This window comes from Lichenostomus cassidix, chromosome 1Aa (genome assembly GCF_008360975.1).
Source record: "Lichenostomus cassidix isolate B80296 chromosome 1Aa, HeHo_3.0, whole genome shotgun sequence".
In the NCBI taxonomy this organism is placed as follows: Eukaryota; Metazoa; Chordata; class Aves; order Passeriformes; family Meliphagidae; genus Lichenostomus; species Lichenostomus cassidix.
This window is the reverse complement of record NC_139480.1, coordinates 20,713,070-20,785,158: the sequence shown is the minus strand read 5'-3', so window position 1 is coordinate 20,785,158 and position 72,089 is coordinate 20,713,070. Positions and strand designations below refer to the sequence as shown.

General features: G+C 38.2%; 1 long non-coding RNA gene across 1 annotated transcript; it reads left to right on the top strand.

Annotated features, from left to right (window-relative positions):
* Positions 1-33,634: 33,634 nt before the first annotated feature.
* Positions 33,635-43,818, top strand: LOC146443283 (uncharacterized). The gene is made up of 3 exons (XR_014856010.1): positions 33,635-33,740; positions 35,503-35,596; positions 41,502-43,818. It is a non-coding gene; the product is annotated as an uncharacterized LOC146443283 (long non-coding RNA).
* The last annotated feature ends 28,271 nt before the right edge of the window (positions 43,819-72,089 follow it).

Genomic DNA, 72,089 nt, shown 5'->3' with positions numbered 1-72,089 from the left:
TCTTCCCCAGCTCACTTCCATCAATTGAAACTTGCTAGGTACAAAAGCACGTTGTCACTATTGATGAGGAAAAATGAAAGCAAGAACCTTAAACATGGATTTTGGTGACAAGGGAAAGCTTCACAACCTTTCTGCTGCCTTCTGCAGACCCTACTTCGTTGTAAACCACAAGTATTTAAAATCACCCACAAATGGGGCAAAGTCATCAACTTTTCTTCTAGGACAGGTGATAGAAAAGTGGGAGGAGTGGCTGATAGATCAGAAGGCTGTGCTGCCATTCAGTTCGAGCTGCTCAGGATAGGGAATGGGGCAGAGAAGAACCTAATGAAGTTCAGCTATGGCAAGTGCAAGGTCCTGGCCCCAGGGAGGAATAGCCCCATGTACCAGTACAGGTGAGGGGTTGACCTGCTGGACAGCAGCTCAGCAGGGAGGTTGGACTAGTTGATCTCCAGGCATCCCTTTCAACCCCAGGCATTCTGTGATTCTGTGATACCTTTTATACATCTGTTGGAAGGGGAGATTTGTCTATGAAAAAAGGAGCCTGCCCACACTGAAGAAAACTAGCAGACTGTGTACAGGGCACCAAAGGTACCACTGTCAGAGCCAAAGGAGTGGGTAAATCAAAATAAAAACAGTAACTATAACCTACTACATATACAGGAGAAGGAATTATTTCAAGGTGTTATAGAAATTACAAATGATTGCCCTAAATAATTTTTTCCATGGTGGAGCCATGGCAGTATTACCTTCTCTGCTCTCAGTGTATTATATGTTTAATTCTGAGCTCATCTTCAGAGTCTCTTCAGATGGCAAAGCACCTGCTGCCTGACTACATCATAAATGAAACACCTCATCTTAAAACAAGCTGAGTTCATTTGATGAGATTTGCTAGGCAAATGCAATGAGCCCTTCATTGGAAAATCTTCTGAAGTTTAATTTTCATCAGCTACCTTTATTTAGTGGCACAAATCTGAGACTGGCATTTATAAGACTGCAGCTTCTGAAACACAATCAGAATGGTTGCTTCTCCTCACACTTGCACTCAAAAGTGTACACAAGTGCTTTAGGAGCAAAATCTATTCATGTTTTTTAGAGAGAGTCATCAAATTGATGAGCCTGGGTTTGGAGGTACTTTTTTGCTGAATTAGAAACTTTCATAATCTGCATGGTGGATATGTGGGATATGCTGTTGAATTATTCAGAGGCTTATTGGATCTTGTATTGGCTTCTGCCAAGAAGTTACTTTAATGTAGATAGACATGAGGCTTCTACTGAAATTTACATGATTTTATGTGGATTATCATTAACATTAATTTATATAAAACTGAAGAAAACAAAACCTTTAAATAGAGCTAGGAGCTCCTTTTCATGCACTCATCCTTCTATATACTTAGCACACCACTGTCATAACTGGGACAGTGAAGTAAGTGAATGATTGCTTTTTTCTACAATGACAAATTTATATTATTTTTCCATTTTGAAACTGCTGTGCAGGTCAATCTTTAAAATAAAAATAAAGCTGAGGTAATGCATTTGGTCTTACAGCCACTGCTGACAAAATGGTGTAGTTCCAGTTCTCATGATATTGCTGAGCAACTACTTATTAGTGTGAAAACCTCTATTACTAGAATTATAGATAAAAACTGAGTTGAAAAGGACTTCTGGAAATCATTTATTCCAATACCCTACTCAAAGGATGCCTAAATTTCAGTTCAGGTGAGGTTGTTCAGAGTCATAACAACCTATGAAAACTATAGGTTGGCATTACAGATTGAGGGACTGATCAGATTTTTCACTTGTATCGTTTGTACTTCAGGTAACTTGTATTTGTAGAATCATAAAATCATGGAATAGCTTGGGTAGGAAGGGACCTGCAAGATCACCTAATTCCAAATCCCCTGCCATGAGCAGGAACACTGGACCAGGTTGCTCAGTGCCTCATCTGTTCTGACCTTAAACAGTTCCACTGACAGGATATCCACAATTCATCTGGGCAGCCTGTTCCAGTATCTCACCATCCTCACAGTCAAAAATTTCTTCCTAATGTCTAATTAAACCTACCCTCTTTCAGCTTAAAGCCAATCCCCTTTGTCCTACCACTACTTGCCCTTGCTGAAAATTCCCTCTCCATCTCTCTTGCAGGCCCCTTCAGGGAAAGCTGCTCCGTGGTCTCTCCAGGGTCTTCTATTCTCCAGGCTGAACAACCCCAGCTCTCTCAGCCTGTCTTCATAGGAGAGGGGCTCCAGCCTCATGGCAAAAGGTCTTTATTCAAAAGTACTGCTCACTTGAAGACAAGTGCTCAAGTAGCTCTTGTGTATGTTAATCAACAGAAAATCAGAGGAAGAAGCTGGGGGGTTCAGAGGTAGATGATGTCAAAAGATCCTGAGGAAGAAGGTGCAGATGAGAGGAGGGGCAGGCAGAAAAAATGAGGAAACTATCAAGGAACAGAAGAATGACTAAAATTTTCCCTCCATTGTTCTTATGTCCCTAAAATCTGCACTGCTGCTGAATCACTAGATTTTTTTATATGGGCAGACTTTTGGAGATAAATATACAAAATGCAGTTTTCTGAATAATCAAGGCAGATCTCTGTTTGTTGAACTGTGCTACATGCTTAGGCTATATAAAAATTACTGAGGTCAAGAACACCTCTCACCTCAGTTCCCATCCCCAGCTCCCTTCCCATTCTCTCTTTCAGTGTGAGTTTACACAGCACAGTGGCTCTGGGAGGTACTGAGGTGGGATGTGATCCCCACTGAAAAAGAAATAAGAAAAGGCACGTATATGTGTGGTTTGAACAGGGAGAGGGTTGTGATCTGCCAGCATGGGGAGCAGCTGCTGCTGCTGTAACTCATGCAGGGAGAAGGGGTGTAGTGGCTGCAGTGAAGGAAGGAATTGTCACACAGGAAACCTGTCTGTCCAGAGCATGGAACTGGGAACCATGACCATGAAGGACAGTATCTCTGGAACTAGAAATGTTATAACAGAAACATTAATGGGTCCCCTTAAAGAAAAAACAAAATTGAAGCTGAGAGGGATAGAGCTGGTACAGTATTTCAGACAGGAGTCACATGAGATTGCACATGGGAGGGAGGAAGGAATTATTATCATTTGGTTAAGCAGATTCTGGGAGCTGACCCCAACTGAATTTCTGAGTGCTTCTATGTTTGACCACCATTTGAACATTCTGTATAAATAATCTTACTTGAATTTATAAAAGGCAGAAAATTCAGTCTGCGACTCCATCCTTAGCAGCAGACTCCTGCTGAGTCTTTTTATTTCCTCCCACATGGTACTTTGGATCAAAATGCTTAGGAAAAGATGAGCAATAATATCTGGGCACGATGATAAAGAAAGAGATGCCTGTTCCCAAAGTGACAATCAGGACTGTGTGTTTTTGTTCAAACAAAAGACATATTGGCTACTGTGAGACTCAAGAAGGCTCTTAATTGTCTGCAGGGGCTTTTGAAGACTGTATAAACATGAAAAAAACCAGTGACTTTGTTTGGTGAGCTAGAAATAATTCAACAGTACAGATGAATCACGTTGCTTTGGCTGTAAGAGGAGCAGAGGGGGTCTTACTAAGGAAGAATGAAATCAAAAGTCTTCCTCACTGAATTTTGCTAAGCTGAAGTGACAATATTATTTCAAAACAGGTAGAAAACAAGTTTATATGCCACTTTTGCTATGGTATTTTATGCTCCTATGTCCAGAAAAGCCCACAATAGTGTTTTCTTGCACATTTGGGTAATTTAGAGGTCTGTTTGTCAGTACTCAGTAATTTTATCCTCAAGGCAATGGTTTTTACACAAAAAGGTTGCCCTTTTAAATAAATTTTAGATAACACTTACGAATTATCTTGTTTTAATATTTTACTTACTAGAACAAATTTTGCTTTTTTATTTTCTCATTTCTGCTCTTGCAAAGACAATGATTCTTTCCACTCCACACCTTTAAAAATATTTATATAGAGAACTAGTGTATTACCATTTATATGGGAAGCAGAAGAAAATGTATATGAGTTAATAAAATAAGGTTGTTTGAGATGTGCCATTGCATGTAACACTCAGCTGACCCTTATGATGCCATAATTTCACAAAACTTTATCCTTTTAAAAGGATATTTATATGTTACTTGTTTATTTTCCCTCAAGACTCACTGGATAAACATGGACAATTCCAGGAGAAAATTTATCTAAATTGATATAAACCATTTTAAACTTTTGTCATACAGAGGTACCTCTGAGAATAGAGGGATTTGATATTTCAGCCTTTCAGACATGCAAATTTAAGTGAGGTGAATCCCTTCTTAGGGCCTAAGAGGGGTTTTTATTTTCTTATTCTATACACTTTCACATTTTATGCTTCAAATTTTTCCCTTATAATAATTTAAAGTGTAAAAAAGCATGTATCCATGATAAAATGATATTTATAGGCACAGTCATAACAGTCCAATGTAACTACACTCTCCTTTCAAGAGTTATTTAGGTCATACAATAATCTGCAAGGGAACATGAGACCAACAGCATCAGAACTTGCCACTAAAAATATTTGCATGAATAAAGCACACATTTTGGAATGCATTAACTCTTCAATGCTTGCCTTGAAGGAGTCATTCTTTATTCTTCTTTTACATATATTTTTCAGAGTTATTTCTATCCTCACACTAGGTAGCTAAGGCAGAAGAGACAGAAGAGGTAACTGCTGCTTTTCTTGCTGTTGCCATGATATTTTTGAGCAGCAGTGAACACTTGTGTAGCAATTTCACTGTCTGATGGCAGGGTCAGTGTTAGCTGTTGCAGGCTCATCCATCTTGCTGCCCTGCTCTTGCACAACAATGGTGGTTTCATACTATTTTCCCTTTTCCTGAGTTTGACTATTCATCACGAAGGTGGAAATAATGGCCTTAATGGCTGTCGAGTCCCTCCCCTGCTTTCCCTTCTTGTTGCTCAATGTGACTCTTTCATTCTCTTGACCACACAGACACAGAAGTGTCCCAACGGCAAAGAACTGTCTGCTCCTAAGCACACTTTATATTGATTCCCTCCTTTTCTTCTTCCATCCTTGCCTTGGAGGAGGAAAATTGCAATGAAAAAACCCCAGCATCTAAGTCCAGTAAGTTTCCATTGTCCAGGATATTCTTGACCCAGGCAATTCCCCTCCTCCACCATTATTATTCATTTCATTTGGATTATTAAATTAAGCAGAAAAGGTTATTTTGTTGGAAAAGAGCCTGTATTAGTTGCATGAAAGCTGTCACTGTTCCATTTTGGCTTAATTTCCTCTCTGGCTCCCGGTAGCTAGCTGCCATTCCCCTTTCACTGAATTTCTAGCTTCAGGCACATCTCTAGTCCCCAAGATCTGGTTGTTGTTTTATTTTTTCTTTTCAAAAGTGAGCATGACATCCCTGAATCTGGAGCCATTCCCCTGGCTGTGAAGCCTCCACAGTAGTTTTGATGTTGATGTATACTGCTTGCTTTCTCTTGTTTCCCCTCTGGTCTGCCATGGCATTGGAGGTGCCTGAGGCTGGAGGGAGCCTGGAGATACCACACCTCACACAGGGGCTTCATGCATGTGGGAGGAGTCATGGTTCTTGTCCAGGGAAATGGATTTTCTTGTCTTCAAGTAGTGAGAGACCATATGAATTGTTTCACCGACCACCACTCTCTCTGTTTTCTTGCACTGGTTTGAAGCTGTGCTTTCCTGCTCCATCAGCTCTGTTGAGCAGAGACAGCCTTTTTATGTAGACCATCATTGATTAAATCCTGGGCTCTTTAAAACAAATATATTAGTGAGTGGAAAGACATTACCGAGAAGCTATTTTTCTTTTACTACTTAACCTTTTTAAACAGCAAAATAGAAAAAAAAAGACGTTGGATATTTATATAGTGCTTTAGCTCTCTTGGAACAGAAGATAACTCATAGGGCAAAAGAACTTGATGTTTCCTAGTTTGTCAAAGCCTTTGATATTGTATTTTGGAGAAGAAAAATTAATCTGGCTCTTTTGTTCCACCCAAGTGGCAATGATGCCATTAGAAATTAATAACAAAAATAATTTTCAGAGGTATTTTAACAAAATTATAAATACTTACTGTGTTGGATGTTAGCTGGTATTGACTATCTCATTGAATTGTTTGCAATTTAAAATCACAGACTGTTTAAGAAGTAGGCAGCATAGCAAAAAAATATATGCTCTTTCATCTCCAAAGTTTTGATGCAAGAAGCAGAACATAAATGGCACAGTGGGAACAACAGTAACATATAAATTTAATTGGTACAGGATACTAGTTTTGGTTGCTTTCTCAGTTTTCTTGTTTGAGGGTGAAGGAAACCTGCATTGTCTTGACTTCTCTGAAAAACCTCCTCCTTCATTAGAAAAGAACAATGAGTTGCTCCTAAGAAGTACAGCTGTGTGGAAGAACACCACTGATGATGGAGTTTCCTATTGCTTTGCAGCCTAATCTTTGTTTTGTTCAGCATATTTGACAAAATGTTGATATGTGAAATCCTTTTGACATATTGAATTTTTAAAACATTAATATCAACATCTGTGGCTTCATTGGTATATGTAATGGATTGTAAATATTGCCTTGTTATATTAATGAAGACAAAGACCATTCCACAGCTTTCTCGAGCTGATCTATTGCCTCTGGCCATGCAGTTGTTTGTAATGCCAACACACAATCTATAGATGGATCAATCAAGCATGCTAATATGCAGTGTTCCCACACAGAGTAGCTGCACTTAACCATAGGATAGTAGGCTTTGATGATGTTGTACATCTGACACATTATGACCTTGTTTACCATCCCCTATGTCAGGGGGAAATGTCTGCTCAGCTGCTGTGTGGCATCACCTCTCCACTGGGACAGGGCAGAGGTGTTTTGAGGTTTGGCACAACCTGTGGGGACAGAGAGGAAGGAGCAGCCAAGCCACACTCCTGCTCAGTCTCTTCCCTGCTACCAGAGAGGAGGGCGAGGGAGTGTGGCCAGAGAGCAAAGCCTAGTGGACCCACAAACCTCTTTTTGTTTTGGAGGTAGCAGTGAACCAAATCATGGTCCTCAGTTTGTTAAACTACAGCAGATCTGCCCTGAGGAGGAAACTGAGCATATTGAGTTAACTGATGTCTTGCCATATATTCGTGGTTTAATTTTGATGTATCTGGAAAGGCAAAAAAAAAAATTAAATGCTCTCCAAAACTTTTGTCAGAGGAAAAAAAAACAGGTGATGTAAATGTAATTTTTATCTTGCTCAGAAATTTCAGTCCTGAAGATTTAAATATTCATTTCTCAAATAAAATGACATTGCCATAAAATTCCAAACAGTATATCCAAAATATTTTAGTCTAGTTAAAACAAGTTCAGGAGAATGAATGCAAAATTTAATTCATTCAAATATATAATTTTGAAAATAATTTTTGAATCAACACATTTTTTTTTATACTGACGACACATTTAATCAGGCAAAACCAATTGTGGCTTATTGAGTCTTATTTTGTATTTTTTCTGTTAATTAAGTTTATATGAAAAGATTACTTGGATAAATTCAACATTGCCAAAGATGAACTATTCTTAGTTCTCTTAATATAGTTTGGAAATAAAAAGATTTAATGTTTGCTTCTGATACGTTTGATAATGTTCTGATAATGTTTGATTTCTGATTGAAATTTAATTTTATATGACATTGATAGTCTCAATAAATAAAACTGGCTACTCAAAGGATTTTGCTTGCACCTTCCAAAAGTGGGTTTTGAAATTTTCTCTTGTTTTTTGTTTCCATTTTTCATAGTTTTTATAACCTTTGAATGTGAGCTATAGAGCAATGCCAGATTTCATTTATTTAGGGCATGACAGAGATTAATAAAATGCTGGACAAGCTACAAGTGATAAGAATTTCAAAAACTTCACTCTAAAATTGGATGAAGTGGAGATAGAAATTGAAGACATGGAGATAACAATTGATGGACAGAGTCTATTCCTACTGAGAATACCAAAGAAGACTGTAGGATGCTGTGAAATTGAATTGATCACCTGGAAAATAAGGTTAGAGTAAGGAATATCAGGTGTGAGGGCTGGAGAAGCTGAGCTAATCTTTTCTGAGAGGATTATGAGGGCTAGAAAGGGGATATCTTTCAGCTTTCTTAATGTATGGCATCCATAGCCTCTTGTAGCTCTAGTACCATCAATTAGCCAACACACAAACACAGTATTTGTACAGTGTGCCTCTTTCAGCCTCCAGCAGACAAACTGAATATTAAAATGCATGTTGGAAGCTGGAATTAGGAATGACATCGTTCTAAACAATTCAAAATGATGGAAAAATTGCAAATTAAGTAAGGCCTTTTGGCTGAACCAGAATCCAGGTAATAGAGTTCTAATTGAACACCTGACTCTAAGAAAGCCGGAATAAGAATAATTCCGTGCCTTATGTTATTTTTCTATGCTGTTTCAAAGTTTAACCTCCTAAGGTTAACTTGCCAAGGCATTAGATTCAGGTATTTTGCTGCCTCCAAGGCATATAGGACTATAGATAAGATGACTGAATATAGACTGTGAAAAATGACTGTGATTCAGCTGCTGAAGGTTTTATTTTCAATAATGTAGATTGTCATTGCCTTTTCTCTCAATTCTTAACTGCTATTGCCACAGAGCTCATTTAGCTGAATTTATATGAATTGATAACTTAGTATTGCATTTATTATCATAATTATCATGTCTGATTAATCTTGCTTATTCTGGAAAGTCATGCAAGTTTCTTACTGGAGGGCACATTTTCAAGCTTTAATATTCATGTATAAGGCAGCTGACTTGAAGATTGAAAATAATTAATCTGGACTAAGGGAGTCTGTGGCAAATTAAAGACAGGTATGCTGGGATGGTTTCAATATCCAGTGTTGACTGAAGCAGGATGAAGATAGATGTGGTGTGAAGTCAGAGGGCACGGTGATTGCTAGAGCTTCACCCATCAATCCACCGCCATACAAGGAGGTTTTCAGCGCTTCACTTTCAAATTTGTCTGAGATGATATAACACTTTTTTAGGTCTATCCCCAAGCTCACTTGGGTACCTCTGAAGATGTCATTTGTTCTGGCTGTGCATAACATCTTCAGATAAAAACCTGCTGAAATGAGCTCAGTGCAGATTTGACTGTATTCAGTCATTCACCGAAATTCAGTAATAAAGGTGATGGAGTTTCCAAGTGATTACAATTATTTCCTTTGGTCATCCAACCTGATCTATGTGTGAAAATATTTATAATAATTAACCTGTCAATATTATCTGGTGTTGACTTTTTTTTTTTTTAAACATTTAGTGCTTCTTTGTACAAATGAACAGAAAGATAGTTTCTTCCTCTTCTGGCTTATTATTTATGAAGTGGGGAATTACTAATTGTGCAGGGTAATTTTAATTTTCTTTTCACTGACAGAAGGAGCAAAACAAAAAAAAACCCCAGAGAGTTGTAGTCTACACTCTGCAAAGCACTGGAGCATTCCCCAGTGGAAGTAGCATTGTTTGTAACATAAAATATGGAATATTTATTAAACCTGAATTTTGCATTTAATTTTAATAACCTTATCTATTTGGACAATACTAACTTTTGAACTGTTGGTAGACATACTTTAAGCCTACATGTAAACTCTCCTGCCTTAAATTCACTCAGAAAAATCCAGAGACACAAATTTACCAGAAAGAAGGAAGTGGGACAGAATTGCTCCACAGCTATGTGTTTGTGGTCTCCTTATAAGGGCATTGCTTGCAAACAAGTCTACCTAGACTAGCAGCAGGGAGAAAAAAAAAAAAAGATGAGTGGCAAAAATAAGCAAATCAAAAGCACAATTGTGGCTATTTGTGGAGAGCCTTTGGCATGTTTTCTTGATGCTTTTATGAAGAGTGAGTTCCTCGAGTGTCACAACGTTTGACTTTACCCTGCTTTTGCTCTGTATGTTTTGAACGTATTTCACTCCTTTTTGTGGGCATCCCTTGGCAAACAGAAAGAAACTGCTTACCATCCCATTGGTACTTATTTTGTTTTTATGATGGGAATTGTTTGACAGTAGCTATTACTCTGTTTAGTTTTGATTAGTTTCTTTTGCTGTTTCCTTGTGAAAATTATACTTAGTGCTTAAATGATTGACTTAAAAATTTTTCTCAAATTGCATAATTCACCAGTACCAAAACAGGAAAACATTTAGAACTCCTATGCCTCAGAGAATGGATTTGATGTTTTTTCTGCCCCTCGTTTTAAAGTGTCAGGTTATACAGATTTGCTGAATTACTTATGAGATGGTTTTACCTGTATTTGTCTTCTGTGTGTATTAAAGATTAAAAATGTCTCCAGGTGACAGTCTTACAGGCTGAGACTTTCAGATTGAACGTGGTAGTAGATTTCAAGATCCTTGCTCGGATGACTCCCTCTTCTTGCTACCTAAAAATACAATTTTCTTTTCTGAGGATATAGCTGTAACTCTTATACATATAATATCACAGACAAAATATAAGGTGTTAATTGGGAAGAACATTTTGAGTAAAGAGCTCTAAAACTTTGCTGTTTGTGCCCAGTGGAGAACTCTCCAGGGACATTGCACCTTCTTCCCATCTGCCCAGTACAGGAGTGTCTAAAATGGTTACTCCATGAGACTTTCTGTAAAGGGAAAGTACTGTGCATCACCAAACATGGGGAATATCTTTGTTCACAAAGACAGGACAGTAGAGAACAACTCAAGAACTGATTCTTAGCCTGGCTTCTTGAAGGCATCTTGGAGATTTCACTGGTATTTGCAAAACTAATAATGGAAGCTCATCTAAAGTATGTATGTGCAGTATTTTGTGAATATTTTACGCGGCAACAGGGCTGAACTAAATCTTGCAAAACTGAACTGGGATTAGCTATCTGTCAGTTAAAAAATACAGTTATTTTAACCTTAGTTCATAAAGTCTGCAGGCTTTTTCAGTGGGATCTGAAGCAGAAATGGAGAGCATTAAATGGCACCTTTTCTCCTAAAATTATGATTTTTTTCAGTGATCAATCATGATTTTCAAAATTCTTGCAGGCCAATTTGTAGACAGTGGACATTTTGGACAGCCATCCCCAATACCATTTTGGACAGCCATCCCCTTCTCTCCTGTCTGAACTTCTAAACCTTTGGCGATTATGCTATTACTAGCTTAAACCAGTCATAGTAAATCAGTCCTGAAGGTTGATAGAAGCTGAGGTCACTGTTTCAAGGGAGAAGGGATGCTATGAAAAGAAAATGAATATCTAAAACTGACTTTACATCACCTATATTCTTAGTATTCACTATCACACATTTTCTCCTCGAAGGCCAAAGAGAAAGAGCTAATAAAAGTAGCACAAAGTTGCAGAACAAAATTATAATGCACTAGATTAGTTCATAACAGTCCATTTACCATCAGATTTTATTGCAAGATGGCAGTATTTTAGCAGAATGCTTTTAACTGAATGCTGGAATTCTGTGCTATGAACTGTGAAACATTTATTTAAAATATTTATTGCACCATTGAAAAAGAAAGTTGGTAAATGTGTTTTAGAAATTGTCAGTTCGAATAATTAGCTTTGCCCCTGTACCAAGGAAAGCACTTTTGCAAAAGTGAAGATATCTGCTGTGTGACTGCCATGGTGCCAAACGCAGTGCACGTGTGGGGTGGAAGCCTGTTGTCACACTTGTGCGCTGTCAGGTCCTAAACCCTTAATTCATTTTGATTTGCCACTGTGAGGGATTTGCCACAGCATTTTCTGAATGAGAAGGCAGACACTATTATCGGGTCATGTTCTACCTCTTGTAATATCTGTGTCAGCACTTTGTTAAACTGAGAGGAATGATATGCCTTGCATTGTGCCAGAGGTTGTGCCAAATCCTTCATTCAAACTCTTTTTAATGCAAGAGCCTTTGGCAGTAATGGTAACTTTTCAGAAAATTCAGATCTCTAGCAGTTACCCTAGTAAGCTCCAGGGTTTGTGGTCTGTCCTGTGGCACTGGGGATGATGCTGGCTCCTGCCTCTGATGGACATCACAAGATGTGAGGAGACCCCATGGGTGGGGGGAGATCCCAGCAGCAGCTGGGATTGTTGCTGCTCTGTAGGTGTGCTGGTTTGGGCTGGGGTAGAGTTAATTTTCTTCGCAGTGGCTCGTGTGGGGCTGTGCTATGGATTTGTGCTGAACGAGGGTTGATAGTAGAGAGATGTTTTTGCTATTGCTGAACATGGCTTGTGAAGAGCCAAGGCCTTTTCTGCCATGTTGGCAGGGGCTGGGGCTGCATGGGAAGCTGGGAGGAGACACAGCTGGGAAAGGTGACCTAAACTGAGCCAAGGGATGTCCCAGACCATGTGACATCATGCTCAGTGTATAAAGTGGAGGGCAGAAGGAGGAAGGGGTGGGTGTTTGGAATGATGGCGTTTGTCTTCCTAAGTCACCATTAGTGGTGACAGAGTCCTGCTCTCCTGGGGATGGCTGAACACCTGCCTGCCCATGGCAAGTGGTGAAAAAATTACTAGTTTTGCTTTGCTTGTGTGTACAGCTTTTGCTTTACCTATGAAACTGCTTTTATCTCAACCCGTGAGTAGTATAGCTTTTACTCTTCCAATTTTGTCCCCAGTCCTGAGGTGGGTGAGTGAGCAGCTGTGTGGCACCTGGGGCTGGCTGTGGTTGAACCTCCCCAGTAGGAAACCCTCTCTGTCCCAGTGCATCTCCTCTGCTGATCCCCTGGGCCTGTGGAATGGGGACAGTGTGGTTACACCTCAGTGTGCTCTGACAAGCCCCACTAATGTAATGGCCTTTGGTAAGACAGTGCAGGCTACCACTTCTGAGAATATGCCTCAGGCAAAACTTCTGTGGTTGCTTCTCAGCTGAAAAGCTAAGAGAAAACCACATTTATAATTCACTCCAGTCATGCCAGACTGAGCTACAGGTGCCCTTCTTTTGCCAATTATCCTGTGTATAGTTTCCCATCACCTTACTGAAACCAAGTTCTGTTTGGAATATAATGCATTCATAAGGCAAATAAATAAATCATAAACATTAGCTATGCATGAGGTTTTCACAGTTATTTAGTGCATTTTTGACTACATAATATTTGTGATATCCTTTTAGTCAATATGAGTTAGGAGCAAATAACAGCCTATAGTTAAAGAGCATAAACCAAATGACCTATAGTTAAAAAACGTTATCTAAGCTATGCCTTATGAAAACAATAACAATAAACATCTCTGTGAGTAAATGATAAAATCTCTTGTGTATGTAATGGGTTCTTGGTTTGATAAGCAGCTTAAACATAAAGGAAATATATGTTTTACCACTGGAACTGTGTTGATCAAAAGGTGAGAAATTTATGCAGACAATAAGCACAGCAGCTAAGGGAAAAGATAGAAACAAAACTATCAATAGATGAAGTGGAGTTTATAAAATCCAATAGCTATACATAACCCAGCCTAAAGTTTTACTATGTTGATGTGTTGTCTTTCTCTGCCTTCCGTCCTGTTTTAAAAAAATTGTCATACATAATGAATGAGTAACTTTCATGTTGTAAGAGTTAAAATCTATTTTTAGGTGTAAAACTGAAATAAAAGAAACTCAGGTAAAATCACGTGGATCAAGGATTTCACAGGATCACAAAATCACAGAATTTTTGGGGTTGGAACAGCTTGGTGGGTTACTTCAGTGCTACACAAACAACAAAGCTACACATCAAAAGTAGATTCAATTTTTATTTATTTTTATCGATTTGCTTATTTGTATTTTCAGTGTAAATACCCACTGTTTCCAATCTTTGTCTGTGTATTTATAGATTACTATTGCCTTTAATGTCAACATTTCAGGAAAATATTCATTTTATTTCTATGTCTGTATGAGGAAGTATGCATGTATACAGGTGGTGTTAAAGAGGTGTGTGTGTTTATCAATTTTGTCCATTTTTAGGCACATATTTTTGGTTGGCATGAATCATTGTAATTATAGACTTTGCTGTTGATGAAGTTATTTACCTCACCTGGGGCTGTTGCTTATGGAGTTTGGGGTTTTTTTTGTTATTTTGTTTGAATTCTTTGGGGTTTTTTCAATGAGCTGTTTGGTACAGCTAGGAATCTCCATTTTAATTTCATTTGGTGTGTATATCTATACATAAGTAAATAAGGAAAATATCACCAGCCATCCTGAATTGTGGAGTTAGAGAATTCAATCTGAAATCTATGGCCTTTAAAAAAAAAAATTCTTGTAGTCCTGGATTGTCATATTTGTCTTCAGTTCTTTGTGTTTTCTTATTCTGGGAAGCAGAAGGTTCTGCCATCATTAACACCACAAAAGAAGAAAAAATGCCTGTGAGAAACTGAGCACAGAAAAGGCGATTTTCCTGAGCATAATCAAGTAACTATTTTGATGGGAAAAAAACTCACAAAAAATCACTTCACCATTCTTGTTAAACCTATGAACATGGGATTTAAAACTTATTGCTCTGTCTTGAATCACCTTGGATTCTTTTTTCTTATGCTGAGCTTCATCGGCCTTAGCAACTAAAAACTATAGCCCATAATGGAGAAATTGAGAAATATTATGGCAACACGACTGGTTTTCATTAACTATGCTGGCAGCAGAATAAAATCTATGAAAATCTTTCTGTTTGCAAAATTGTAACTCAATTATCAACTTTTTTCTCTGGTGGTTCAGAGCAAAGGGTTACAGCATATCACTTGTCAAATGATACCAGAATACTCTGCTCCATCCTCATTATGGCAATCTAAACAAACCTTGGTAGCATATCAAAGAGGACAAGCTGATATCAAAATACAGGCACTAAAAATATTAACTGGAAAATACATGAGTACCCCTTCAAAATGCCATAGTAAACGCCTTCCTCACTACCTGTAGAAAACCTCAGAGAGTAAATAAAAACACCTCACTATTGTGTAGATGAAGCGATATCACCTTATGCGTTAGAAATATTAAAGGTTCAGATAAAATCATTATTTTAAATCCACTGGATGTTTTTGGAATTATTACCATCTGAACTAAGCTTCAGTAAGATTTATTTGGCATTAAATAGAGATTGGATTCTGACAAATTATGCTTACTGTGATACTTGTATTGGTAAGATAGAGTAATATCCCTTTGGGACACTGAGAGGATACATCACAGTGTATATGTTTAAGCCTGTGCATGGGATATAAGCTGGAACAGGCTAAATTGTGGACTGACATCAAGTCTAAAGACCATACACTGAGAAATGAGTAAATTTCAGCTCTAGCAGGAATTATTAATTCCCCCCCGGATAAAATCTTAATGAGATTTACACAAAGCACAGGAGAAAAAAATCTTATGCATTCACAAGTTTTTGGCAGGTGAGTGAGACAAATGGGGATCAAAACCTCTACAGCACTGAGATGGATGGTGAAGACCTTCTGGTTATTTCTGTAGAATTAGAAAAGGATTGGAACAACCTGTGACTTTTGGGGGCTACTGCAACAGCAGACAATAAAAAAGGTTCTTGTACAATTGTCATGTTTGGCTTTAATGTGAAGACTAAGATAACTTCTTACATGGAGTTCCTGGAGAACTATAGGTATCTTTGCATTGAATTTATTTTAAAGTAAACCTGAAAAATGCCAATACTGTCTTACAGAGAATTTGTGTGTTAGCTCTGATAAAGTGAAATGTCTCTAAGGTGTATAGTCATGTGGAAAAACTCTTAAGTGAGGATGTTTAGCCTGATTCTGCAGCTTTAAAAGACAGGAAAAATTCTAAAGCTGGATAAGCCTTGTGATGGACTCTGTACAACAAGGAAAAATAAAGTCCTATGGATGGATGAAAAATCAGTCCAGTTTTTTTTATAGGGACCTCTGCAGAAACTGTCAGATGGAGAAGATTTCACTGTGCTTGTGTCACCAAAAACCAGATATCAACTTGGCTAGCTGGTTCTGTGGAGAAAAAAGGTCACTCGATGGATATACAATATAGAGAAAACATACAGAATTTTTCTCTTCAAATAGGTCTAAGAACAGCCACTTGTGAAATTTGAAATAAAATCATAAAAGAAGAGCAATACTAAAAGCTCTGAAAAAATCTGGATGAAAGAAAAAAAAAAAAAGATTTGTGATAATGTGAAACCAGATGACCTCTGTGGGCATGTAGATAGTTAAATCAGACTGAGACTATTTCTCACTAACCTTAAACTTTAGCCAGATTTTCTAACAGTAGCCTTTCTTCATGGTGAATTTCCGTATCACTAAAGCCTGTTTAGTTCCAACACATAATAAAGGCTTCCTTGTTCATATTGGATCATATTTCTTGCAATTTTATAAGTTGCATAATACTTATTACAAATAATAGAAATAATTTTACTCATGGAAAACATTACCCAAGAAGTATAGATTGTTGCAGTTAGATTTATCTGTAAAATCTTGCCTTGCTGCAAACGAAGAACTTTTTGGCTTACTACAAAAAATTTGAAATCTACTATTCTTCAAGGATAGCTTGATCAAGAAGACAGCTATAAACCCTAGACAATGCATTAAAATGATGAAAAAAGCCTTCCAAACAGTAGGGTTGTTACATTCTGAGTCTGTTACAAGTTCTTTCAAGCTCTAGGAAATGAGCTGCAGCTTAAGCAGAACTGCTGCAGCATGCAATAAAGAAAGTCCCAAGGAAATCAGAGCTCTAGGCTGTCATACAGAATGGCAGTCATGGAGCAGAATCAGCTGCTTCAAACAGGCAACATCAGTAGGAAAGAAGCTACAGCACAAACAAACATGACTTTTAGCTCCATTAGCTTCCAAGGGGAAAAAATCAAATACACTATTTAGGAAAGCTCTCATTTCCAGCCTAGCAAATCAGTAACTGAGTATTGCAATTAAAGAAGAACATTTCCTTGACAAGAATCGACTATGAATCTTAAAAGATGTTTTAAAAAATTAAAAATAAGGAAGCAGCTGTGGCTAGCAACAGTTGTTTCCTTTTAGCTGCAGTCATAGATTTGCTTTCTACTTGGCATTCATACTCAGTTCACCACTTTGCTGCAGTAGTTCTTTCCCCACTGGCTGAAGAAATCCATGCAATAAGAGAATTCTGAGTGATTTGATTTTCCCCAAAGAGTTCACAAATCCTTTAAAGGTATATGAATCTTTTTTCACATTTCTCATAGGATTAGTTGAAACAAAGTTGGATGGGAAATGATCTTGCAATACCGACTTCAATGGCTGAAGAATATCCAAAGATCACAGTAACAGAAGTATGTTGAGTAATCTTCATTTTTCCTCTGTTTCATTGCTAAAAGAGTCTGATTCACTGGTTGGTGAGGTCATCAAGCTTCAGGTCCTAATTTTAGAGTAACTTAATGGAATTTATTTTACTGAAGATTTTCAGTGCAAAAAGGTAGACAAAAAAGTGCCCCTATAAATTTGGTGAATCAGGCTGCCAGATATAGCTATGAATTGTAAATACAAAACTGTTATCCACATAACAAGATGCCAAGCGAAATATTTTTTCTCTCAGCCATAGCTGTCCTGTTGTCTTTTGGTTTTGTTTTGGATTTTTTTGGGTTTTTTTTTTTTTTTTTTGCTTTTTTTTAATATTTCCTTGTTTGCCAGACACTTAAGCAAACATTGAATCCAACCACCTTGAGTTCAGCACTTGTGATGCTCTGCCTTTCTGTTCCCCTCTTATTCTCTAGATGTTGAGTTTACTCATGGCAATGTTGCTGAACAAGGAAGAAAGATGTTATGCACCTCACATAAATGTCTAGCTTGGTGGAGGGGTGGAAAAAACATGATTAAGACTAGGATATTTTTTATTCCATAGGTAAAATCAGGTAGGAAACCATTTGGACTTCAACGCATTTTTATTTTATTAGCTTTTGCCCTGTGTTATATAATTTAAATGAAAACTGTTTCTGAAGATGATATTATAATGTTCCCAGATGCATCTATAGCTCATATAAAGCAGTTATTGAAAAATCCAGCCTGGATATTGATTATTACAATTGTTTTAGAAGCTATGTGATTGTTTAGTCCTGGAATTAAATGTTTCAAGTATATAAATATAAAGGTGGTGTGGTTAACAGTGAGAAAGACAGGTTTTGCTATGTAAAAACCTCCTTACTACAGGAAATCTCTTGAAGTTTTTTCACAGGAAGCACCAGAACCTACATAGTATTTTAGCTTACAAGCATGAGGGCTGTGTTAGTTTGAAAACAAACTAGAGGGAGATCGCAAGTCAGGATTTTAAATTTAATAGGAAAATGAAAAATAAGTGCAATAATACAAGGAAAAGCACTGACAAAATCAGATACAACCTGACACCCTGTTAGTCAGGGTGGTGGTAGCAGTCCAAGTGAAGTAGCTCAGTTGAAGCAGTGATCCTGTGGAAGGTCTGGTCTCCAGCTGAAGGTCCAGTGGTAGCTCTTGTCCTCTGGGAACCCAGCAGATAGGACTGCCTTGGGCAGTTCCAAGGCCAGGTTATATTCAGGTGGGAATGCTTGGCTCCTCCCTCCTGGGTGGAGCATCTCACAATAGGATAATTCCATGAGTCATGTGGTGGTTTCTTGATGGCTCATTGTCTGTTATCAGGGGTGAGTCATAGCAGGAGATAACAGCTAATGTCCTACAGCTGGTGGTAATAGAATACTAAATACATCTATATTGTAACCTAGGACACAGGGCCATATAACGAGGTGTTTGTATGTATATCATATACATTCACAATGTATGTATGTATAAAGATAGGTTTACCTGATACATAAAAACAGATATATACCCATATGTTTATATGTGGATATACACTGTATATCCATACATCCATATACAAGATTCTGTCAAAAGTTATTTCTGTTTCCAGAATTGAAAAAGATTGGTAGAAAAACAGCATCCACCATGCCTTAGCAGTAACAGATGCACCACCTGTTTATTGAGGGTTTTTTTCCCTCAATTAAATCTTATTTTGTACACAGGCTCAGCCTGTACTTCCTTTCCAGCATGCATTTTCATGCCAAGTAATTAACATGGTCGACCGAGACATAAGTGAGATTCACAGTTTAAAGGCCAGATTCTCCTTTTCCCTTCCACAGCACGTCAGAAAGTTTCCTTTTCACTCTTTTTGTTTATGTTCACTCGCGACGAGGCAGTGCTCAGAAAGGAAGGAGAGATGCTTTTGCCATCACTCCATGGGCAGGACAAGAAGAGGATTGGTCAAGGGCAGAAGGCAGGACTACCTCACAGTGACACAAGGGCAGCAGCAGGAGCAGATGCAGCTGGGGTGTGAGCACACTGGGCTGGGGCTGCTGAGCCACAGGATTTGGCTGTGTGGGACAGCTTGGCTTGGATGGGACAGCACAGGGAGCAGACATCAACCTCGGCAGGCGATGAGCAGGAAGGTTATCCTTCCACATCAAGCTGGAGAATTAAATTGCACCTGAAAGCATCCTTGGGGTGCTCACATGCAGGGAAGTAGAGGGATGCAGGCAGAGCCCCTGCCAGTGCTCACCACTGTATTCTGGCATCTGTGTTTTGTGTGATGGATTTGATATGATAAGATATGACCTATCACTGGGTAAAGAAGAGCTGAACTAAGCAGACACAGTGCTTCCCTACTGATAAAATACTCCTTTGTAGGTGTGTGTTATTTTTCTTCAAAGCTCTTTTACCTTTTTCATACTGTTTCTATCCTTTCAGATACTTTTACTTAAGTAACTGAAACTTAGATTTGCCATTTTTCATGAAAATAGATCTTCATGCTTCAAAAAAATTTTCTTTAGCACGACAAAATAAATTTTAGTGAGTTTTCTAAGATTCATTTCTTTACATAGACTGGACTTTTTTTGCCAGCAAAAGCAATTTAATTTTGCCAGTAACTCTGGAAAGCTGCTACTGAGACAGCATAAAGTGAATGTTAAATTTTACCAAGCAAAGATCTAAAGGCCCACATTGAAAACAGAAATTCATAATCTGATAATTAAAATTGATAATTAAAATTTGCAGTGAGTGTGTGTCTGAGGGGTTGACCCTGTTGCAGTTAAGTTTTTAACTCCTTGCCAGCCTTAATTTCACAAATGCATTGTCTTTTTTGACATTTTAGTGTAACAAAATAACTCAGCATGGTTATAAATATAATGTCTCCTTAAGGCAATTATCCAGAGAAAAACAGACAGAGGAAGCTTTTTAATGCATGATGTGGTCTCAGACCATCCAGTCAACCCTTGCAGAGCACTATTGAAAATACTTATTGGTAAGTCACTTTTTCAGCAGTGAAAGACTTGAGATTACAACAAACTAACAACAGATCAAAGGTGTACAACAGCAGTGACATGATATGCATTTTAAAAGGGGAGCTTCAAGTCTCACTGCTAACTTGCATTTCCTTTGTGTTGAATTCTTTTGGAGATCAGAAATCAAAAATAACATTTCTAGCCTCTAAAGAGATGAAAATGTTTTTTGTAATATACTTATCCTTTTTTTGTAGCCAATACCTACTTAGCCTTTTGAAATGTCCATTTGTGCACAGAAACTATTTGTTTTTAGATTAAGATTAACTTCATGAGGTTGGATTTTGGACTTCAATAGGACAGAATCATCAGGTTTTCACAGGTAACAATTTTTAAAGCTATATTCAAAGTAAAATACAAATATGTTTTTTCTTAATTAATTCTTTTAAACTCCTATTTTTTTTTTTAGTTTTTAGAAGACTCTTAAATAAAAAAATAATTGAACTCTAGAAAGCTCTTCTAGAGAGTATTTAGAAAGCTGTTCTAGAGAGTATTTCGGTGTTCCTATAGCAAGAGCTTTGCACAGCTGATGAAAGGCATAAGGAGGAGTTAGGAAAATCAACTCTTATTAAACCTCATATCTTTCGAAGAAACAGTAGAATTGCTTTATAGCAGGCTTTGGTTCAGGAATCAATTCTACGACAATTATGCTATAGTTTGGTAGGATGAGATTATGACCATAGAGCAATAAAATGCTGTTATGAGACAGCTTTTTAATATTAAAACTAATTTAGGACATTTTATTTATTAATTTCATGATTAACATAAGGGTAAGGTTTACATATATCTCAAGATTACTTTTAACTGTGGATTTACTCTTCTGCATATGCAATCATTTGTGTCTGTAAAAAACCCAGAATTAGTATTTCCTTAGTAACATTCTTATTTTTTCAATTCTTCATGCAATGTGTATTGTCCAAGCCCAGCATAATTTTTGCCAAGAGTCAGCAGTCTCGGCAGCCAATAGTCAGGTAACATTTAATTCACTTAGACTACAAAATCAAGATTGTTGTGCATCACCCCATTTAGAAGGAGCTTTTTTTAAAGACATCTTATGACAGATAATACCTGGCTTCTGCAGACAGGTATGAGAAGAGAGGAGCTGATTTCAGATGACCAAGGATTAAGTCAGCATTTAAGAAAACAACTTTGCAGAATGAGAGCTTTAAAGTCTGCATGTCACATGTTAGAATTAATGGATATTCCAAAACTTCAAACTCCTATTGTGCAACTTTCTTCCACTTTCCCTAGTCAATTCCTTAATTCTCGATTTGCATAGTAAGTGGATGCCTCTCACCAAGATGAAATGGTAACATCATGTGTAAGTTTCTTGCATGATTTGGACAGCAATGTAACATCAGCAAAGTGGCTCAGCAAACCCCTCAAAAGGCAAGATGGGGAAATAAAACCTCTTTTCCATAAAAGTGTATTGTAGCTTTTACTAAATTCAAGCATTTGCACAATTTGTTGGTCTTCAGCACCAATCCTTAGCATCCAACACTGATGTGATGGTTTCTATTAAAAAAGGCAACAATTTAAGAGTGTAAAATCTCAGTATGCAGCAGTGAATTTAAATGAGGATGCAGCAATTGGAAAGAAGTTAATATTTCAAGATTTGCTGTGTGATGAGACTGGATAGCATTCATTCAGTATGTGCTGCTACTCCTTAGTACCAAATTTAAAAATTCATACCCTGCAGATTCTAAAATCTATAGTCATATTTCTACAACTGAAATATTGTATGTTAGGTACATTTCAGTGTGATTCAATTCCAGCTTCAGGCTGCTTACAGCCAGGAGTGACAAAGCACATATCAATTTCAAAACATATATAATCCATCTGCCCTGTTTTCTTCGGAAGAATTATGTTGGAAAAGCAGGCATCTCATTTGAGTGCACCAGGACTGAAACTGCAGAAAACAGCACAGATATAAGCACCTACAACTTCTTGATGTAAGCTACTCATTTTTTTTTTTCATTTCCTTAATAATTTAAACTAAAACTAGGCATTCTGCCAACTTGGTGTCATCCACAGATGGATCTTCTATCTGGTACGTTTAAAAAACATTTTAGTAGTCATTTTCAATTATAAGTTAGAGGACAATATCATGCTTTTCTCTTGCTCATAAATTGTTCTAAACACTTAAAGAGATTTCCACAATGATTTGAAATTTTGACTGGAAACTGCCAGAAAAAAATAGCCTTTTGCTATCGTTGTCAATAAAAACCAAACCAAACCAAACCAAACCAATAAAAACTTATAAAAACCACAAAAAGCCATCTAAAAAACAAACCAACAAAAAGAAACCAAACCAAACCAAAAACCAACCAAACAAATAAAAGAAACACATAGAAGAAACCCCCAATACAATTTGACCTAACTGTAAACCTATGGTAAGTGTAACTTATCCATGCTTAAAAGTGATTTTTTTGTGCCTGCCAGGAGCATGCACTGGACAATATTGCACATGCTTTGTCTTCTCACAGTACTTACAAATTAATTAAAACAAGCTTACTCCATTTCAAAAAAGAAAGGACTGAGCTATTTTCCAATGATTTATCCTTCCTTCTGTTGCTTGCTACAGTGATGCCCTGTACCAATATAATTTCTAGCTAGGGGATGTCCCATAAAGGGAACTTTAAACTCCCATAACTTCCAGTCACTGCTACCTCAAGCAGTAAAGCTGTGTGCTATGCATCTGAAAGAATCACTCATTGTAAGTATTGGTAAAAAGTCTAAAATGTTTATGTTTTGTTGCTTTTTAGAGGGTTAATTTTAAAAAAATCCTTTTCAAGAGCAATAAGGTGGCACAGCGAATAGTATTTTTTCACAAACTTTTAATTTATGAGGAAATGCAGAGGCAAGGCAGAAAATAAGAGGGAGGAGCTATCTAAACAGAAACCATGGTCTTTTAGGGCATCAAAACACTGCCCTGAAGACTTAGCGTCTGTTTGTGTCTATCCCACAGAACACACCAAAAGACACTGGACTTCTTTGAAAACTGATTACTTAATTACGAGGCAGCATCAAAGATCAAAATCACAGAAGGGTGGGATTATGGCTGTGGAGAGAATCATCATTCCTAAATGCCTACTTTATTGATTATCTACTGGGCACAGCTAGAAGGAAAATTCTCTAAGGTAGACATGGTATTTCTTCTCAAATGCTGTTTTTTCTGCTCACATGACAACATATTGTTTCTATTGCACATAAAGTAGGTGTAAGTCAATGAGGCATCTGTAGGAAGTGAGTAATTTGGTCTGGACTGGATTAATTTTCTAAGGAAATGCTACTTTATTGGCACCAGTGGAACCTAGACAGCCATTTTTGGCTGAGGATAGAATTCAGTTTGGAGATTTAAGTCATTACACGTAGATGTCTCCTTGTCCACCAGGTGTCCAGTCTCTTTTCAGTGTAAGTTAACACAGTTAACAGTTGCACAGAACACAGGATGGGTCAGGTTGGAAAGGACCCCAATGGGTCATCTAGTCCACCCTCCCTGCTCAAGCAGGGTCATCCTAGAGCACATGGCACAGGATTGTGCCCAGATGGTTCCTGAGTATCTCCAGTGAGAGAGACTCCACAGCCTCTCTGGGCAATCTGTTCCAGTGCATGGTCACCCACACAGCAAATAAGTTCTTCCTCATATTTAGGTGGAATACTCACTTCCATTGGAAAATTATGTAATTGAGAATGGAATATTTACTTGAATTCAAAATACAATTCCCATACTAATATCAACATTTAACCTCTGTTTAGCCTGAATGACTGTGCACAGTCAGTGTTGTAAATAGAGAAAAAAATCAAACTTGAAATCAATTATGAAAACTCTTCTGGGTGGATTGAGTCATCATTTTCCTCTTGGAATATATTTCCCATTTATACAAAGGCAAAAAATCTGTTGTGAATATAACAATAATAATAATAATAAAAAAAAAAATATTTAAAAAATGTTTGTCTCCAAGCCAATAACTGATTTAGACTGCTGGTTTCTTTTAGAGGAATTAATCCCACCAGCCTTTCAATATCTACATTGCTGATGTCTACTTTTGAGCTGTCATCAAGTCTCCACTGGTAGTCAATGAAAATAAGTCAGCACTTTTAGGGCATGATTCATCCACCACATTTTAGGCGTACCTAGGATGAGATGCAATGCTCCCTAAGTCTGATCACATAAATATGAATACATTACTAAAGAGGGCTAAGAGACTTGCAAAAGAGACATAAAATCTCAAGACCTGCCTGTCAGACAGGCTACTGTATAAAAAGTAACATCCTCTCTCTAGAGCTGACATCAATTCAGCTCAAGGTAGCCTGGATTTTAAAACAGTTTACTTTTGAGGGAAATTAATAAAATGGCTACAACTAATAAGAGTACAAAATATGTCTTTTTAATACTTATCTGTATTTTGACTGGGTGAAGTCCCAATATTCAAATTTCTTAATAGGGAAAAGTCAGGAATTTGGAATGCTGTTGTTTTACTTTTTTATAGCATTACATGTAATCAGAATTTCTGGTGAAGCCAGTTCAAAACATGAAGACTTTATATATGTCTGCCTGAAATTCTTCTCTTACCTGAATCAAAACATCCACTCTACAGTGTTTTGTGAAGCAGTTTTGTTTTACCAGAGAGTGCTTTGTTTGGGGGAATGATTCATCAACATTTTTTGCAAATCAGGTTTAGTAATTGACCACAGGAACAGCTTACTAATGATACAATTGATTCTTCATTACTTTAATTCTTTAAATCTGTTTAGGATACGTTTCTGAATTATCCCTCATAGGCTAATCAAAAGTTATGGGTCTGTTGTAGGAAAGATTAGGTGAAACTGCAGGATCTGAGTTATTCAAAAGGTCAGACTAGATAATCATAACTGTTCTCTCTGACCTCATAGGCTATTCATCTTATGCATTAGGCCTTCAGCACTTGATTTTAAATGTGCTTGTCTCCCCTAGACAGCAATGGAGATTATTAAATATATGGCCAGGATTTAAAATTCCATTCCCTATGCTATTACTATTGCTGATCATTTCAGGCAATGTAACCTTACCTGAAATTTCCCTGGAGAGGCAAGTCTAGAAGTAAAGTGTTGGGAAAGGGAAGATACATAACAAGAATTAAGGTTTTTATAGATTTTTTTATCAACAACGAAGGCCTGTGAAGTAGTGCTAGGGATTCCTGTGCAACTTTGTCTCAGGAATCAGGATCTCCACCCATTGATCTTTCTCTTACCTGTCCCTGGTTGGTCATTAGTAAATGGTGTCAACTCCCGTAGTTGTCAGGACGGAGGAACCAAACTAGCCTTAGGATGTAAAGAAGTGCTTTAAGTTACGACTACAAATGTCAGCTTTCCTATGGGTCAGATGTAGCCCACATGAACAAAGAACTTTTTTCCCTACCTCCCTCTCACAATTTTTAACTCTCAGTCAATTGCAATTCAAATAAAGAACTGTCAAACAGGGAGAATTGATTCAGAATCCAACTTGGGCAAACAGAGGTAAATAAGCGTGAATGTGAGCTGCAGGCTAACTTGACCCATTATCTCCACATGCATATTGCTTGTTATTCCCCTTTCACATATTTACCTTGAATCCCCTTACAAAAAACAGCTTCTGCAGCCTTGATTTCAAGTTCCTATGCCTGCCATTTGGTTAACATGCTCCATGTTGCACTGATTGCACTCCAGCTTCTTCCCCCACATGCTAGTCATCAACCCAATTTATTGACTCATAGAGTTACTAAGGAGATGCTTATCAAGCAGAATAAACACTCCTGTGCTTGCCAACTGGTACTGTGTAAATTGGCTTTGCTTCAGTGTCCAGCCATATTTTAACAAACCCTTGACAGTGCCTCAAAATGCTTTGCTTTGTGTCCGGATTTGCCAGCAGAGCACATTTCTAGTGGCACAAAGGAGGTCTGTATTTTTTTGGGGGCCTAATTTCAATACTTTCAATGTGTTTTCATGCTTTATCTCCAGCCTAGCTCTTTGTAGTCTCTAGGAAAACATTTAGCACAACTTCTTATTATTGTGCTATCCAACATCATTAAATTTGTTCACTGATGCACATATGTAAATGTATTTTGTCACAACGACTATTACTGGATTGACCTGGCAACTAAGTGTAGCATTAGAGCTGAGCAGTTCTGAGTTACTGAAGTATACAGGCAACTTAGGGAACCTTTTTACTCTATTATGTTGTTGGACGGTTGCTGCAAAATTTTGGTACAAGCATTGTGTACATTGACTGTATTGAGATGTGTTTCATTATCAAATGTACAAACTCTGAGTACTAAAGGGTCAAATGAGTTATTCCAATGAACAGTGCACTCTGCCATAGTCTGTCTGTACTTTGGGGATGCAACAAGGTTTTTCTGAATATCTCAGTGCCCAACCTCTGCCATAAAACAAGAAATCATGTCGTAAGATTGAGGGTCACGTAATGCTTGCATTGTTTCAATACTTTCATGTGCTGTTCAAACACAATCACTGAATTCTTCACAAACCAGAGCACACAAAGTTCACTGGCACCATCGGGCTGTAGCAAGCCCTTTCCTCTCTCCCTTTTTCTTTCGTTCTTGTAACACAGCTGTTTACACAGAAGGGAGACAATGCTGAGTTTGTTAACAGCTGGCAGTTAGTAGTAATTTATTATGGAATGGGTCTTGAAATGGCCCAATCTCCTTGACGATGAAAAACCAAAAGGCTATGTTGCTTTCAAAATCTTGTTTTGGGACTAGAAGTGGATCTTGAGGCTATGCCAATTCCAGACTCATGAAAGCTGCATAGAGAGAAGGGGGCCAATTCCTCAGCTTCTGCTTAAAGCAAAATGAGCTTTGTGAGATAGAATTTGTTTCCACCTATTAACATCAGTATATTGTACTCTACCAGCACCCATTAAAATCGCAGTCTTACTGGGACTTGGCATATCTCTTTTCCTGTGCTTTGAAACAATGGAATGGACTTGACTTCCCCTGTTACTCTAGGCCTCCACACTTTTCATTCCATCTATTTTTTGTTATTTTGATCACAGGAGGAAAGATACTAATATTACATGTAGTGGCACATAGTAGGCTAGTAGAAATCAGCTCAAATATTTCAGTGAGAAAAGATGGAAAATTTTCTGTAGAGATGTCCCACAACAAAGATTCAGGGAGGAAAGGGGAATAAGTATAGCAGAAAATAGGGGCAAAACTATTCAAGCACAGATACATTCTCACAGAGTGAGAGGTTATTCTACTGAGGAACAATCCCTCCAAACTGAATTCAAGGATGGATGGATGGATAGGACTTTGCATTTACTGCAAATGCTTTTCTGGAAATGTTTGTGTTTTTTCCTGAAACAATTTCCTGGTGCTGTGGGGGAGATGCTGGTGGTGTAAAATCAGTGAGGTGCTATGCCAGCATGTCAAATAACACTGCAGCATTCTCCACCTCCAAGCTGTGGAGCTGAGAAGTGGCAGGGGGCTTGGGACAGTGTTCCTGACATGGCAGGCAGTGTGGGGGAACCACACTGATCCCTCAGTCACAGCCTGGGCAGCACATACACAGCAACCCCACACCCTTTGTGCCAACAGTCAGGACAGGTGCATTGTCTGCCAGGATAAAGGAATACACAGAGGGAAGCAACTGAGCAGGTTTCAGAGGAAACTGCTGTTAGTCACAGAGGGGATAGGAGGAGTACATCTGAGCAACCAAAACTGCAAGATAATAAGGATCAGAACACACACAAAGGTTATCCAGGCTATAACCTGTATTTTATTTGGACAATTTTTGAGCAAAAAAGGGTACTGTAATTGTATAAAGATGTAATGAGAAGCAAACTTGTGAGATTTCCTTGAAAATATATTCTATACCTTAGGATGTGAGAGCATCATTCAAACAATGATAAAGAATAACAGGAATACAGATGCTAATAACTACGTATTTAAGCTTCTTTAATGGACAATTTTATACTTATTTGTGCTTTTCACAGTATTATTTTAGTGAAAAATGCAAGTTTCTAAAGGTAGAGATGACTTTACTGAATCATACCCCTAGTCCTTCTGCATCCCCCCCCCCCCTTATGGTGGAATAACCTATTGCTTGGGTAATCTTAACATTCAGTCTTGCAGCTAGGAGCTTCCAGTGAGGAACAAACTTATGAGGAAGGCTGTGGGAAACTTCTGCCATCCCATTAATTCTCACACTCTTCCCTCCTGAGCTCCTCTTCTGTTCCCTCAGTAGGCAACTGGAGAGGCTGGTTCCTCAGAAGGTGCATTATGGCACCACGATGCAGTCATGGCACACACATCAGCCGATGCAAAGACCCTTCCTCATCTCACAATGAACTTGAAGGCACTCTCAGCAGGGGCTGTCAGAGCAGCATCTGCACATGCTACCAGCTTTGTGAGCACTTTCCTTTGAGATTCAAAACCCTCAGACTCTGAAGGGAACTCTCATGACATTTATCCCCTTCTCTCTCTGCTCTCTGCTCTTGTTTAGCACAGTACATTTCCTATGGACTGTTACTGTCCCTGTGTGTTTAACACTTGAACCTATCTCTTCCAGCCTGCACAACTCTCCACAAGTCCGTTTGCTATTAGGAACGAATTAATGCATCAATCAATCAATAATCAATAATTGTTGTTAATCTGATAAGTGTGGTGCTGTATTTTGAACTCTAAGTACTTATTTACCTTCCAATGCAGTGAAATAAAGAAGGTAAGTTAGACTGAAACAGTTCAAAGCTGTTCTTGCCAGAGTACAAACTTGCTTTTTTCAAGGTCAGCAAGGGTTTCAATGCTGGAAAAGGAGTAAGGGTGGAGTATCTCTAATACTAATATCTGGGAACAGCAGTGGGATATTGCAGTCATGGTCTCCAGTATCTTATGCAGGACCATACCCTTCACTGAATAATTTAAGTGATGGACAGGCTAGTATTTCTTTACTCCACCAAGCAAATCTGCACTTGGCTTTTTGTCCTTTCTCATATCAGGACTCCTTGAAGCTTTATTTCATGCATCCTCAAATTTTATTCTCCAAATCACTTATCACGTTTCAAAAAGGTAGCTTTAGATCTTGTTCTGTTTACAAAGGTGCTGGTTTTACCCCTGTACCTATCAGTGGTACATGAATTCAGTGGTGCTCGCTTTACACTGCGATGAACACAGAGAGACTCAGGCCTAGAGGCCACGAAATGTCTGGCAAAGTATCCGCTCATGAAAGCAATTTGTTATAATATCATACAGAATAAATCATGGCTGACATATCTGCTGGAGCTATTTTTAAAGGAAATAATTCATAAAGCTGAGAGGTGTGAAGCAGTGAACATAATCTATATTGACTGGGGGGAAAAAAAGCTGTACCTCAGAGGAGACAGAAGCAAGGGGTTAGCAACAGCGCAGAGAGCATTGTTCTGATGTGGATAAAGATCTGTCTGAAGGGCTTTGTGCTGGTGATATCACTGCTGTGGGAGGAAACAGCTCAGCAAGATGATAAATGGAGAATTATACAGCTTTATTTTTCTCCCCACTTACAAATGACTTAATCATCCTGACAGGATCTCCACTAATTTCCACCATATATAGAGTACATTCTACTGGAGCCAAGCAAGTGTCACTCTAATAACTCAGCCTTTCCCATCCATTATATTCTTGTGTGTCCTTGGTATAGATTGCTGTTTGAAGTGTTTGGCAATTTGGGATTGTTGTATTTAGGAAAAAAGCACAAACACACACAAATAAAAAGACTGATTGTGAAACTGTGATAGGTTGTAGGCCTAAAGTTCAAATGTATCAGGCAGGGCTTGATATTCTCTGTAAATACAGCAGGGAGGTATGGTGGGTTGGAGGAGTAATTAAAATTCAGATGACAAAAGAGCAGCTTCAGCCATCATTTAAATCAGCACGACCAGCACCTAGATAGATGAGGGTGGAAATGGATCACTGAACCAGAATCTCTTCTCACTCCTACTGCTGGAGATCAAGAAAAATCTGTTTTTATTTTTTATAAATTTGGTAAGAGGAGAAATACACTCGGTGAGGAACTGTCTGGGTGTTACTTGAGTGTCACAGAGATCAAAGACAAACTGGAGCAGAGTGCTGCTCATACAACAAGAGGAAGAATAGAAATGAAAAGAAATTACCTTATTTTTCAGCAAAGGATGTAAGGCAACTTTCTGGCTTATATGTTCCTCTAGGGAAAAAAGCCCAGACTCAGACACACTGTTGTGCCTGGCTAGGGTCAACTGAGTGTCACAAGGATTCTGCAAAGGCAGAAGAGGGCACAAGGAAATACGCAGAAATTATGACAGGGCTCAAAGGGATGAATCACAAATGGAAGCTGAAACAACTGTCACTACAATATATTCATGCATTGTGTCACAGCTCAGTGTCAGAAAGTAATTAGGAAAAAATATAAAATACCAATTAAACACTGAAAATGAGCTAAACAATTCAGAAAATGGTTTTAAAATCTCTTACACTACTAGTAAAAATACCTTACCAGATGCACAAATGCACCTTGGGATGAATGCATTATGCATTATGGATTCAGGGCTGCCATTATAACCCTCATAATCACTTTTTCACTTGGTCATGTGTTGTACATCTGTGACTTCTTGGCAAGATATTTCAGTGAGAGGAACTTGTGATTTTAACTAACCTTTTCTTTTTGGAAAACTTGGCTGCTGGCTTTGCTCTTTCCATGCTTCAGAACCTCTGCAATGCAACCTTTTTAATAGCATATGCTGCAAAGTGCTTTTTTAAAAAAGGGTTTCAGTGCCTAAAATACAAAAATGAGACTATTACTGACCAAAGAAGTCAACTCTATGATCTCATTTCAAACAGCATAAAACTGAGCACTACTGATGGCATAAATATCAGAATCTGATTAACCACAGAACATAAAAATACTTCCAGCAGTTCTGAGAAGTTTCCTCTGCTTTTAAAATATGCCTGATTGTCCAGGGTAGAAACTGGCATCTCCCTCTGGCAACATCTCTAATCCTTTTTGGTGAGGAGACAACACAACACAAGGGATAACTAAAATATGCAGGACAAGCCTCCCCATTCCATTGAAAGCTGAGCTTTGAGATGTCAGCAGAAGTGAGCAAAGGCAGATAGACAATAGTGGAAAACATATGTTTGCAGGCATGGGACCATGAGTCCTGCACTGCAGCCAAAAGCATTGCTGACAACACCCAGCCATATGTTGTGACAGCATGGGGAGGAAAGAGAATAAGATGACTTATCTGTCCATGATCTGTTTCCCTCGCCAGCACAGGGAGCTTTGATAATTTTGAAAGAACCTTCTCACAACCAGCATTCTCAACACCATAGTGATATGTTCTAACATTTCAAACACTGCAATGTTGGCACCTCCTGGTATATGGTTTGGATATAGTGATGCAGCATTCTTTATTGATCTATTTTAATAGTGCCCAGTCAAGATAAAGAAGAAATGAAAGATTTTTTTTTTTTTAATAGCCTTTCCCATTTTACTTCTTATGTCTAATTAATCCATCATTAGCTGGGTTTAGGGATAAGTAAAACATGTGGAAATCAATCACAGTGGACAACCTAGTATGTTTGCATGAGAGTCAGAAAGAATAGGTTGACCACATAATTAAACAAATTTCAAAAGGCAAATACTTTTCAACTTTAAAACAGTTAAGATGAACATCTACCCATATTCTCCCCTTTTTAGAGAAAATTAAGGAGTTAATAGAGAGAGGGTAGCAAAATTTTCCTGGAAAATACATTAATTCTGGTGCTATGTGAGCTACCAGTGTCTTGACATGCTTGGTAAATTTAATTCAGAAGGTGGGATTTGTTTCACCTAATGTGCAACGTTAGCTGTAAGCTAGCCATTCTAGGTGTTCATTGTAGTCACTGGGGGAAAAAAGAAATTTTAGGACATGACTGATGCAATGGCTTTATGGCACCTGATTTCAGAGATGAAGTGAGCCATAGAAGTCATCATTATCTATAAAAGGGGCCCAGAAAACAAATCCAGAAATAAACATCTCCTTAAGAAACAGGTTTCATGTCCTTCCTGCCTCATATGAGACAAGAATATCTCATAAAATTCCAAGGCACACAACTTCTGAATAACAACATCCATAAAATAACAAGTTGATAACAATATTAGATAGATCTCAAACTGTTTTCAGAGTAGGCAAATATACTTATTCCATTTTTATGAGATAAGTGTGAGAAAATCCACCTAGGGTGGTCATGCAGAAGGTCAGTGCCAGAGGCAGAAACAGAAGCCAGGTCTTCTGCCTTCCCCTGTGCTTTTTCAGCTCAAAAAACTTGCCCTTAATTTCTGTCTTCTACTTATGAGATTTAACTTTATAGCTCTAGTTAATCTCTCTGAACTTTCCTGAATGTCTCCACAGACAGCCTCTGAGGGAACATTATCTGCCTTTCCTGCTGATGTTTAGAGCTGTGAATACAATTGCGTCACTTTTTCACCTTGGAAGGCATCAGCCTCTCCCACACATCTGCTTCTGGGGCCATTCTGAGAGCTGTCCCACCTACTCCTTTTTGCAGGAGAAGCTCAACTGGAGCCTGCCAAGAACATTGACATCTACAGGGCTGGTTACATCATCATTCTCTGGTCTTTTCAAACAGAAAACTGGACACCAGAGACCATATGGAATTGGGGAGATATTAAGAAAAAAAAAAAAAAAGTAAAAATGACTGAATATTTAAGTTCTTTCTGACTAAGACTTAGGATGACAAGTTTCAGAAAACTTTCAAGGGCTTGCCAAGGCTGCTGACATGTAAAATTATATTCATAAACATGGGATTTAGGTAAAAAACCCTCCAGAAACAGAATGCATCATTTCATCTGAAATTTATACTGTTTTGTGATTATATGAGGCTGTCTTAGTTAGAAGCCTTGACACAGATCTGAAGCAATTCTCAGAGACATTCAGTTTCATGAGCTGTGCCAAAGAGATTCTGGGGATTTACAGGCTACACCAATTTTAGCACACTGTAACAAATTCTGCTGCATAGATATGTAAACTCCACTAACTTCAGCAGTGTTCCAACCAAGATTTGCAGAAGACATGCACACACAGGAGACCCTTAAATTCTGCCCCCCTAAGCCATTTACTAATCAGAGGGGTTTGGTCAGTAGTGTCAAGATAGCCAGCTAGTGTAAACCTCAGTGCCCAAAGATGGGGGGATTGCAGTAGAAAAATCATAGAATGACAGAATGCTCTGAGTTGGAAGGACCCACAAGGACCATCAAGTTCAACTCTTAAGTGAATGGCCCATACAGGGATCGAATCCACGACCTTGGTGTGATTAGCACCATGCTCTGACCAGCTGAGCCAATCTCAGGGTTAAAATGAATCCCTTGGAGACTCCTACCCTCCTAGGGGAGTGGCTGTAGGCTTGCAGGGTACTCTACAGCATCTCACCTGGCACAAGGGGTCTGTGCCTGGGAAGCTGCTTTCCCTGTGAGAGGCACTTCACTGATCTGAGTGAGTATTGCTTGACCTCTAGCTCAACCATAGTGCCTACATACAAAGTAAGTAGAAAGGTTGGAAATATCAGACGAAGACAGGATGAGTGGATTTTTAAAAGTTATACAATGAAGGTGAAGGGTAGGAGCTGTACTTCTCAAGAAAAGGGTTTTTTACAGGTTCCTAAAGGCCGGAAAAGGTTTTTGCTTTACCATTCCAAATTAACAAAACAGAGGCAAAAGAAAACAGGCTCCCAGCCTTTACTGTTGCATTTATAAACAGAAGGCAATTCCATTTATGGGTTTGTGTATTGTTCTCTTCAGATTTGTTAAGAATGTTATTACATCCAGACCGGGACACAGCTCGAGTAGTTTTGTAAAACAAATGAAAAGCAAATTGAGTTCAGCATCATGTCAGTTTGACACACAAAAATACCAGTTCCAGCAGGGCTTAATTACAGTTAGGTGGTATGATGCTGAATCTAACTGATCTTTTCTTAAACCAGCTAATCGATCCTGTCAATTTTTTCTGTTTTTAAAATTGTGCTTAATTGTTCTGGAAGGAACACAAACTTCAGTTAACCTCTTTCCATAAATGCACATTATACCTAGTGTGGTAAGCAGTAAACCTGATTTTCCTGTACAGTCCAGATCCTTCAGAGAAGCTTCACACATTAAAGATCTAAAAAGACACTGCTGTTAGCTCCTTCATCCTGTGTAAACCAAGCAGTTTGAACCATTGATTTGAGCAAGCTGAGCAACAACATTCTGGTGAAGAAGTTTTTCTTAATTCTTAGGTTTGACTTCAACCTTCCTTTCCAAAATACACGAAACATGAAAAATCAAGTAGCAAGACCTGTGAAATAATGCTATTTTTAAGGAAAATAAGAAAGCAAAGGAAAGCAAAATTTCCAGAATCACTTTCTTGAGACCATTCCTATAATACTGCAACTGTTTAAGTATATATACTTTTTATATCTACCCTCCTATATGGCATTGTTAAAAAACTCTGAATTACAGTACAGGATGGCAATTTAAAGAGTGAAAGGTGACAAAGCTACCACATGCCTTTTTGGCTTCTCCCAATGATTTTTTAAGCCACTGTTTTAAAATATTATGTCTGATGATACATGAAAATATGTCTCTTCTGTGGAACTTCATGTGCAAAACCAATCTAAAAAAAAGTCGTTGAGAGGATGTATAGATTTTTAAGGCCCCATTCTACAAAATGCCAGGCTTGTTTGCCAAGATGGAAAATACATTTGGCTGCTTTTAATGCCCATGGGGAATCACACCAATTGCTAATTCATCTGAACAGACTCTTAGACATGTCTGATGTAATTCTTCCCTTAAAAACTTATGATGATGACTTTGCAAAATGCAGTAGCATTTGCAAACTACACCATTCTGAAACTTGGGGTGATAGCTTAGATCCCAAGGGTGGATTAGATAGGCCACTTCCTAACACATCTACTATAAATGTTAAAAGCAATGGATCACAGTCTGGTTTCTCTAATTGCCATAGTAAAAAATCAAAATATAGATTTTACCTACATTACAAATATTTCACACACTGTTTAGAGCACAAGTCAAATATTCCTATGGACACTGATTCTCTGTGGAGTTCAGCTCTGAAAATGACTTTTCAGGAAAAAAGAAAAATAAATGATCCTGTGAATTCTTACTCACTTCTTACTTGTTGCTTGCAACAAACAGAAGCATAAATTATTCAGGAGCCATTCAAAGTTGTTTTAATAATAATATTTTTTGTTACTGTGTAGTATAAGTCATGTAAGCATCACATGGACACAGGAGGAGCCCTGGTTGAAATTAAATGCTCTAGCATGCATCTACATAAGAACATGAGGCACACAGGTAGGCCAGAGAGCATGTGACCCTGAATTTTTTTTTTCTGGAATTTTTTATTTCTTCCTTTTCTAAGACAAAAAAACCCCAAAAATCTGTGTTTAGAAATGATTCTCCAGAACTTTAACCTTTCACACCACTTATATACATAACTCTCTTCTTAGTTATTTCAGTTTAGGCCATAGCTCTTTAAACAGAATTTTATATGCTGCAATTTAAATGAACTTACAGCAAAAGTATTCATACCAGCTTCCATATCAGGAATGTGTGATAAAATTTCCACACAGAATCCATCGAATTTTAGTATTACAAATCAATTGAAGCATTACTAGTGTGAGAGCTGAACTGTGGTCACGGATACTGTCAGGTGCTGTCAGTACTACTCCTAAGCAAGATTATCTGAAATTTCTGAACACTATATTGGATAACCTTGATTTCTAAATATGAATGATCAAACATAGAAGCAAAAACCAGTTCAGTATATAATGAGGTTTTACAGAACAGCAAACTATGCTGGGAGAAAAGCAGGCAAAATAATAAGAGTTAAATATGACTGTTTGTGTATTACCCATACCCGCTTTTGAAAAGTAATGGAATGTGTGAAAAATAGATCAGAAATAGAAATTGTCTGGAAAAGGTGATGAACCTATCTGTATGTGTCATAATAAACTGGTGATACAGCCAAATAGAGTGTGAAAGACAAGTTTCTATCCATGTCAGTCAAAGGGATTCAACCTAAACCCTGCTCAGAAGAGTGCCCTAGCCACCCTGCTGAAATCTGAAGCATGTTAAGGGATCACTTGAATTTTTCTTGGAGCTGAATTACAGCACAGAAGTTATGTGGCCACAGATATAAGCAGTGAGCAGTAGCAGTGCATAGTAGCTCTGTGATATCTGTAGGCCTTTATACAAGGGGGCTCTAGAAACTGCTTTCAAAAATATTCAGGCAGGTTATATTCAACAGTTGCCCAAGCACAGAAGCAGTCCTGGAAGCAGAATCCAGGCTCCTGCTGAGGGCTTCTGCTTGCTGTCTGGCTTGAGTCTAGCTGTTACAGAATCTGTGAGCTGCCTCTTCATGCACCATAACTTAGTGGTTACAGATCATAGACCTGCATTATGAAGAAATGTCTGAAGCATGGTTTTCCTTTTCAGGGAAGTGTTGTCTCGACTTGGACAGTATTACATGAAAAGCAAAAAGCTGATCCACCCACTACTTTCTTTTTTCCCCATAAAATCAATGCACTAACAGGGAAAAAAAAATTAAAAATAGAGATAAAGTTTCCAAATGTAAATATGACTGTTTACAACTCTGATTTGTGTATGCAGGTCCAGGAGAGCAGCTTGAGGTCAAATACAGCCCTAGGGGTTTTTCTCCATTCCTCATCAAACTGGCTTCTGAATCCTGCTCCTCAACTGATGCTTAACTCACAGATGCATAAATCCTTTGTTTTCTCAACCCCAGTTCATTGAAAACCGTAATTATTATGAAAAAAGAAGTAAGAGCTGGTTCTACACTATTCTGATTCTTAATATGAATCTTTCATTTTGTGAAAGAGAAAGGGTGGAAGTCAAAGAAGGCAAGGAAATGCTGTTTCTAGCTCAAGCAGCATTTTGGAGTTAATTTGGTTTAAGAGTGTTTTATATTCTCAGACACAAAAGATGATCTAAGGGGTACACAGTGTACAGTCAGTCTGGGATGTCTGGGGAAAGGAACCCTAAAGGGCAGACAACAAATGCAACAGTGACCTAAGGAAGCACGAGGACTTGGCAAAGCAGCTGCCTCAGGCCAGCTCTCATTTGTGAGGGGCAGAACTTGGACACTGCCTCATTAGCAAGGCAATAGGAGACAGACAAACAAAACCAACACACACACAATGATTGCAGAGAAGGAAACCCAAATTTTATTTATTACTTACTAACTATATATCTTCTGCTCAGCTTCAGTGAGTTACATTGGCAGTCATGGAAGTGGCAAAGAGAAAGGGACATGATAATAACAAAAATATAACAAGAGAGGAAGCAGATGCCACTCCCTCCTTTGCAGTTTATGACCAATTACAGGATTTCCATAGTCTCCATGAGGCAATTAAAGAGTTATGCTTCAATACCCAATTAATATTCACTTGACATCATCAGTTTACCAACATCTCAGAGAAATAGCCCTGTTGTCTCAAGTCTGAAGTAATTGCATTACAACATGGCAGCCACAAAGGAAAAACAACAAAAACCAACCAAACAAACAAAAAACCCCAACCAGACAAAAAAACCCCATCAGAACAACAACAAAAAAACCTGAAAACAAACAAACAAACAAAAAAACCCCCCAGAACTGAAAATCGGAGCTTTCTTGATTTGGAAGGATATTTTTCCTCAGTATCTTTAAAAATGCTGAAACACTGGAAAGCATAAAGACTCGCTTAGTAGAGTGCAGTAGGAATATTTCTATAATGTGTTTCAAAAACAAAACAAAAACATTTTAAACAGCAGAGGAAAACTTCAACTGATTCACTGCAACCTAACTAATCAAAGCTTTCAGGCATGTTCTGGAGAGGAGGGCAGGGGCAAATTCTACATAAATCACACTATAATTCCTTTAAGAATTTATTGATACACACTTGATCAAGAGAAGTTCATGAGATCAATTTTATTATACTCAATACTCCATATTCAACAAGCTTCTTCTTAAGTTACATGGTAACTTTTCCTCCTAATACTGGGAAACACAACAAAAGCAGCAATTGCCTTGGATTCTTTAGACTGTAAATAAATTGTTTCCCATTTGGAACCAACCCCTGGTCTACCTGATCATGTCTGTCTCTCTGTGCTGAGTCTGGAGTGGCTAGGCTTGAACAAGAGTCCTGCAGTAGGCACCTCCACCAGGCATAGAGTGGTGGGCAGAATCAGTCTGGGATGCAGAGCCCAGTGAAAGAATTTGCAGGGTGTTTTGGTGTCAGCAAGAAAGAAAAGCATCTATTCCTGTCCTGTCTCTCTGTGGATGAGTCTCCTAAAAGACAAGCCTTCAGTCCCATATTCACTAAAACCTGAAGTTTATCACCCAGTATATGAAGTTTTTTATTTATTCAAGCCGTGATTAACCACTCTGAGATTCCTGAATGGGCTAGAGCTGCTTATTATTTACTAATTAGTGGGCTACCAATGTTCTCAGGTTGCCTGGGTTACGGTTAGGTTATTGTTGTTGCAAAGCACTGCCAGGGTGCTGTTATTGCCAAGAACAGTCCTCAGTTTGAAAAAATAGAGCCTCTCAGTGCCTAGATCGCATTTAGCCCAGTGAGGCTGCATGAATGAGTCACCCACGTGTCAGTTCAAGAGGGAAAAACCACTGATAGGTCTAACTCAGCACAAAACTCGGACAAATTCTGCTTCTCTCTTTAGCATTTCTTTATGGTTGACTTAGGGTATCTTCCAGCTGACATTCACAGCTGAGTGCCACAGTCACTGGTGTGGAGGCAGGGCTGGATTGTGCCCCTTATCAATTCCTGTTGAAATAGGGCATCAGAAAATGTAAAAAAGCCAGAGGGGCAAAGTGAGGGAACATGAGAGTGGTGCTACTGGGAGACCAAAACCTGAAGAAGAAGGCAGTCCATGGAAGAGGGGACTACAACCCATTCCTTTCACTTGTTTACATTCCATCTGATGAATGTCTAATGAAAAATGCATAAGGCATCCAGGAAAAGTGGGATTCTGGGAATCAACAGGTTTTGAGGTGGAGTTAGTGATTAAGTCACAAGTTATATGCCTTCTTTTCTCTTAAGCTGTTTTTCTGACCCCCAAAATTTTTCATTATCTTCTGTGAAGTGTCAGGGGTTTCATGTCAGCTGTGGAAATTAGCTCCTCACTCTCCCTTTCCCTCCTCTCTCTCTCTCTGCCACTTCTGTAGTTTAAAAGCCTGTTGCTCTAGGGCACTGTTCGGGAAAGGACAGACACGGGTCACAGTATGGACACTTAAATGAAAACTGAGTCCTACTTCTGCTGAAAATTTTATAAGGAAATGATGAACCAGTTTTCCCTATCTAAAGGCTGAAGGAGAAAATCTTTATAAAAGGTTTCAATAACATCATGTTGCAGAGCCATTACTAAATCCATGAGAAGATTTCAGTTTGGCGTTTCTTACACCCAATGCATTTGGATAGTCTGTGAGAAGTCTGACTTTTGCAGACAAAATGAAGACTAGAGAGAAGAAAGTTCTCCATAATATATTTCCAAAAGGAAAAAAGACTATGTTCTTGGCTTTCTCCTTGTGAATTTGTGTGTAAAACACAGAAATTGTGGAAGAAAAAGAAAAAAAGAGCAGCTTCACCTGGCTACATGGCTTTCTTTCTAGTAAGGCATTGTGCTGGATGCTGTATTGTACACAAAACTTTTACACAGCAGCAGATATTTTTATTATATGGTTTAAAGAAAACAAACGAACAAACAAAAAAAGCCAGGAACCAAAGAAAACAGCACATAAAATGTAGAAGCAGAGGACTGACCTAGCAAGGAACCAAGCCCCTAGGTCATTACATGTTAGTGACTATGCATACAAAATCATCACTCTCTGTTCTCAGTGTTTACAGGTTTCCAGAGTAAGGCACCAAGTTAGCTTCTAAAGGAGCAGGTGAAAGACAAACTTTCCCTTTCATAAAGATTGGAAGCTAAGGAGGTTTTGAAGAGAGCATTTAAGATACATTTTCTTTCCAGTTTTTGGAATTTTAAGAAAATAAGAAGTAGGGGATGGTTGTGTATAGTGGGAGAAGGGAAACTTTTCAAGTAATATGTCTTCTCTGGAAATAGGAAAGGAAAAAATCTCTCAGGAGTTTTAAATTGTGTAGTAGTTTTGACTGGGATAGAGTTAATTTTCTTCATAGCAGCTAGGATGGGGCTGTGGTTTGGATTTGTGCTGCAGACAGGGATGATAACACAAGGATCCTTTTCTATGTGCTGAGCAGTGCTTACACTGTCAAGGCCTTTTTTGCCTTTCTAAACAATATCTTGCCTGACTTACAGACTCAAGGCCTTTTTTGCCTCATCATCCACCCCATCAGTGATGAGACTGGGGGTGCAAAGGGAGCTGGGAGGGGATGCAGCTGGGACAGCTGACCCAAATAACCCCAGGGATAATCCAGGGCACATGGTGTCCTGCTGAACATATGAAGTTGGGGGAAGAAGAAGGGAGGGGTGATGTAGCGTGGTCCAGGAGGGCTGCACAGGCCGGCTTCCCCCCGGACCGGGACTCTGGTCCATGTAGTCCCACCGGATCTGGTGCACCCGGCCCCCGAGGTTCTGCGGCATGGCATCAGTCTCCAAACCACGTCAATTCAGCAGGAGTATTGTGAGATGAAGGAAAGAACTGGACTCCATCTCTGTTCTGGCAGGGAGGTTTATTTGGGATATGGGGAAAATGGGGTTGCAGGGGAGGAAAAGGGGGGAGGAAGAGCAGGGACAGGGTAAGGGTGCCAGCTCAGAGGGAAGACCTTGAGCTGATCCAGACATCAACTTATAAAGGGAAAGGAAGGGGAGGGACTGTCTCCCCTAGAGCCAGTCCCGGGGAGTTTGAAGGGAAGACATGCATGGGGAACCCACCAATCGATTTTGGGTACAGCAGAATGCATATTTCAAAATGAACCAATAGCATACAGAGCAGGGGAGCAAAAGGAGCACATGGAGATCTGAAAATTGGATTACTACAGAGGGGAATACATTTCAGGTGGTGACATTTATATTCCCAAGCCAGTTTTATGAGTGGTGGAGCCTTGCTTTCCTGCAGATGGCTGAACATCTTTCTGCCCACAGGAATAGGAGTTTTGCTTTGCTTGTGTGTGCAGCTTTTGCTTTACCTGTTAGAGTGTCTTAATCTCAACCATGAGTTTTCTCACTTTTACTCTTCTGATTCCCTACCCCATTCTGTTTGCAGGGGACTGAGCGAGAGGCTGCGTGGGACCTGGTTGCTGGCTGGGCTTAAACCACAACAACTGTCATTGGTTTCAAGGCATTTACATTGGTTGACATAGGCTCAGAATTTGCCTCACTCATATTTATTTGAAGAGATTTATGTTCAAATAAGCATTCAGATACCAGGGTTTTCAGCTTTCTCCCACCCCCGACATTGGGTTTCCCGTTTGTTTCATTGTTTTCTTTTTCACAGAGGAAGAATTCTCAGCTAAGTTTTTGCTCCTTGAAGAATAGCTGAATAACAAGAGGGAGAACAAATTGGCAGCATTTGTCAGTGCTGATCTTCCTTTATTGTCTCCTGAGGCCCTGTTTTCTGTATTATCTTCCATTTTGCTTTTTGGGAAATGCTCTGAGTTTTCAAAAGATCCATTGGTTATGACTAAGGTACCAGAGTTTGGTCAGAAAAACCATACAAGTCTGAGTCTTGATCTTATGCTGAATTTCCTAATCTTTGTGAGGTAGTTCTGGGTGATACCAATGCAACCACTCATAAAATATCTCACCACTTTCAACTCTTAAGCAAAAAATTAAAAAAGATTCAATGTTAGTTACTTTCTAAGTAGTTGTTACCTTCAGAAAGTATTGGCATCATGCAACAGACATTTTACTGTGCTGAAACATGGAGAGTCCTACATAATTCTTTCAGTGAATTGCAACTTTTAAAGGTTTTAATATTTAACACTTCAAAAAGACTGTTGACCTGAAGTAATCCATTTAAGAAGTGCACTCATAATAAATTTGAGTTCCTTTTCAGCAGATTTTTGAGGAAAAAAGAAATTATGAAATCTATTACCTGAGCCTTGTTCTATGTTGTTTTTTGGGTTTTTTTGGACAGTCTGAGCATGGTTTGAAATGTGTAACTGTGAATGTACTGATGGTCTCTCTGTTCTCTTGCTTTCCAAGAGGAAATCAGCATTACAAAAGTCACAACTCAGTGTGCCACCATTTAAATCTTCTTAAAGTCTATAAACTTCTTGCCCACTTAGGTTTAAACCATTGGCTGGCCATGAATAATGGATGTAATGAATGGATGAAGAGCATCCTGTATGGAGAAATTACTTAAAATAAATTACAACTCACGCTAAATCAGAAATGAAGATCAGTAAATATTAGCATAGTTACATTAAATGTGTGGTGTGAAATTCACAGCTGTAGACAGTGACTCACTGACAACTCACTTGTGTACTTAATCAAACTAAAACATCACAGATAAAAGAATACAACCAAGTGCACAGTGAGATGTTAATAGTTTATGCTGCTGCAAAACCACACATGAGCACTTTTGAGTAGTCAGAAGCATCTGTTACACTTATAAACCATTTTTCCCTATGTGTGTAAAAACAACTAACGTTCTTTAAACATCTTTCCATTGTGCATAAACATATTTCTAGAAAGATGAGTGCCAGAATGAGAAAACACAGAGAAGAACTACTGGGAATTGCTTGGGATACCCAGCTGTCATTGAAAATGCCAAGAATCTCAGTTAGTTTCCAACATGCACTGGTAAGTCACCAGTTTAAGTCAGGATCCCTCTGTAAACCACAGGGTCAGAGTGGTCCTTCCTGAGGGCAGTTCCTGCTGTCCTACAGCTGGTGTCACCATTTGATGCAGGGAAAAAAAAGCTAGACACTGGGGATGGATGACATCACATCAGGATGTTTGGGGAAAAGGGCTTGCTTGTCTTGAGGAGTGCAGCAGCTAAATGTAGGCAAGAGACAAGATATCAGAGGATGTGTGGCAGATTACGGATGTGAGAAGAGTGTGGGATGGGTGGCAGGATGAGATCAAAGGATGTGAATGGAGATGGCAGAGGGGCGTTCCTTGATGGAGAGAATACGACAGCCTTTTATATCAAAGAGAAAGTAGGAGTAAAAGTCAAGATATTGTATTGAAAGATGAAGACCAAATTTTATATATATATGTGTGTAATATACCTCTTATTTCCACATTACTTTTCTGGTTCTTTTCTGGTACTGAATGGTGATAAAATAACACAAGCTATAACCCCCAGCAGTCACTTTGTAGCTACTGCTTCACTCAGAGTGGCCATATTTTTAAGTCTTGGTGCATAATTATTTCTGGTTTAAACACAGTAATAGATATATCATCTGTTTTTAGCACTTCCATCTTGGAGGAAGTAGGCCAGGAACATGGCAGCGTTAAAGAATGAAAAAGGAATCCATGCTAAATTGCTAATTACCTGTCAGTGTATTTGTTTTCAGCTTATATAAAAATGTGGTAGTATTCCCAAATAATTAATAATGCCTTAGGCGAACAAGCTAGCCCTGCAATACTCTGGATAATTGAAACTGATGAAGTGGAAGACTGGAGATGTTTAGTTTAAAATAACAGTGTTAAAGTAAAATGCCAGAAGACAGAGAAAAACACTGGAGATCTTGAAAGGAGTGAAGAGAGAAAAAGCATGGTCCAGAGTAATCAGAATAATACACACTGTAGCAAACAATTTAATTTTTTTTTAAATTACTCTTAAGAAACAAATTAAACAGCCAAGGAACTTGTGATTGTTGTTTCCCAGCCTGGATGCGTGTTCAGCTGTCATAAATTCCTTTAAATAACACATTGTGCTTTGCACTGGAAAGGCCTTAGTTTGCTTGGTCTAAGTCTGCCCAAAAACATTAAAACTCAGCAGGGCAAATTCTGTCCTCAGGTACATGCCTGAATATCTTTTCAATAGAGATTTTATTTTGTTGTTGTTGTTGTTGTTGTTGAAATGAAAAGCTTTGGTATGATTTTTTTTCCTTATTTCTTTCCCAGTGAGTTCAAGAAAAATGTATCTTCCTTTTCAAGTGCTGTAGTGATGATGATGGGAGCTACACTTTACAAGACTGAATTTGGTTCTGTGTCCATGTTATTAACAAGAGATAACTTTTTGAAAGAGATGTTCTTTCCCCAGAATGTGAACTTCTCCGTGGCAAGACCACTTGCATGCAAATTCCACTGAAGAGGACCCTTGTCTACTCCAATATCTTGGGGGAATTACAGCAAAGCAAACCACTGGCATTCCTTTGCAACACCTTGGTTAAGTGTCTTTCTTTCTTTTAGCTGTGATGACAATTCCCTGGGGCAAGGCCAGTGTAGGTCAGGAATATGGACAGAGACAGCACCATGAAGGGGCTGGGATGACAACCTGCAGCTGTGGCATGGGTTGGCTGGCAGGCACCCCATAGCTGGCCACTGTTAATGAGGAGGCAATCAGCTTTCCAATGCTTCAAAGCACTGTATAGATTCATGTAGTCCAGGGTTTCGTTTAACTTCCTTCTTCATTCTGTCTTTCAGTAGATCAGCAGTTACCTAGGTGCAAAGTGTTTTGATAGCATTCCTTGCAAAACTTTTCCATAAGTCACTGACCAATTTTCTAGAGGCAATCACTCTAAAAGTATCATAGCTCCAGCACTGGCATTCCCAGTCATTTGTGTGCAATGTTGCTTTCTGTTAGTCTGCATCATACAAAGCCAAGCTTCCCCTAATAATGTAGCCTAAAAGAGGACAAACAGTATTCTGCATATCCTTTTGGATATCTCATAGCAGAGAAGGACAAAAAGGGGAGGACAGGACAGGCCTTCGTTGTGAGGGGGTACTACAGTGAGGCAAGAGGAGGGAGGGAAATGATCTCTCTTCCCATTGTCCCTGCATTTATGAGCTGACAAGAACTAGTTACGGGATGCACTTCCTACACCGTAGCTCACCTCTGCATGGGTCACTGTTGGAAGCAGAGATGGAGGATTTCATAGTTCTCCTTAAAAATATCCCTGTATCTAATTCTAAACTGGGGCCAGAGGGCCAGAGAAGGGAAAGGCCAAGAATCTCCTGCCATATACTGCAAAGTGGCATAGGAGGAACTCTCCTAGTCATCCATCTTTCTACCTCCCCATCTGATTTCTTTGAGAAGAAGAGAAGCCCAAACTTCTTTGGGTTTAGTATTACTATCTTGTTGTAAGAGGAATGGCTTTCAGTAAATCTAGGACCGTTCTAACCCAAGATACTTATGTGGTTTTGTATGTGACTTTAATGGCTAGGCTTAAACAAACACATAAAAGAGAATTGGCCAAACCCACAGGCTCCATTCAAAAATACCAGTTTTTCAGCATTTGAATGGGAGCTTCCTGCATGATTTAATGAACACTCTAATCTTAAGATTTAATAAAGGAAAAATTCTTCCATAATTTGCTCACATGGAAAATTGTGAGAGGTAATTTGCTGGATCAGCATTGAAAGTGAAAAATTTTCTAGCACAGAACAGAATCTTTTATTTTTTTTGGGTGTGTTTCAGTGATGTGTGGTTGGTAAATAATACATAAAGAATCAGGGTTATGGTTAAAATTGCACCCTGTTATAAAAATAGAGCTGTCAAGCTAGATTGCTGGCAGGGGGAGGGCATTAGTAAAAGAGGAGTAGATGAATTTTGAACAGCTGGAAGATGTTTTGTGACAAAAAGGTGAAAACAGTTGTGTGGAAGAGCAAAGATGGTGTAAAATTAATTGGGTAGATTCACTACAGTTACAAGCTCTGGTATAGTCATTACTTTCAGCTGTGATTAATGAAGATAATGCTACAGTTGAGACCTTGGTGTTTTCTTGTAGCTGAAGCTGGGTATTGGCATGAATTATTGGCCCCAAAAGTGCGTTTTTGGTATACAATACGCTGAGCTGTAGTCAAAGCTTCAGCAATAAGTAAATAACTATTCCATCAGAATAATGGCAAAATGACATTGCTAATACACTCCAAGACCATTCACCTCTGTGTCTGTTTTCAGTCCTACTAAAGTTGATATTTCCTGGAAAAAGGAATAAGAGCAATTCTTTCCTTGGTGTTGTCCTAGGTTGCAATATTGATGTAGTTAAGTATTCTATTACCACCAGCTGTGGGCCATTAGCTGCTATCACCCACTCCAGATGACAGGCAATGGGCCATCCGTTAGCTATTATCACTTGCTAATGACCCACCCCGCATAACAGGCAATGGGCCATCAGGGACCCACCGTGTGACTCATGGACTTATCCCATTGTGAGATGCTCTGCCGAGGAGGGAGGAGCCAGGTGTTCCCACCTGGATATAACCTAGCCTTGGAACTGCCTGAGCTAGCCCTGTCTACTGGGTTCCCAGAGGACCAGAGCTACTACTGGATCTTCAGCTGGAGACTAGACCTTCACAGGATCACCGCTTCAACTGAACTACTTCAGTTGGACTGCTACTACCACCCTAACAGGGTGTTAGGTTGTATCTGACTTTGTCAGTGCTTTTCCTTGTATTATTTCACTTATTTTTAATTTCAATCTTGACTTGTGATCTCCCACTGGTTTTGTATAATGCTGTATTTGTAGTGAGTGGTTAGTGGGCTGCTGGCAGAGGAACAAGAGGACTGTCTCATGCACAGCTATGGGCACATGCCAGTATTCTTGCTTTGAAGATGTTCCCTTTAAGTGAGGATTGAGAAAGCTGCAAGTACCTGCTACTCCTGCATTTTACATATTGTGTAACTAAATAAAGAAATTCATACTCAAGGACTCCAAAGCACTGATATCCATAATTAGTTCACTGTTGTTTTGGGGGACTATTGCAGAGTCTGACAGTACTGCAACTGCTGGAGCAGAGCTTCGAACTTCCTTCTTCCTCTGAGTAAAAGTTAGTGCAGTTTCAAGAGGGAAGATCTGTGTAACTGATAGTTCTCATCCACCCTCTTGGCTGTGTCAAGTTCCTTTGGGTGAAGATCCTTCATCAAAGTTCAAAACTAATGAGATAAATCTAAAGTTCTTGGGTATTTCATTAATGCTTCTTAAACAAATGAAATTATGGAAGATGAATCATTCTGAAGTGTCCTTGAGGCAGATAGAGTCCTGATTCACCCACTGGTGAGAATTTAGGGACTTTTGAGGAGCTTCAAGCTTCCTTTGGCCCCCACCTCCCATTTTCCAGCATCTTGCCAAACTGAAAATGATGACACTGGTGTCTTAGTTCCTGGAAAAATATTCTGTACAATGTATAAAATTTCCATGAACAGAATCACAGTTTCTCTTTAAAGCTGAAAAATCCCATGTGGATTTAAGAAAGCTGTCTTACTTCTTTTGTGTCAAGTTTCTCCAAGTTTTCCACAAAAGTTCTAGTCTGTTCTTACTTGAAATGAAATTGTAGTGAAGCTCTGAGAAAACGGAACATATGGATGTAGAATGTAGCTGCTTTTTTTGGAGGTTAAAAGTCAGATAAGCACAAGGACTGGTCCAAACACAAAAATGGTTTCATGACATTGTGTGACCTATGGTGAATTACAGATTCCATTGTCTACCTGGGACAGTGTATGGCACGATTTTTCCAAAGAATTTTTGAGTGGTCAGTGAATCCGAGCTTGCAGATAGCACTGTAAATTCATCAGTGTCACAGTGTTTACAAAACTGACAATTTCTGAGGTGCTGGAAAAACACTGATAGTGTATTGCACTGAAATGGGAATCTCCTCCTGAGACTATCACTTTTCACGTCTGATTATTCACGCTGCAAAACAAACTTCAAGAGAAATGAATGAGCAAAAAGTTGAGGTCACTTTACATCAGTTGTAAATACCTGTCTCCTGAGAGAAATCCACTGTGAAGGAGCTCCATGGTTTGAAAATACAATCAGCTTTTCTTTCAAAAGGCCTCATTCATGCCTAATTCATAAAAAAAGAATTGTTTTTCTTATATGCAGGGGCACAGTAAGAGAACCTAACTTTTTTGGAAGTCATTTGCTTTAATTGTTGCCTTGTTTAGAGGGAAAATATTCTAAGATTTTAGTGTTTTCAGTGATGGTCTGCAAGTTTTTTATTTTTGAGATTATTTTTCTAACATTTCCCAAATTATAAACCTCTGAATGTTGTTATTTGGCACTAAAGCAAATACAAGCTGAGCTCATTATTCCTTCAAAATAGAAAGGCGGCTTTTCTCACTTTCAATCCAGATTCAGTGAGTTATATTAGCATGAAACTGAATGGAGCGAAACGGTGTTGTGTACAACACCATATTTTATTAAAACAGAGAAAAAAACCTTGACATTCCATGAAACACCAAGTTGAAAAGGAGCTTGGGAACACTGGTGTCTGACAGCTTATGCATCCAATTACTGATATGTCACCAGAAATACTTGGGAATAAAGTAATGAGATGGCAGTTTCTGTAACAAAGGGTAACATTGTCTCCTTACATCTGGATCACCAGCTTCATGATATGTATAAATATACATTTTCCTGTTAACTCTTTACAGTCACACAGATCACCAAGTCAAAACTCAGAGTACAGTAACACAGGTGTGATGAAATTAATGTACACCTATAATATACACCCTTACTGCTACACAGGACCTTTTGCAGTATTAGTATCACGTTAATATAAACATATTTTACTTTAAAGAACATAGTCAACATATTCTGATCTAAAAATGAGGACATAATCTGATACAAACAATTACATTTTCTCTTTTTGATGCTTTAAAAACCCAATTTCTCCCAGTCACAGCAACCACTTGTGATGAATTTTCTCTCAAAATTGGCTTAATTTTCAGTTGCTGTTGTCAAATTTAAGATAGCACAGATGAAATGTTTGAAAGCAGCATGACAGGAGCAATCAAATTCAAATACAAGCAATGTTTCCAGATGAAAACAAGTTTGAAGCTGCTCAGATCTGGTCAGATTTTTAAATCCCAAAGCCCCTCACTGCAAAGAACTATGTCTTCATGAGCTAATCCCTGTTTTGTGCTTGTGGTACCCCACAGTACTTAAGTATATTTAGATGTATAACCAATTAAGGTACCTGACAGTAAAGAGAGGGTAGAAGTGTCCTAAAGCAGATTTTCTCCATTAATTGCTTAACATTTTATGCATTCAAGTCCCAGGCCATCAACTCTTTTGTGACATTCATACAGAAATGCCAGGAAAGCAGCCAACAGGATGTGAAGGCTCTCTTAAAGGCCAGAGCACCACACTGAAGGACCTCTGGGCTAAGAAGACCACAAACACAGCACTGTAAGGGCAGGCCAGAAGGAAACAGCTATAGGGATGAAAGTAATCCTTTTTAGTGGAAAGATGATGGTCTAGTGAAAAAAAGGTGCTTGTATTTTTGTAAGTTCATACACCCTCCAAAAGACAGTACACTTGTGTGATGGGACTGTCAGTGCTCTCAGCACCTGCCCAGGTCAAGGGTTGTGCACTCTATGGCACCACAAACCCCTGAACACACTGACAGCCTGCTCAGCATGCTGGTGGAGGCTGTGCTTGCATGTACCTTTGGTACATAATTCTGTTGCTCAGACATTCTCCTCCCTGTGGAGAAACAGCCCTTTCTGAGCTGACTGTGCTGCCAGCAGTTCCTACAGCTCATTGTCCCTCTCTTGAAGGCCTCTCCACCCCTGACTCCTGAGTAGCATGCATGGGTTTGCAGAGATTACAGTATGAGGCTTCTCAGATAAACCTGTGCTTTAATTTTTCTAAAGCAGAAGTATGAAATTAATCAATGCAGAGCATCTTGGCAAAATTTTGCTCCCCAGTCAGAATGCCACATCACAGGGCACTGGCACCACCAGCACTGGCAGCTGAGCATCAGCCTCTACTGCCCCACATGCTGCTCTGCTCCTCCTCAGCCTGACTCTCATCCTGCCTCTCTTGCCCACTGCCTTCACTGCAGGTCAGAGTGTCCTCTGAACACATTGACTTCTACTTTGGGATCAAGCAAACTATTAATATGTTTTTGAATCAATGTAAGTGTGCACATAAGGAAATTATGGGGTGGAACTTAGCCTGCAAAGTGTTGTACCAACTATAGAATCAGAGTTCCTTGTGGGTAACAGCAAATTTGGAGCATTAAAATGTCACATTAAGAAATCTCAGAGCAGAATTCACCTGTGTTTGCTCATATTATTCTAGAAGTGCTGCAGATGTAAGAAGGTGAATATTTATTCTCAAAGTGTGTTTGTGTACTAGGTTTCCAATACATCCATACTACTGTAATCTAACATCTTGCATATATAAAGTGTGTCCTAGTATGTCCTTTGGGGTTTTTTAGAGGAATTATTTAATATTGTCATTTTGGTGAATCTCACAATATTTGAAGTAGTAATTATAGAATGCGAGAATTAATTTCTCTCCAATAATTATGTGTCTGACAATCCCAAGCAGTTAGCTCCTTCATTCGAATTCAATAATGATTTCTCCAATGGCTTTCACTAGCAGTAATGACATGCATTGTTCTGCCCCCTAATTTCCATTAAGAACAATGGAACATTATTTTATTGGCATCTAGAATTACTCCACTGCACTTTGTTGCATTCTTTTCAAGAGATGATGAAAGGGAAAGTTGAGCAGTCTGGATTGTGTCCTTCTTTTCAGGCCTTACAATGTTTTGCTACATCAGCAAAGTGTAAATAGACACTCTGGAATATTCTTAAACTGTTTTTGTCATTGCATCACAATTGGGATAATTGTCCAGGTCCTTAGTAAAATTGTAAATTAGTAAAATGTAAAATTTCCTAGCTGTTAAATTCCTTTGGAATTTTTACTTTATAAATAAAATGCAGAAGTGTTTCAATCTTCTGTTTAAAATTAGATGGATTGGCTGAAGTGTTTGAAAGGTTTTTCTTCCTTTTAAATCTGATTTGGTTATTCAGCTTTTATTACTTCTTTCAGGACTTTCTAGGGCATCCTATGAACAACTTCAGCAACTACACTGTATCTTTAGAACTCCTCAAGGATAGCTTAGGCATTTGCAGGAGTGTTACAAAATTGAATTTTCTATGCGAGGTGTGGAAGGGTCAGGTCACTAGGTTACTCCTGCCAGGGAAAAAAGTGCAGTAGAGGAATGGAGCAGAATGAGATCAAAGAGAGAAGGAGCAGCCCTGGTGAGCCAGTACTGTGAGCTCAATGCAGTGCAATACATCGTCATGAGTAGAGGGCAGCCATGTAATTAACAGGTTAATTCCCTCCACCCTAATTCCTTTCACCTCTGCCAGCAGCTGCAGTATTCCCACAGCACAATCAATGTGGGACATGGGCACTTGTTTTACATGCTGCCGCCCAAGGCAAGATGTTACTTTGCTTTATTCTTGCACCTAGGCTAGACTGGATATTTTTGTCTGTTTGGTGTTTTTGATGTTGTTTATTTTGGGTTTGGTTTTGGTTTTATTTTCGTGTCCTCGCATGGTACGCAAGAATTAGTATTCAAATTAATGATTTATTTCTGCTCCTGCTTACTGCGGTGGAAATGTTTGCCAATGGGCAACTCACAGCCTGTGTAAGAACAAACTCTATCCCACACATGCCACGCTGTTCAAGCTCAGGACGCCAACCTATTGCTACAATTATATCAGTGTAACCAAGAGCATAAATGGTTTACTGGCCTATTTACTGTCATAACTTATGCAGGATTTGGCACACAATACATTTAGTTATTTAGCTAATAGGTTAATTCCCTAATGGAATCGCAAAGCGAGAGGATTATGAATGCTCAGAATTCTTTTCCTTTTCTGCCTAGTCAAGGCACATCAAGTTATCCTTTTAAGTGTATTCTGCTTCTGTTAGGCATTTAGGTCAAAGCAATTGTTTACTTTATGTGCCTGTAATTACTATGAAATATGCTGAATTACTAGTCACATTTCCCACAGTCAGGAACCAAGGGCCAAGTTCATTGCTTTTGCCTGCAAAGATGTCACCCCAATGTAGATGTTCCCTATTGCAACTCAGTCCTGTTTAAACTGAGTAAGAATGACAGCCTCATGGCTTCAGACATGAATGTCTATTCCTTGGGGGATGCATCAGGAGTCTGGATTCCCGATGCAGAAGTGAAAGCATCCAAATTATCATTCTACAAAAGCTGTGTCTGAACTATTTTCAGCAGATTGCTCATTGGAATCAGGGCAGGTTAAAAGATGTTTCATGAATCCCTGAGATCTAGTTTCCTCATTTGGCAGTAAGGAACATTTAAACTTCAAAACATCATATTAAATCCAGAGAAGCAAGAATAAACTAAACATTTTATGCTATCTGAAAATAGAAAGAGAATTTTGAATATTGTGATTTTGGTTTGAAATAAAAAGGGGTCCTATTTACATCCTGGGGATGTCCATTTCCATAATGTCCATTCAGGATCTAGGGTATTTAACTAGAGCAATTCTTCCTGCAGAGGTAAGAGTGTAAGTAGACATATGTTTGGATCAAAATTCAATCGTAAACTTTTCTTCTACACAGAAGAAAACTACACAGTCATCCATATAACAAAAAATGCAGCTCCACTTTCGTTACTACAGTTAGAATATCCAGTCTTTTCATTTCTTATTAATTGATTACTCCCTGTAAAAATAAATTGTTTCAAAGGCAGTCTTTGTCACTGCCATTCATCCAGCTCTATTTGCTACAAGTCGAAGGAAGAGTAAATTGATAAGTGGCTCATTGTAATGTCACTTACACAGGAAAAAAAATACTTTACATATTTCCAGACAAAAATTAACCAACTTTTGACTTATTGTCCATTGGATATATAAATATACTAGGAGCTACAATGAGCTCTCAGAAGATCTTTGTTAAAGCTCACTGTTTTGTCACAGACTGATGTAGTCTTGACTGTACTTTCTTGACTTCAGGATGCATAAAGTTCAACATCTAAAGGTCTTTCTAGATGTGACTCTTCTCTCTGTGTACACCCCCAGCAGCAGAACACCACACCACCTTGATATGGTGCTCCTGGGGTGCTCCTGCTGCACAGTCAGTGTGCAGACTGCCATTACCAACACCCTGAACCTTCCAGGTACTTGTCTACTTTTAGCAGGACAGCACAAGAAGATAGAGAGGCAGGGCCACTTTTTAAACCCTAAGCCATTGGATATATATCTGAAGTGCTGAAGAAGGCATGAACTGAATTCATAATACTTTGATTTGCACTTTCCTCTGTTTATACACTCCTGTCTAGAGGCTTGATAGGATGATTTCACCAGGATAAATTCCTGAGCACATTTACTGAGTGAGAGTAAGTAACACAGTCAGATTACTTTTTCCTCCTATAAAATAATTCCCAAATTTGGTGGAGAGTTGGGGAACGAATATGGTGTGGGGTTTTCTACCACTGAAATTAAAAATTAGTGCCTGGTTTTGTTCTGAGAAAGGTAAAACAACAACCACAAAAAGAAAAAAAAGAGAGAAGAAAAACTAAACAATAACAGCAATAACAAAACAACAACAACAACAACAAAAAACAAAACCCCCAAAAAAAAACCCAGAAAAAAGCAAACCAAAAAACCCTAAACAAACAAAAATCCAAGCCACCACCAAAACCAAAACCCAAAAAATCTACAAAACAAACCCCACCCCACTCCCAAAAAATCCCCAAAACACCCAAACTATCAATAAGCAGTCTCCTCCTGTGATTAAGTTTTTTAAAATTAAATATCTTGAAAAAATATTTTCAAGTAGAAGTTTCCAACTAAAGCTACCATGGAGGTCAAACAGCATTAGTGAATGTAGATAGCCTCAAGGATGATCAAATGGGTTCCATTTCTTCACTCAAGAGCTTGTCTGTTTGTTAGGAAATCAGAGAAAATGAAGGTGCTAGAATTTACAGAGTGTAGGTAAGAACAACAGTAGGATAATTCAAACCAAATTCCCATAGTATCTTCTGTCCTGAGCTCAGAATTCAGCCAATAGATGGCTAAATGTATTTTTTATTCTATTATAGGTATATTCTACCTTTCAACACACACCATCCTTTCAAATAATATAAGCCTTTTTATCATTCTTCTTAATAGACTCCTAGAAATTAAGCTGCCATCTGGCCTGTGAAGACATTAAGATATAGGAGAGGAATTTTACCAACAGGGGAGTTACACAAGGCACTCTCCTCAAGCATTCTGAAATTTTATTGACCTACATCTCTGGTACACCAGGTCACCTTGAGTTTCAGGGACTTTGAAAATTCTAAAGAATCAATATTTGCAAAGACATGACTTTGCTCTCAAGCAATGACCTGGATGTAAGCACATCTATATAAATCCAGGGATGCTTCACTGATCTCTCATCAAGACATAACAGTAATCACATTCTTTGGTCAAAGTTCTTTAAAATTAAAAACTGAATTGAATAGGAAATTATTTGAAATTTATTTGGCCTTTAAATTGAAACTGAAGGAAAATGCCACAGGAGAAAATATTACTTGTGTGTGTGGTAAGGAAAAACAGGATATGAAAGTGGTGAAAGCGATAGCAGGTATAGACAGATCTATTTAGTGCCCCATAAGCAGTAGATGAAAAACATTGCATTAAATACCCAGTTTTGCATTGAACATGGTTGATTTATTTTGCATTTACAGCTTTCTAAAATGCCATGTTCTTGATAATGTGACTTTCTACGGCTCTGAATTTTTTAGTGCTTTTTGCAGCTTTATTGAATGAGAAAGGAAGCAAGACACATTTTGTGACAGTACCAATTAAAGCTTCTCCCTGAAGAGTTTTGCTGGGGAAGATGTTGATCAACAGGCTGATGTAGTACACAAAAGGTACACGTCACTTGTCTGCAGCCACCCTCATGGATGCAAAATGACAGTGAGGAGGCTCTTCCATTACCACATTAGTCACGAAGTGTGTTCTGAAAAGCTCTTAAAGTCCTGACAGGAGATCACATTTGTATATCAGCTTCCAGGTCTGTCTTCATTGTTAAAAGAGCTGTGAATTCCTGTCTCAGGGCTCTTCAGTAATGTTATCTATCCCAGGCTGAGAATGCTGGGCAAAGACAGGTACTCATATATGAGATAAACATGCTGAGCTCTGCTCTATTTTCTCACCTGATGCACAGAAGTTCATCCAACAGTGAAACAAAAGGTATCTCATCTCCATATGCTTCTTGGCTTCACTGTGTTAACAGAGGCTCAGATCTCAATCCCAAATGCAGCTACTGCTGAGATTTGTGGACTTCTAGCTTTGGGTTCAAAAGCATGTCCTGACACATGCTCTCGACATTTCCCCCACTCTAAGTTAGTCAAAGGGTGAGAAGCAAGAACTGACAAGGTTGAGCATGAAACTGTCACTTTGGTTTTTGCAGGAAGGTGAGAGAGGTATAGATGTCCTGAAGTCAGATCCACAAAACTTAATAACATCCTTGTCTTTTCCAGTGCAAAAGAGGAGCAAAGCAATTTCATTTCCAGATAAGTTTATGATATATTATTAAAAGGAAAGAGAATGAAAATTGTCAAATATGTCTGAGCTGTATAGACACTGGACAAGTAGGGGAGCACTCTAGACTATATGCATTTACAGGCAGCTTGCAACCAGCCTGAAATCTGTTGACTGCAAATCCCATCTGCCTTCATGGCAGGTACAATTGGTGCATTTTCAGGCAAAATGTCAAGAGTGCTTCTGCACAGGCCTCCACAGCCATCTACTCCACACAGTGCTGCAGCAGCAATCTCCCCAGCTGTTCCAAATCTATCTCTGTATGGGAAAGAAAATTGCTTTTCTGTGTGCTCTAAAGCTCCTGATTTATCTACAGCTTTCTTCCAGGGACACTCCAGCTGGGTTAGCTTCAAGCCAGCCCTGCAGTCTACTTTGCAGATAGATAATGCAGATGAGAAACAAATATGACTTTGAGCCCATTCTAGAGATGATTTCTTCATTGTATGAAGACAGCCATTGTCTAGTTGAAACTGCAGATTAAATGGAAGCTGTGATGGTTGAAAAGCACGACACAGAATAAAAGTCTACAAAATCCACATTGTGACCCTAATTTGCAGTTAGGTGGCCTCATCTTTGTTGTGCTGCAGACTAAGGTGTGCCTAGAGGAAGGTTTCCGTAATGCTTCCAGCACTGGACTGTGACCTGCATCAATTCCACCAACACTGGGCAAGTCACATTTCCAAGGACAAGGATAGTAATTAAAACTGGAATATATTTTTTCTAAGTCTAAGCTAAATTTAAATCTAATTTTTTAACCCTGGGCTCCTTTTAAAGAAAATGGTGTGTAGTGGACAGATATCTAAAACAAGACAGATATCTCCCTCCCCAAGGCTGCTTATCTCTACTTGTCTAACTTCCTTGTCTAACAGGTACACAGGAAGCATGTATTTGATGCAGATACCTTATTTTTAAGTCTAAACTTGAGGAAAATTCATTAAGTAAATACTGCTGGTCAATAAATTTTCATTTTGCCACTGATAGATTGTACTTTAGCACCACAGCTTCTTTGTGTCTTAATTTCCTCATAAAGCTTCCTTTTCTCAAGCTGTTACCTCTCAGTTCCCAAAAAATTTAGTATGGCTACTGTTTGTTACTAGCTGCACATACAGCTCTTAAAAAGGAGATTTCCGAACTTAATCAAAGTTTCTAATTGCCACCATGCCATAAAAATCATAGTACTTAAAATACTTATTTTTTTATATTTATTTTCTCCCAGATGGGTCTGTTTCCTGTCTAAGATTCTGACTCTGCAGACATAACTGGAAACTTTTAGTTGAATTTTGAATGTAGAGAATATTGTTGCACCATTTTCTTCCTTAGTTTACTCAGGAAGGTTGGAAATATTGGCATAAAGATACTTGTTTCACCCCCTCAGAATTATATCATGTTATGTAAAAACTAAAAATAAAGGAGATTATTTCCAACTTCAGTGACTTCCCGAAAAGGCCATTGAAAACAAAGTAACTGGTTCCCTTTAACTGAAAAATCATTAATATCAGTGCATGAACCAAAGCCCAAGCCAAATGTCATCATCTTTCTCTAACATGCTCTCTGCATAAGATGTCAAGGAGGTTTGTGCCCAGAGAGGGAATGTGTCTACAGTGCTGCAGGGTCCTGGTGATCCCTGTCATTCTAATGGACCATTAAATTCTGTTACTAATGGGCACACATTACAAAGCCAGCTGTAAGGTATTATGAGGTTAATAATAGTCTCTAAAGGGCTAGTCATTTACTTAGATAATAAAACCACCCTGTTCTACAACAGTTAAGGCTAAATAAATAAAATACAAAAAGTATTTTGAAAGCAACATAAATTCAACTGTCTTCAAGGCAGAAGCTAACCCATAACTGACTACAATTCCCTTTGTATATTATTCTTCCATAATTCCTCTCTGCCGGAGAACTTATTGTACCTTTATTCTAAACATTTGGTCCCAGATCCACTGCTAACAGCGTGTTGGCATATAGAGGCAGAGAAACACTCTTCCAGCATATAATTTATTGATTTCTAATGGAGTGTAGGAAAATGCAACTTTTCAATAGCCTGCAATCAAAAGACATTCAACGAAAGTTACATAGACTGTGAAAGAATAAGCAAAACATGATCATCCATATTCATGGAAACACATTAACCCACTTACCTGGGGTATTAAATTATTTCCCTACCTATGGATAATATGTGGGCTTAATGTGTGCTATAAGTGTCAAGATCAATTTAAAATGTGAGCAAATTACCTTTTTATGTCCTGGTATTAAACAGTGTCCTGCATGCATGGCTGTCACTTCAAAATTGTTTAGTTTTCATAAAAGCTCCAGCTATTCTATTACAGTCCATGAATATGAAAATTGAATGCACAGCATACTATCGAGCAGTTAATGACATAGATGCTTTGTTTGAATCATTCAGAATAATGCACAAATGTTTGGAGACCTCAGGAGAAGCTGGTACAGTCACAATCAGTTTGACAATGATTGAGGGAAGAAGAGTTTATACCTATTATGTGTAGTATTACGGAGAGAGCACAGAGAGAGGTAAATACTTCTGTAGTGCTCATGAATTCAAACGACCAATTCATATTTATATTCTTTTCCGTTATACATCCAGGAACTCTGGGTCAAATATTGCATTCTCATGAAATACCTTTCTGTCAAAATATTTTGCATAAAAATCCTTGAAAGGCAAAGAAAACCATGCAAAACCTGGAGCATGCAACCTAAACAAAATAGGCTTTGGCTGAATACCTACACTCCTGGAAAGTTTTCATTTTTAGGATATGTTTCAGGTTACTCAAACATCACATTTACAAGCACTTTTATTATCCTCTGACACATCTGCATACCAAGTACACAGAAAATTGAGTGCCAATTATAGCCTGAATTTTCCTTTAATAAGTGAGAAAATCATTTTGGCGGCTGCATTACTGATCCCAATAACATTACCTGTACATGTCTCTGGTTGAATATCCATGGAGGACTGCACAGAACAACAGCAATGAAATGAGCTAACCTTCCACACAGATAGAGATGATTGGAGAATGTTCTGTCAAAATTGTCTTAATCTGAATATGTCATTTTTATATTATATGGAAAAAAGAATTTTTTATTTCATTTGGTTCTTTACCTCCCTGTATTTAAAATAAACAAGAAAAGTGTGTGGGTAAGTTTCTTGGGTTTGATTGTGGGTATTTTGTTTTTTTTTACTTTATCTTGTTTTTCCAAAAAAAATGAACATTTTGATTTCAAATTGTCATAAAGAAATGTTGCAAAACTTTTAATGTTTTTTTTTTTCAAAAAGTCCTATGAAAATACTGTTTGTATTACTCTGGCAAATGCACATACCAGTATAACCTGAAGAAATTTTTAACAGATTCTTTCCAGTTTTCTCTTTCTTTTTGTGTAAGCATGATTTTGTCTTTCAATAGATAACAAACCAGCAAAGGCAGATGACCTTTGCAAGACAGGTAATAATGCTAGTACAGTACTGCTTGAATATTATGGTTTGGTAGCTTATTTATTTGCTTATTTTTCAGAGCTAAATTATTGATTTTGCAAACTGTGGGGTTTTTAAAAATCAAACCCATGCTTTTCAAATCATACATAATAAGAAAGATTAACCACATCCCCCTGGGTTTCATTTTGAAGTTTCTGAGTGAGACTGCATTTAATGCTTCATGAGATAGTTTAAAAATGCTAATATTTTCAATGGAAGCTGAGAAAGGCTTGGTAATTATTTTATGCAAGTTACTGTAAGATAGTTCTGCCATTCTTTCTTTCAGTGTGACATATGGAGAGAAATAATGCATGATAAAACTCAGAATAAGGCTTCTTATAGCAGTAGATTTCTTTCTTTAATGATAACAACATTTTGGGGCAATTTTTGAAGGCTTAAACATAAACACTTAGAACAAGTCAAATGCTCACAGGGCCTGACTTTCCTCTTATTACAGTTTTGTGCTAGTGTACCCTACCAGATATTTTTAACCAGTTCCACAACACATCAGACCCTATTTTGTTTTCAGACACAGCCATGTAGAAAAATTCAATTCATATTTCAAATATAGTGAACAAAGACAAATTAGAAATAGTTTTGTTGATGAAGAGATTCTTATGTTTTACTTGTAAAAACACTGATACTTAAATGAAAGTCTGAGTAAATTGTCAATAAGGGAAAGAGCTCAGACTGTCCTTCACTGCCTAACTCAAATATATTCAGGTGGATAAACTGGTTCTGAGGTCAGGATTGAGTTTATTTTACTGGAGGCTTTTAGCTGATCTACTTCAATCTGGATAGGCTTTCATTCCCTGTCTGAAAAACAGGGATAAAAATGGGTGTCTTTGAAGATAGTACTTGTGAGAATGCTCCAAATTACACAACACATAGATTTTGCAATCAATAATAGTCCTATAGTATTGAATTTGTAAGAATTATACATTTTTTTCTGAGCTAAAACTCATCTGAGATCATGATGAATTTATCTTAGAAACTCCCATGACCAGGTAAAAGCATCAAACGTGTTCTTTGAGATGAACATGTCTCCTGAGGACCACCAAGGCAGGACACTTCATTTCACTAATTTTGATTCCTTCCTACAGCACATCTATGTCAGATCAAAAATGTGCCAGCACAGGGAGTAGAAATAGCGACTGAAAATTAGATATCACCCATTGTTTTCAAAGAGTTAATGAGATTTTACAAAGCAGTTGTAATGTAGTCTTTTTTTATATAAAATGCTTTTAAAAACCATGCTTCTCTTTTTATCACAGAAGTCACGAGCTTTTTTATTTCTTTTGTCTCATTTTAGGAATAGAGAAATGAAGGTAGAAAATTATAGTAAGCAGCAAAGACAGTTGGTTATTTTCCTCTTAGGTCTTGGGATTTCATATCTTCAGATTTGTTAATTCCAGTTAGAATGAGACTTTACTTCTAAGAGGTAAAATATTTCATTACTGAAAGACAGCTCTGGATTCTTGTTTATCTTTCTCTTTCAAAGCAGAATGAAGCAACTATGTTGGGTGATAGGTGAAAATTTGGTGTGAAGGTTTTGGAGTCTGACAGTGTCCTCTGGTGTCCTTAGCCAAAAAGACCTACTCTAAATTGCTAGTAGACAGAGACAAGAATTATGTAGTGAATAGAGAATACTGGAAAGTTGTGTAGAGTCACACCATGATCAGATTTCAGCCCATGCTAATGTGGTGTAGTTCATCTCCAAACAAGACATCACTCCAAGCAGGTGCATCTGCACAGTAAAGAATTGACACCTTATTGGAATGTAAGACTATAATAGGCCAGAAAGACAGATTAGGTGGATTGTGAGATCAGCTGTTTCAATTGACTTATTTTCCAGGTGGCAATATTTATAAAAGTCACTTTTCAGCATGAGGCATTCAGCCATGCCTTGATTGTCTGATTATTCCTGTGACTTGTATGTGTTTCTTGCTGATAGATGCTGCAGCAAGAAAAAGTGCTGATACTATCACCTAACACAATTTTTTGCAAAATGCCATGTAGAAAATGGCAGTATGTGATTCTCGGCATCAAAACAATACCAACTAAATGACTAGAATGTAACTGTTAAAAATACATTAGTGGTCAAAGAAAATAATAGAATTATAGAGTGATTTAGACTAGCAAAAACTCTTGAGATCATCGAGTCCAAGGTTAACCTAACTGCCAAGTCCACCACTAAACCATGTCCCTGAACACCATGTCTATACATCTTTTTAATACCTCCAGGGATGGTGACTCTATTACTTTTTCTGTGCAACCTGTTCCAGTGTTTGACAACTCTTTACATGAAGAAATATTTCCTGATAATGAATCTAAACCTTCTCTGGAGCAACTTGAAGCTGTTTCCTCTCAACCTGTCACTCGTTACTTGGGAGAACACATTGACCTCTGCCTTGTTACAGCCTCCTTTCAGGTAGTTGTAGAGCAATCAGGTCTCCCCTGAGCCTCCTTTTCTCCAGGCTAAACACCCCCAGCTCCCTCAGCTTCTCCTCTTTGGACTTCTGTAGATCCTTCACCAACTTTACTGCCTTTCTCTGGACACACTGCAGCACCTCAATGTCTTCTTGTACTGAGAGGCCCAAAACTGAACGCAGTATTTGAAGTGCAGTCTTACCCATGATTCTTAGACCAATAAGTTTGAAAAGGGACACTTAGTAGCTAAGAAATATTTAATAAGAAGATATCAGAAGCATTTTTAGCCAGAGAAGGGATTAAGTGAAATGTAAAGCAGCGTGCTTTACATGATAGCTAGTGTGCAATTAAAAAAATCAAGAATTTAAATACCCTTCTGTACAGTGTGTCCATAGGAGCACTGCAAAATTTTCCAAGGAAGAAAGAGCAACCTTCAGGAAGGGTCTTGGTAGGTTTTTATATTCCAAGGTGTCTGGCTTCCTTCATAAATGTGGGCATGTCATTTATTTTGCCTAATTCCTTGCTTGCTAAGGACGTTATTTTGCTATCCACAGGGCAGATGTGGGGAAAAAATGTCATTAGTAATGATTAGGGATTTGAAAATTTGGATGTTGTCATACAACTATCTAAGTCCTCAGTCATCTATTAGTTCAGAAAGAAATTAGATTTGGGAGATGGCTTTGTCTCTATCTCAAACCTATAATTCAGTAACAATAATGAAACACTGGGACTTGGGTGGCTGACTAAACTGGAGAATTACATTATTATCAACTCAGTTTCAGTGGCAGAGTTGATGCTCACAAGTCTGACTACTAAAAATTGTAGACTATAAAAACATTCACTAAGTTGAAAGATACTACTTTTGTGCTAGGTTAATGAAACAAATCTTTTGAGAAAAACAATATATTTACTCTTTTTCCTATGGAATAGCTTTGATATTTGAATTCCTTTCTTATCACATCTTGACTTTTACATTCAAATACACATCAACCTTCCTGCATGTTGGTCATACACTAAAGGTAATAAATACTTTTGGCTTGAACTATTTTACTGTGTTACTCTTTTTAAATAACACATTGACACCTTCATTTGAAAGGGAATTTTGTTTTTTATTGATTATTAACACAACTTTTTATGAATTCTGAAATCTCATTGTTATTTTTTAATTTAGGCTGAAATTTCTATCCAAAAATTTTATTTATTAGGCAAATACTAAAATAGGCAATTATTTCATTCATTTTCTCATACATACTGTAGATTACAAGAGAATTGAACTCTTCTAGAGAAGAATCCTTAAAAATGGAAAAAGCTGTGAGATATACTTTTTATTAAAATCCTTATAGGACCTCTACTCAGTGATAAGACAATATTTTGAAAGTCTGAATAGAAAATGAATTGTAGTCTACCAATATGTAGAATAAAAGTGTTGCTTCTTGTAAGGCCTTTGAAGAAATATTTTCATTTTTCAGAATATTCCAGTATTAATTCAGAACAGATGCCTGATGGTTATGAAGAAAAACTCAAATGGATCAGTGCAATAAAAGCCTTGAGCACCTGAAAGTTAAGAACTACATTGCCATTTAGGTACAAATTGAAAATACACTGTCCCTTAACTCACCTTTAAATTCCTAATTTCACATACTGTTGAATAAGAAGTAAAGAGGAGTTAGGAAATAAAAATCTGAAGTTTTTGTTGGAGGTGAGCCTTTAAGCTGAGTCTTTCTGCATGGAATAGATAAAGAGCCAGACAGTACTCCAGCAGAATGGCAGATCACAGCATGGTGTGAATTCAGAGATAAGTGTATCTTACAGGACCCTACATCAAATTTATCATTGGAACATCAGGATTATTTTATTTCATTACTTATAAAAGTCCATGCTTACATATAGGACGTCCAACTAATTCCTGTATGGCCAAAAACCATATAAAATTTTCAAATTTTCCCTAGCAAGTGTCATCTGTATTGAAGTAGTCAAATAGATTGAAGTCAAATGGTGATATTTTCCTCCCCTCAAAATTACACAGTCAAATATGTAAAGAAGAAAGAGATGTTCTGAAAGGACATTCTGTAGCTGAAAGGAACAACCAGTAGCATCCTCCTGTTCAGGTAAACTCTCTGCCAGTCTTTTCCAAATGTCAGTGCAAAACTGATAAACATTTATCCCTCCCAACATCTTGAATTAACTTATAAAAATGTCCCTATGATACTCACATCTGCATTATTACTTCTCCTTTCCTTACAGAGCACCAAAGATCACATCCAGTTTCTTTTTCCCTGCTGTTCTCTATTTTCCCCCGACTCAAAGACAAAATTATCTCTGCCTCTGAAAATTTTCACTGCCTGAAAATAGTTCTCATTCCTCTCACTGCTTCTGCCTTATTGAATAGTCAACCCATTCAAAAAAAACCTGCCCTTTGTAGATTCTTATTTTTCAGCTTCCCAAAAAATTACTTCTGAAACCCACTTAGCAATTGGGTTAACACAAAAAATTTCTCAGCTGCGTGTTCATTTTATGAATAGCTCTTCTCTCTCATCTATGCTAATATATAGACTGAGATAGAGTACCAATCTTTCAAAAACCATGCCCTACTCCTTCTTTCCACCTCTAGTTTCAGTAAGAGTCTTCTCAAGGAGTGTTGCTTAAATGTTAAGTATTTCTGAAGTCAGAAATGTTCAGGTTGCAGGGACAGGCTCTTTTGACAGTGAACGTTGATTTGCTCTTGGCCTCTGCCGGTCACCTGAGTAAAGTTTTTGCTGCTGAATGTACTAAGGCACAGAAATGCAATGTAACTTCCTTACTCCAAGCACCAGTTACAGCAAAGCAAAATAAAACAAAACAAAAAAACCCAAACACAAACAAACCGAAGCCAAACAACACTTCTCCCCACCCCCCAAAAAAAAAAAGAGAATAGAAGATATAGAACAAAACCAGTTTGAATAATGTAGAAAGTGACAAAATCCACTAATTTCCTCCAAGTGGATTGAGAGACAGTGAATAGGCACACGTGGCTGAATAGTTTGCCCAATGAAGAACTGAAGCACTGCTTTATAAAAGGAGGGAGGAGACTAAATCTCAGTTTGGTTACTGACCAGTCCCTGAAGTAATGCTTTACATGAAACAAATTGTACTATTTAGATTAGGTCCCTTCAGAAAGATTCCTAACGACCATCACAAGTAAAATCTTTAAGGATTGTTACCTCCCAGAGGAAACACGGCAGTTTAGTGATAGGTGAAATGTCAGATATGGGACATCTAACACAAGCAGAAGATTTTCTAAAGAACAAAGGAATTCTCAAAGCAGAGCAGAAGAATGGTTTGTTCCAGTTCATGTAGTCAATCTTGCTGTCACCACTACAAGCAAAATCAGAGAATAACAGAAGAAACCACACATACAAAAATGACCTAGCAGAATGCCAGCTGATGGCTGTCTTATTGCCTGAAGCGCAAAATCTTATATTTCAAAATTTCTGCCCCATCAGCTTCAGGAGATATGTTTCCTTAGTTATGGAACCAGCTGTTGCTTAGACAATATTGTTTGTAGTATGTGGAGAATTTTATGGAGTGACAGAAATGGGATAACATGAACAATGGGTGCCCTATTTGTTGAATGTTTTCTGGGAACAGGTGTTGAACAGCAAAAAATGCAACTTTACATTTAATTCAGACATTGGCATGGATTGACGGCTAAATGTTTGCAGTTGAATTCCAGATGCCAATAATGCAATAACAGTATATATCAAATAATGGTCTTTTTTCTCGACAATAATACCTAAAAGTAATGACATACTAAAAGGTCTTTTACTAAAGAAATTTATTAAGATTCAGGAATTTAATGTTCAGACTAATCATGCTGATGCATGGTTCTAAGGCTCAATTCAAATGTTCATATTTGCCGTCACAGCTGACTGAACCTTACTTTTAAAACAAGTGCCAATGTATCTATTCTGTTGGCAGTACATAAGGGCATGGGGATCTAGGTGCCTGTGACATTTTGCTGATATAAAGACATTGCAACACTAAACTTAATTATACTAAATGCAGTGGAAAAACTCAGCGCTAAATATTACAGCAAAAATTGGACCTTGACATATACCCATGGCGACCTTACCAACGTCAAAGCATAGAGATTTCCCAGAAAAGTTTGACCTTATGAATAAAGGCTATATAATGTGACATGTAGTTATTTTTATCATAATTTGAAACATGAAATATGGGAAAAGTACTTTTCATTCTTTGCAGAAAATTTTGACATGATCTAATCCTCTTTTTTCCTCTGATCCTCTTGAAATCCTATTCAAAATCATTTGGGCTTTTGCCCAATAAATAATATACTCATGGTTCATGAAGTGCATATTTGAGATCAAAACTGTACTGCAAAGAAAAGTACCAAGTCTTCTTTGAAAGCAATGGGACTCTCTCTGGTAAATTATTTTTCATTTAACACCATCTATCATTTTATAGAATTTTTAATTAGATTGAGAGATTAAAGGTAGAAAGAATGATGGGCAATAGCTATTGAGCTTTAAGTAAGAAGTGATTGAGAATATTGATATATTTTTCTTCTCTAAGTTCTTGCCAGCTGCAGAAAGATTTGAGCCTCACACCACAAAAATAGCACTTCTGCTGCTGATCTCAGTGCTAGGAAAAGAAAAGAGAATTAGAAGTGAGCTTTCCTCTCATGCATTCTTGAATTCTCAAGAAAATAATTTTCACCAACCAATAAAACTCAATTAACTTAACAGATCTAATCTTGGCCAGGTTGTATATCCATTCTGTCCCTGTCTGCCTGGTGGTGTCCTTATCCAGTTTCACAAAGTTTCTGTGGTGCCTGTTCTCTTGGAGATGTACTGAAGGTGCCTGTGGTACTGTCTTCTCCAAGGCCTGAACTGGACTTCCCACCTGTGAAGGCAGAGCATGAAAGAAAGTTCGGTAAAGGGGCTGAGCCATGCCACTGCCCAAGCTGTGCCTGTGGAAAGAACTGTCTTCTTGGGATGTGTTCTTGCTTGATGTGGCAGCCTCTTATCATGTAAAACACAGCCAAATCCCATATAAAAATTGGCTTGAACTCATGCCCAGATTTTAATGTGGCCCCTTCTCTGTGACTCCTAGTAAATAAATGCCGTTGCTGATTTCTCTATTATCTGGTAACTATTGTTTAATACCATCTGCTGCATCAACCTTCACCTGCAATTTCTTTGCAAGAGCAAAAAGCATCATGTAATAACTATTTTTGCAAAGCACTTTTCTGTACTGCTGCTCTAATTTGTAGGGTCTGGCTGTGCAACTTGTTCCTCACTTATAGCAGTACTAATTTGGACCCCACAGAGGAGAGTTTGTGAAGTAGTTCTCACAAAGATGACAAACAGGTTCACAGACTGTGAAATTCCTTTTGTATGGTTATCCCCAGAAGCAAACCCAGAAGGCCTTAGAATGACATGGAGTACAGAATTTCATACAGAAAAAATGGCATCATAGCCATAACCTAGCTTGAGCTGAAGCAATTTGCCCAGCATTTTCCCAGCATCACAGCCTAGAGTGTTGAAGCAGCTGATAATATACCAGTATGGCCAATGATATAAAGGCAGTGTTTAGTGTCCTTTAGCCTTCATAATGGCACTGAAAGTAACCCTGCTGAACTAATAGTGGGGAAGGAAGGGGGAACCTGGTGAGACTGGGCAGACACATGCACAGAATAATTAGCAGAGGTCTGAGCTGAAGAGAGCTCCCACTGTTAAGTATTTATTGCTTGCATCTCAGACAGTGCTGTGAATATTACCTTTAACAGCTAATATTTGCCTGGAGACAAAGTGATTCAAACCTGACAGCAGATGTTACTATGTGAACAGGGCATCAGTGTCCTAATAATTATTTGCTCCTGGAGTAGTTCTCTGGCTTTTTAGTGGCAGGCAAACACAGCATGCTACAACTAAATTATTATATGCTAACGACTACAATAATTTCAGATTAGGCAAGAGCTGGAGAATGGTCTTAGAGGAGTATGAAAATCTGTTCAAATGAGTGAACTATTTAGCACCTCTGCTGATGGGCTGCGTTTCTGTTACCAGTTGTACGCATGAAAGATATGTTTACCTGTTTTCCTATTTTAAGGGTATGCTAGAGTGCTCATTTTAGTATTTTTAAAAGGCCTCATGCAAATATGCATGAGTTTCAGATGATCAAATGGTTAAGAGGAAATAAGAGAGGTGTGGCCCTTTTATATCACTGCCTGTGGATTTATGTGCATAGTTTTATTTGACCTACAGACAAAGAGGAACTGAAATAATAATTTTCCTGACATTTTTATTTAGAAATTATATAAGAACTGGGGATCTGATAGTCACTCTGTAGGACTAGACATAGACTACTGAACTGCACTTCATTTCTAACATATAGCAGACCTATTTAAATAATTTCCCTCCCTCTCCCGAATGAATCATCAGTAATACTAAATAGGTAAACCCACAAAATAGGAGAAGAGATTATACCAATTTACTGTGCCAATGCCATCTATCTGGACTATCCTTTCTGCTACACTTTTCACTTCAAGCATTTAAAGATGGATTTTTTTAAACAAAGCTGGCAGGTCAATGAGAACTTTGTTGGACAAGTTAGGTCAAATTAGATCTTTCATCAACACTATACATCTGCTATATCTTTTTCAGTCTGTGGATTAAGATAAATATGATGTTTTTTACTGAAAACTCGTAAGACTTTTTTTTAAGTCTAGTCAAGTCTTTATAAGTTATTTGCAAAGGTTTTTATTTTCATCCTGCATTCTTCCTTCACTTATGTCCCTCAAAATCCCTCAGACCTTTTAGGGGGCGTGTATTGTAGGCACCATGTTAACACCTGGCAAAATAATGTGTGGCATATGGCCTAATAGCTTATGAGCACAAAAAGGAATTTGGTATTGCATGAAAAACTAATTTCAAATTCCTGTGTAAATTAGGGCCAAGGGGATGTGATTTTCCAGTACACATACATATCTCCAATAACAAATTGCAGTTTAAGGCCAATGAAGTGTCTGCTGCAACAGAAAAAACTATCTTTCTCACTCTGTCTGCATCTGCTGATAATTTCTTAACAAGTTCACTAATGTAGGTAATTTACTCTGAATAATTAAAAAAATAATCAGGCATCATATTAACACATAGTGATAATCATAATTTTTCAAACAATTTTTATTTATAGATGATAGAACTGCTGTGTGAAATAGTATTTTCTAGCTAGTGTATGATCTAGTCTAGCACAGTTAGATTTAATCCAAAAGATCCCTTTCATGAAGGGAAATAAAAAGGAGAAGGATTAGTTCTTTCTGTCCCAAATGCTTTCCAAGGACTTCCAAAAGAACTTCCTGCGTAGTCATTGTTTCCCTTTTAAAGTCCTTCAGGTCAGTCTCATTATGCAAATTTTTAACATAATATGCTTATTTGATCTGAGGACAAATTATTTTCTGTTTTGGAAAAGCCATGGCAAAACAAAATTGCACATTTTGTCTTTTTACTTTTAAAATATTCACACTGAAAACAGTTAGTTATTTGCTAAAGTTTGATACTTTGAATTTGACTCAAAGAAGTGCATGTCATCCCTTTAACAAACTTAATATCGCTGGCCTTGTCAGGAATATAATACTTCACCACCTTCTCTTTGCTTTGCATCTCTGAAGAAAGGAACCTAACTTATGATTTAGGCACTAATTTGAGTCTCCTGAGTTGGAAATGCTGCTGTGCTCCAAATCCCCTTCCAAGATGATTTTATAACCTGTACTCACCTCTGCCAGGGAGATGACACAAGGTTTGTGTGAAAGGCTGACCCAGGAGTCAGACTGCTTCTCATTTTCTAGGCTGGCTTTAAAATCCTCTGCAGAAGTTACCTCACCACAGGTAGGAGATGAGAAATTTGAAGGGTTGTTACACACTGCCAATGTTGATGCAAGGCTGGCGGAAAGCTATTGGGCACAGCAGGGCATAACGAGAAATTCACTCTCAGCTCCCTGATCTCTTCCAAGCAGGCCACAGAGCTGCTGCAACTTCGCAGGCAGGGTCACATTGTTGTGACTTTTGCACTTTGCTTTTGAAATAAAAGAGCCAACACGACACATGCTCTTTTTCAAATCACAGAGTGACACATCATTACATGAAGAATATAGCGCTAAAAAGGAAAGCACAAGACTTCTTACTCCTGCCATTCTTCCAGCTTCCTCACCACTCTTTTTAGGGCTTTTTCTTTTCAACATTCCCAGTGGAATTATTTTCTTTTGTTTCATCTTTTCCCACAATTACTCCACTGCAAAGATTTTGTTTTAAACTGACACACTTGCTATAATGTTCTTCTTGTCTTTTGCTTTGGATTTTGTATTTTTCCCCACTTTAAAGTTTAGCTTCACAAATTTAATTTTCCTACTCAAACCTAGGCTTTATCTGCAGCTCAGACCACCACAGTCCTCCAAGACTGCACACATTCTGCTACTTGCCTGGTAGGTCACCTTTTGTTATTAGCTTGAATACAGCCATTAGGACTGTGCTAGAAACACCAAATTTGTGCCACTCAGCTGGCAGGAGATGGAAGCCCTGAAGGCACAGGAGCCGAAGTGGTAATTGGGGAGGTGAAGAAAGTTCATGGCCAGTAAAAACTGTGGTTGTCAAGGGAACAAGACAGCTCTGCTGGTGCATGCTTTTAAATTGTAGAAATTTTTTGTTGTTGTTTTGGTGGCAAATGCTTTACAATTTAATTTTTACCATATATTATCCAGATGTTTCATTAAGAAAGTTGTATTTCAAGCATCAACTGGGCATTTTTGCCCACCCAGGGAACACTGGCAAACTTCTTCATCTTCCTTGTTCTTAATTTGTGTCATATTTTCAGGTTTTGATGATTATTTACTGAAATGTGTATTGCTACTGGAATAATCAATAGACCTGCAGTTCCTTGCATCCTGCTGACATAAAAATCCTGCTCCAGGACTATTCAATCCTATTTCAGTACCAGCCAGTATCAACAGAGGCATTGAAGACAGCCTAGTCCACTTGCTTGGGCTGCCTGCTCTGATCAGTGGTCAGTGTGGTCAGTGGATCTCTGGAAACACTTTGCTAATTGCACAGTCCTGGACTTAGACAGAAACTGTCCCTCTCATCCAGGGCTCTTTGGCCACTTCCACAGTACAAATCTCTATTATAAATGGCCCAGATGCACATTTTGCACCTTCTTTTGTAATTTCTGTCTCATTTGCAGTCTTGTTTCTCTGTGGCTTTGAAGAATAGAATATTTTATGATTCGCATTCAGCCCTGTCTTTAAAGCAATACAACTGTGAACAGTTGCTTAAGAAGCTTCTTAAGCCTCTTTCAGGAGGGCTGGGAAGATCAGCCCAAATTGTGGCTGATAGCAACAGAGAAGTGAGAGTGTTTTCTGTGGATTTTTATCTGTTCCATCTAGGTTGTTTTCACTTTAAAAAAAAGCACTCACTGACATGAAACCACTTTCATAATTATATGAAAAACAACAACTACTGACTGACTTTGAATTAAGATGCAACTTCAAAGGTGTAAGAAACTTCTAATGGTATCAAAATGTCATTTTCCTCATGATATAGGAGCTGTTGTCTCCTGCATTGCTGCAGACTGCCATTCTTTTACCCCCATAGGTATACTAATCAATTCTTAAACAGTCCTACTTCATCCATGTTTTAGATGTCTGAACTACTGAGTGATCTTTGTAGCAGACACATCTGAAAAAGCAGCATTCACAATGCTTATGCATAATTTACAGTATAATTCTTTACACTTATCTAGCACCTTTCAGTTTAAGATTCCAAAGCTCTTTGCAAATATTAATTAATTTATCCTTCCAGCGGTGCTTGCAGATAGGGGATATTACTATTCCTCAGGAGAGGTAATGGTGAAAAAAGAAAAAAAATGTAACCTTTAGTAAGTCACTATGGCTATATAGCTCTATTTTTCAAAAGCAAAATGGAGATAAAATAATAAAGTAATTTATAAAAATGTTATTAAGAAGAATTATTTTCACTTCCAAGGGAATTCTGAATAATTTTAGAGACATATGTATAAGTAGAGGCATGAGCTTGTAAAGGCCCCAGCTCTTGCATTCAGCTAATGGAATACTGAAATAAACAAGAGCTTGACACTCAGCCCCTGTTCACTTTTGTGAGTCTTGACCAAAGACCCAACACTACAAGTGGGTACAAATGGGTATATCAATCCCTCCTAGTACTGTAGTGCTTACCAGTAACTCAAGGACCTTATTGTGTATTTTTATTTTACATGTAAGTGTCCCAACTTGTTTCTTGTCCATTTTTCTTTTGTCCTGTAAGAATACTGTCTGCTTTGGAAACCAAGGAATTGTCATTGAGATAATTTTTTTGAGTTTCTGAGAGCATTTTGACACTTAATCAAGTCTTGCTGCTCCCAGCTCCCTTTATGAT